This window comes from Schistocerca gregaria, unplaced genomic scaffold (genome assembly GCF_023897955.1).
Source record: "Schistocerca gregaria isolate iqSchGreg1 unplaced genomic scaffold, iqSchGreg1.2 ptg000405l, whole genome shotgun sequence".
NCBI classification, from domain to species: Eukaryota; Metazoa; Arthropoda; class Insecta; order Orthoptera; family Acrididae; genus Schistocerca; species Schistocerca gregaria.
The window spans coordinates 1532262-1604350 of record NW_026061842.1 but is presented as its reverse complement, the minus strand read 5'-3'; positions in this window follow the sequence as shown (position 1 = coordinate 1604350).

The window sequence follows — 72089 nt, the reverse complement described above, 5'->3', positions numbered from 1 at the left end:
TGGCTTTAAGTCGATTCGATAACAAATGACGAAAACGGACGGATTTCTCAGGTTTTACTACATATGAACACTTTTCACATTCTCCCGTGCAACGCGGCTGCTAGTCGTAATTTCATGAAAAATCTTAAGGTCCTAGGTCATGTCCAAGCCACCAAAGCCGACTAAAAAGTGAATAATCGACAACTAAAAATGAATTGTACTACTTCTTACTGGCTATTGCTTCCACTTAGAAGCTTCTTCTGTGTTCTACTATGGTGCTTTTAGTGTCTCCGCATACCGCAGCACGCGACATAGCTTTGCAGACAATAAATGTAACCCTCTCAGAGAAAAAAGCAGCCAATGTGACGATCTGGCTTTAAGTCGATTCGATAACAAATGACGAAAACGGACGGATTTCGCAGGTTTGTACTACATATGAACACTTTTCACATTCTCCCGTGCAACGGGGCTGCTAGTCCTCCTTTCATGCAAAATCTTAAGGTCCTAGGTCATGTCCAAGCCATCAAAGCCGGCTAAAAAGTGAATAATCGATAGTTAAAACTTGAATTGTTCTACTTCTTACTGGCTATTACTTCAACTTAGAAGCTTCTTCTTGTTGTACTATAGTGCTTTTAGTGTTTCCGCATACCGCAGCACGCGACATAGCTTTGCAGACGATAAGTGTAACCGTTTCAGAGAGAAGAGAGGCCAATGTGACGATCTGGCTTTAAGTCGATTCGATAACAAATGACGAAAACGTACGGATTTCTCAGGATTTTACTAGATATGAACACATTTCACATTCTCCCGTGCAACGCGGCTGCGAGTCCTCCTTTCATGCAAAATCTTAACGTCCAAGGTCATGTCCAAGCTACCAAAGCCGGCCAAAAACTGAATAATCGACAACTAAAACTTGAATTGTTCTACTTCTTACTGGCTATTGCTTCAACTTAGAAGCTTCTTCTGTGTTCTACTATGGTGCTTTTAGTGTTTCCGCATACCGCAGCACGCGACGTAGCTTTGCAGACGATAAATGTAACCGTTTCAGAGAGAAGAGCGGCCAATGTGACGATCTGGCTTTAAGTCGATTCGTTAACAAATGACGAAAACGGACGGATTTCTCAGGTTTTTACTGCATGTGAACACTTTTCACATTCTCCCGTGCAACGCGGCTGCTAGTCCTCCTTTCATGCAAAATCTTAAGGTCCAAGGTCATGTCCAAGCCACCAAAGCCGGCTAAAAAGTGAATAATCGACAACTAAAACTTGAATTGTACTAGTTCTTACTGGCTATTACTTCAACTTAGAAGCTTCTTCTGTGTTATACTATGGTGCTTTTAGTGTCTCCGCATACCGCAGCACGCGACATAGCTTTGCAGACAATAAATGTAACCCCCTCAGAGAGAAAAGCAGCCAATGTGATGTTCTGTCTTTAAGTCGATTCGATAACAAAAGACTAAAACGGACGGATTTCTCAGGTTTTTACTACATATGAACACTTTTCACATTCTCCCATGCAACGCGGCTGCTAGTCCTCCTTTCATGCAAAAACTTAAGGTCCTTGGTCATGTCCAAGCCACCAAAGCCCGCTAAAAAGTTAATAATCGACAACTAAAACTTCAATTGTACTACTTGTTACTAGCTTTTACTTCAACATAGAAGCTTCTTCTGTGTTTTACTATGGTGCTTTTAGTGTTTCCGCATACCGCAGCACGCAACATAGCTTTGTAGACAATAAATGTAACCGTTTCAGAGAGAAGAGCGGCCAATGTGACGATCTGGCTTTAAGTCGATTCGATAACAAATGACGAAAACGGACGGATTTCTCAGGTTTTTAATACATATGAACTCTTTTCACATTCTCCAGTGCAACGCGGCTGCTAGTCCTCCTTTCATGCAAAATCTTAAGGTCCTAGGTCATATCCAAGCCACCAAAGCCGGCTAAAAAGTGAATAATCGACAACTAAAACTCGAATTGTACTACTTCTTACTGGCTGTTTCTTCAACTTAGAAGCTTCTTCTGTGTTCTACTATGGTGCTTTTAGTGTTTCCGCATACCGCAGCACGCACATAGCTTTGCAGACGATAAATGTAACCGTTTCAAAGAGAAGAGCGGCCAATGTGACGATGTGGCTTTAAGTCGATTCGTTAACAAATGACGAAAACGGACGGATTTCTCAGGTTTGTACTACATATGAACACTTTTCACATTCTCCCGTGCAACGCGGCTGCTAGTCCTCCTTTCATGCAAGATCTTAAGGTCCTAGGTCATGTCCAAGATATCAAAGCCGGCTAAAAAGCGAATAATCGATAGTTAAAACTTGAATTGTACTACATCTTACTGGCTATTACTTCACCTTAGAAGCTTCTTCTTGTTGTACTATGGTGCTTTTAGTGTTTCCGCATACCGCAGCAGGCGACATAGCTTTGCAGACGATAAGTGTAACCGTTTCAGAGAGAAGAGCGGCCAATGTGACGATCTGGCTTTAAGTCGATTCGATAACAAATGACGAAAACGTACGGATTTCTCAGGATTTTACTAGATATGAACACATTTCGCATTCTCCAGTGCAACGCGGCTGCTAGTCCTCCTCTCATGCAAAATCTTAAGGTCCTAGGTCATGTCCAAGCCACCAAAGCCGGCTAAAAAGTGAATAATCGACAACTAAAACTTGAATTGTACTACTTCTTACTGGCTATTACTTCAACTTAGAAGCTTCTTCTGTGTTGTACTATTGTGCTTTTAGTGTCTCCGCATACCGCAGCACGCGACATAGCTTTGCAGACGATAAGTGTAACCGTTTCAGAGAGAAGAGCGGCCAATGTGACGATCTGGCTTTAAGTCGATTCGTTAACAAATGACGAAAACGGACGGATTTCTCAGGTTTTTACTGCATATGAACACTTTTCACATTCTCCCGTGCAACGCGGCTGCTAGTCCTCCTTTCATGCAAAACCTTAAGGACCTAGGTCATGTCCAAGCCACCTTAGCCGGCTAAAAAGTGAATAATCGACAACTAAAACTTGAATTGTACTACTTCTTACTGGCTGTTACTTCAACTTAGAAGCTTCTTCTTGTTGTACTATGGTGTTTTTAGTGTTTCCGCATACCGCAGCACGCGACATAGCTTTGCAGACGATAAGTGTAACCGTTTCAGAGAGAAGAGCGGCCAATGTGACGATCTGGCTTTAAGTCGATTCGATTACAAATGACGAAGACGTACGGATTTCTCAGGATTTTACTAGATATGAACACATTTCACATTCTCCCGTGCAACGCGGCTGCTAGTCCTCCTTTCATGCAAAATCTTATGGTCCTAGGTCACGTCCAAGCCACCATAAACGGCCAAAAACTGAATAATCGACAACTAAAATTTGAATTGTTCTACTTCTTACTGGTTATTGCTTCAACCTAGAAGCTTCTTCTGTGTTCTACTATGGTGCTTTTAGTGTCTCCGCATACCGCAGCACGCGACATAGCTTTGCAGACGATAAATGTAACCGTCTCAGAGAGAAAAGCGGCCAATGTGACGATCTGGCTTTAAGTCGATTCGATAACAAATGACGAAAACGGACGGATTTCTCAGGTTTTTACTACATATGAACACTTTTCACATTGTCCCGTGCAACTCGGCTGCTAATCCTCCTTTTGATGCAGAATCTTAAGGTCCTAGCTCATGTCCAAGGCACCAAAGCCAGTTAAAAAATCAATAATCGATACCTAAAACTTGAATTGTACTACTTCTTACTGGCTATTACATTAACTTAGAAGCTTCATCTGTGTTCTACCATGGTGCTTTTAGTGTCTCCGCATACCGCAGCACGCGACATAGCTTTGAAGACGATAAGTACAACCATTTCAGAGAGAAGAGCGGCCAATGTGACGATCTGGCTTTAAGTCGATTCGATAACAAATGACGAAAACGTACGGATTTCTCAGGATTTTACTAGATATGAACACATTTCACATTCTCCCGTGCAACGCGGCTGCTAGTCCTCCTTTCATGCAAAATCTTAACGTCCTAGGTCATGTCCAAGAAACCAAAGCCGGCCAAAAACTGAATAATCGACAACTAAAACTTGAATTGTACTACTTCTTACTGGCCTTTTCTTCAACTTAGAAGCTTCTTCTGTGTTCTACTATGGTGCTTTTAGTGTTTCCGCATACCGCAGCACGCGACATAGCTTTGCAGACGATAAGTGTAACCGTTTCAGAAAGAAGAGCGGCCAATGTGACGATCTGGCTTTAAGTCGATTCGTTAACAAATGACGAAAACGGACGGATTTCTCAGGTTTTTACTGCATATGAACACTTTTCAAATTCTCCCGTGCAACGCGGCTGATAGTCCTCCTTTCATGCAAAACCTTAAGGACCTAGGTCATGTCCAAGCCACCTTAGCCGGCTAAAAAGTGAATAATCGACAACTAAAACTTGAATTGTACTACTTCTTACTGGCTGTTACTTCAACTTAGAAGCTTCTTCTTGTTGTACTATGGTGTTTTTAGTGTTTCCGCATACCGCAGCACGCGACATAGCTTTGCAGACGATAAGTGTAACCGTTTCAGAGAGAAGAGCGGCCAATGTGACGATCTGGCTTTAAGTCGATTCGATAACAAATGACGAAAACATACGGATTTCTCAGGATTTTACTAGATATGAACACATTTCACATTCTCCAGTGCAACGCGGCTGCTAGTCCACCTTTCATGCAAAATCTTAAGGTCCTAGGTGATGTCCAAGCCACCAAAGCCGGCCAAAAACTGAATAATCGACAACTAAAACTTGAATTGTTCTACTTCTTACTGGCTATTGCTTCAACTTAGATGCTTCTTATGTGTTCTACTATGGTGCTTTTAGTGTTTCCGCATACCGCAGCATGCGACATAGCTTTGCAGACGATAAATGTAACCGTTTCAGAGAGAAGAGCGGCCAATGTGACGATCTGGCTTTAAGTCGATTCGTTAACAAATGACGAAAACGGACGGATTTCTCAGGTTTTTACTGCATATGAACACTTTTCACATTCTCCCGTGCAACGCGGCTGCTAGTCCTCCTTTCATGCAAAATCTTAAGGTCCTAGGTCATGTCCAAGACACCAAAGCCGGCTAAAAAGTGAATAATCGACAACTAAAACTTGAATTGTACTACTTCTTACTGGCTATTACTTCAACTTAGAAGCTTCTTCTGTGTTGAACTATTGTACTTTTAGTGTCTCCGCATACCGCAGCACGCGACATAGCTTTGCAGACGATAAATGTAACCCTCTCAGAGAGAAAAGCAGCCAATGTGACGATCTGGCTTTAAGTCGATTCGATAACAAATGACGAAAACGGACGGATTTCTCAGGTTTGTACTACATACGAACACTTTTCACATTCTCCCGTGCAACGCGGCTGCTAGTCCTCCTTTCATGCAAAACCTTAAGGACCTAGGTCATGTCCAAGCCACCTTAGCCGGCTAAAAAGTGAATAATCGACAACTAAAACTTGAATTGTACTACTTCTTACTGGCTGTTACTTCAACTTAGAAGCTTCTTCTTGTTGTACTATGGTGTTTTTAGTGTTTCCGCATACCGCAGCACGCGACATAGCTTTGCAGACGATAAGTGTAACCGTTTCAGAGAGAAGAGCGGCCAATGTGACGATCTGGCTTTAAGTCGATTCGATAACAAATGACGAAGACGTACGGATTTCTCAGGATTTTACTAGATATGAACACATTTCACATTCTCCCGTGCAACGCGGCTGCTAGTCCTCCTTTCATGCAAAATCTTATGGTCCTAGGTCATGTCCAAGCCACCATAAACGGCCAAAAACTGAATAATCGACAACTAAAATTTGAATTGTTCTACTTCTTACTGGTTATTGCTTCAACTTAGAAGCTTCTTCTGTGTTCTACTATGGTGCTTTTAGTGTCTCCGCATACCGCAGCACGCGACATAGCTTTGCAGACGATAAATGTAACCGTCTCAGAGAGAAAAGCGGCCAATACGACGATCTGGCTTTAAGTCGATTCGATAACAAATGACGAAAACGGACGGATTTCTCAGGTTTTTACTACATATGAACACTTTTCACATTGTCCCGTGCAACTCGGCTGCTAATCCTCCTTTTGATGCAGCATCTTAAGGTCCTAGCTCATGTCCAAGGCACCAAAGCCAGTTAAAAAATCAATAATCGATACCTAAAACTTGAATTGTACTACTTCTTACTGGCTATTACATTAACTTTGAAGCTTCATCTGTGTTCTACCATGGTGCTTTTAGTGTCTCCGCATACCGCAGCACGCGACATAGCTTTGAAGACGATAAGTGCAACCGTTTCAGAGAGAAGAGCGGCCCATGTGACGATCTGGCTTTAAGTCGATTCGATAACAAATGACGAAAACGTACGGATTTCTCAGGATTTTACTAGATATGAACACATTTCACATTCTCCCGTGCAACGCGGCTGCTAGTCCTCCTTTCATGCAAAATCTTAACGTCCTAGGTCATGTCCAAGAAACCAAAGCCGGCCAAAAACTGAATAATCGACAACTAAAACTTGAATTGTTCTACTTCTTACTGGCTATTGCTTCAACTTAGAAGCTTCTTACGTGTTCTACTATGGTGCTTTTAGTGTTTCCGCATACCGCAGCACGCGACATAGCTTTGCAGACGATAAATGTAACCGTTTCAGAGAGAAGAGCGGCCAATGTGACGATCTGGCTTTAAGTCGATTAGTTAACAAATGACGAAAACGGACGGATTTCTCAGGTTTTTACTGCATGTGAACACTTTTCACATTCTCCCGTGCAACGCGGCTGCTAGTCCTCCTTTCATGCAAAATCTTAAGGTCCTAGGTCATGTCCAAGCCACCAAAGCCGGCTAAAAAGTGAATAATCGACAACTAAAACTTGAATTGTACTACTTCTTACTGGCTATTACTTCAACTTAGAAGCTTCTTCTGTGTTATACTATGGTGCTTTTAGTGTTTCCGCATACCGCAGCACGCGACATAGCTTTGCAGACAATAAATGTAACCCTCTCAGAGAGAAAAGCAGCCAATGTGATGATCTGTCTTTAAGTCGATTCGATAACAAAAGACGAAAACGGACGGATTTCTCAGGTTTGTACTACATATGAACACTTTTCACATTCTCCCGTGCAACGCGGCTGCTAGTCCTCCTTTCATGCAAGATCGTAAGGTCCTAGGTCATGTCCAAGCCATCAAAGCCGGCTAAAAAGTGAATAATCGATAGTTAAAACTTGAATTGTACTACATCTTACTGGCTATTACTTCAACTTAGAAGCTTCTTCTTGTTGTACTATAGTGCTTTTAGTGTTTCCGCATACCGCAGCAGGCGACATAGCTTTGCAGACGATAAGTGTAACCGTTTCAGAGAGAAGAGCGGCCAATGTGACGATCTGGCTTTAAGTCGATTCGATAACAAAAGACGAAAACGGACGGATTTCTGAGGTTTTTACTACATATGAACACTTTTCACATTCTCCCATGCAACGCGGCTGCTAGTCCTCCTTTCATGCAAAATCTTAAGGTCCTTGGTCATGTCCAAGCCACCAAAGCCGGCTAAAAAGTGAATAATCGACAACTAAAACTTGAATTGTACTACTTCTTACTGGTTATTACTTCAACTTAGAAGCTTCTACTGTGTTGTACTATTGTGCTTTTAGTGTCTCCGCATACCGCAGCACGCGACATAGCTTTGCAGACGATAAATGTAACCCTCTCAGAGAGAAAAGCAGCCAATGTGACGATCTGGCTTTAAGTCGATTCGATAACAAATGACGAAAACGGACGGATTTCTCAGGTTTGTACTACATATGAACACTTTTCACATTCTCCCATGCAATGCGGCTGCTAGTCCTCCTTTCATGCAAAGTCTTAAGGTCCTTGGTCATGTCCAAGGCACCAAAGCCGGCTAAAAAGTTAATAATCGACAACTAAAACTTTAATTGTACTACTTCTTACTGGCTATTACTTCAACTTAGAAGCTTCTTCTTGTTGTACTATGGTGTTTTTAGTGTTTCCGCATACCGCAGCACGCGACATAGCTTTGCAGACGATAAGTGTAACCGTTTCAGAGAGAAGAGCGGCCAATGTGACGATCTTGCTTTAAGTCGATTCGTTAACAAATGACGAAGACGTACGGATTTCTCAGGATTTTACTAGATATGAACACATTTCACATTCTCCCGTGCAACGCGGCTGCTAGTCCTCCTTTCATGCAAAATCTTAAGGTCCTAGGTTCATGTCCAAGCCACCTAAAACGGCCAAAAACTGCATAATCGACAACTAAAATTTGAATTGTTCTACTACTTACTGGTTATTGCTTCAACTTAGAAGCTTCTTCAGTGTTCTACTATGGTGCTTTTAGTGTCTCCGCATACCGCAGCACGCGACATAGCTTTGCAAACGATAAATGTAACCGTCTCAGAGAGAAAAGCGGCCAATGTGACGATCTGGCTTTAAGTCGATTCGATGACAAATGACGAAAACGGACGGATTTCTCAGGTTTTACTACATATGAACACTTTTCACATTCTCCCGTGCAACGCGGCTGCTAGTCGTAATTTCATGCAAAATCTTAAGGTCCTAGGTCATGTCCAAGCCACCAAAGCAGGCTAAAAAGTGAATAATCGACAACCAAAACTTGAATTGTACTACTTCTTACTGGCTTTTGCTTCCACTTAGAAGCTTCTTCTGTGTTCTACTATGGTGCTTTTAGTGTATCCGCATACCGCAGCACGCGACGTAGCTTTGCAGACAATAAATGTAACCCTCTCAGAGAGAAAAGCAGCGAATGTGACGATCTGGCTTTAAGTCGATTCGATAACAAATGACGAAAACGGACGGATTTCTCAGGTTTGTACTACATATGAACACTTTTCACATTCTCCGTGCAACGCGGCTGCTAGTCCTCCTTTCATGCAAAATCTTAAGGTCCTAGGTCATGTCCAAGCCATCAAAGCCGGCTAAAAAGTGAATAATCGATAGTTAAAACTTGAATTGTTCTACTTCTTACTGGCTATTACTTCAACTTAGAAGCTTCTTCTTGTTGTACTATAGTGCTTTTAGTGTTTCCGCATACCGCAGCACGCGACATAGCTTTGCAGACGATAAGTGTAACCGTTTCAGAGAGAAGAGCGGCCAATGTGACGATCTGGCTTTAAGTCGATTCGATAACAAATGACGAAAACGTACGGATTTCTCAGGATTTTACTAGATATGAACACATTTCACATTCTCCCGTGCAACGCGGCTGCTAATCCTCCTTTCATGCAAAATCTTAACGTCCTAGGTCATGTCCAAGAAACCAAAGCCGACAAAAAACTGAATAATCGACAACTAAAACTTGAATTGTTCTACTTCTTACTGGCTATTGCTTCAACTTAGAAGCTTCTTACGTGTTCTACTATGGTGCTTTTAGTGTTTCCGCATACCGCAGCACGCCACATAGCTTTGCAGACGATAAATGTAACCGTTTCAGAGAGAAGAGCGGCCAATGTGACGATCTGGCTTTAAGTCGATTAGTTAACAAATGACGAAAACGGACGGATTTCTCAGGTTTTTACTGCATGTGAGCACTTTTCACATTCTCCCGTGCAACGCGGCTGCTAGTCCTCCTTTCATGCAAAATCTTAAGGTCCTAGGTCATATCCAAGCCACCAAAGCCGGCTAAAAAGTGAATAATCGACAACTAAAACTTGAATTGTACTACTTCTTACTGGCTATTACTTCAACTTAGAAGCTTCTTCTGTGTTATACTATGGTGCTTTTAGTGTCTCCGCATACCGCAGCACGCGACATAGCTTTGCAGACGATAAATGTAACCGTCTCAGAGAGAAAAGCGGCCAATGTGACGATCTGGCTTTAAGTCGATTCGATAACAAATGACGAAAACGGACGGATTTCTCAGGTTTTACTACATATGAACACTTTTCACATTCTCCCGTGCAACGCGGCTGCTAGTCGTAATTTCATGCAAAATCTTAAGGTCCTAGGTCATGTCCAAGCCACCAAAGCCGGCTAAAAAGTGAATAATCGACAACTAAAACTTGAATTGTACTACTTCTTACTGGCTATTGCTTCCACTTAGAAGCTTCTTCTGTGTTCTACTATGGTGCTTTTAGTGTATCCGCATACCGCAGCACGCGACATAGCTTTGCAGACAATAAATGTAACCCTCTCAGAGAGAAAAGCAGCCAATGTGACGATCTGGCTTTAAGTCGATTCGGTAACAAATGACGAAAACGGACGGATTTCTCAGGTTTGTACTACATATGAACACTTTTCACATTCTCCGTGCAACGCGGCTGCTAGTCCTCCTTGCATGCAAAATCTTAAGGTCCTAGGTCATGTCCAAGCCATCAAAGCCGGCTAAAAAGTGAATAATCGATAGTTAAATCTTGAATTGTTCTACTTCTTACTGGCTATTACTTCAACTTAGAAGCTTCTTCTTGTTGTACTATAGTGCTTTTAGTGTTTCCGCATACCGCAGCACGCGACATAGCTTTGCAGACGATAAGTGTAACCGTTTCAGAGAGAAGAGCGGCCAATGTGACGATCTGGCTTTAAGTCGATTCGATAACAAATGACGAAAACGTACGGATTTCTCAGGATTTTACTAGATATGAACACATTTCACATTCTCCCGTGCAGCGCGGCTGCTAGTCCTCCTTTCATGCAAAATCTTAACGTCCTTGGTCATGTCCAAGCCACCAAAGCCGGCTAAAAAGTTAATAATCGACAACTAAAACTTCAATTGTACTACTTCTTACTAGCTATTACTTCCACTTAGAAGCTTCTTCTGTGTTCTACTATGGTGCTTTTAGTGTCTCCGCATACCGCAGCACGCGACATAGCTTTGAAGACGATAAGTGTAACCGTTTCAGAGAGAAGAGCGGCAAATGTGACGATCTGGCTTTAAGTCGATTCGATAACAAAAGACGAAAACGGACGGATTTCTCAGGTTTTTACTACATATGAACACTTTTCACATTCTCCCATGCAACGCGGCTGCTAGTCCTCCTTTCATGCAAAATCTTAAGGTCCTAGGTCATGTCCAAGCCACCAAAGCCGGCTAAAAAGTTAATAATCGACAACTAAAACTTCAATTGTACTACTTCTTACTAGCTATTACTTCAACATAGAAGCTTCTTCTGTGTTCTACTATGGTGCTTTTAGTGTTTCCGCATACCGCAGCACGCAACATAGCTTTGTAGACAATAAATGTAACCGTTTCAGAGAGAAGAGGGGCCAATGTGATGATCTGGCTTTAAGTCGATTCGATAACAAATGACGAAAACGGACGGATTTCTCAGGTTTTTAATACATATGAACTCTTTTCACATTCTCCAGTGCAACGCGGCTGCTAGTCCTCCTTTCATGCTAAATCTTAAGGTCCTAGGTCATATCCAAGCCACCAAAGCCGGCTAAAAAGTGAATAATCGACAACTAAAACTTGAATTTTACTACTTCTTACTGGCTGTTTCTTCAACTTAGAAGCTTCTTCTGTGTTCTACTATGGTGCTTTTAGTGTTTCCGCATACCGCAGCACGCACATAGCTTTGCAGACGATAAATGTAACCGTTTCAGAGAGAAGAGCGGCCAATGTGACGATGTGGCTTTAAGTCGATTCGTTAACAAATGACGAAAACGGACGGATTTTTTAGGTTTGTACTACATATGAACACTTTTCACATTCTCCTGTGCAACGCGGCTGCTAGTCCTCCTTTCATGCAAGATCTTAAGGTCCTAGGTCATGTCCAAGCCATCAAAGCCGGCTAAAAAGTGAATAATCGACAACTAAAACTTGAATTGTACTACTTCTTACTGGCTATTACTTCAACTTAGAAGCTTCTTCTGTGTTATACTATGGTGCTTTTAGTGTCTCCGCATACCGCAGCACGCGACATAGCTTTGCAGACAATAAATGTAACCCTCTCAGAGAGAAAAGCAGCCAATGTGATGATCTGTCTTTAAGTCGATTCGATAACAAAAGACGAAAACGGACGGATTTCTCAGGTTTTTACTACATATGAACACTTTTCACATTCTCCCATGCAACGCGGCTGCTAGTCCTCCTTTCATGCAAAATCTTATGGTCCTAGGTCATGTCCAAGCCACCAAAGCCGGCTAAAAAGTTAATAATCGACAACTAAAACTTCAATTGTACTACTTCTTACTAGCTATTACTTCAACATAGAAGCTTCTTCTGTGTTCTACTATGGTGCTTTTAGTGTTTCCGCATACCGCAGCACGCAACATAGCTTTGTAGACGATAAATGTAACCGTTTCAGAGAGAAGAGCGGCCAATGTGACGATCTGGCTTTAAGTCGATTCGATAACAAATGACGAAAACGGACGGATTTCTCAGGTTTTTAATACATATGAACTCTTTTCACATTCTCCAGTGCAACGCGGCTGCTAGTCCTCCTTTCATGCAAAATCTTAAGGTCCTAGGTCATATCCAAGCCACCAAAGCCGGCTAAAAAGTGAATAATCGACAACTAAAACTTGAATTGTACTACTTCTTACTGGCTGTTTCTTCAACTTAGAAGCTTCTTCTGTGTTCTACTATGGTGCTTTTAGTGTTTCCGCATACCGCACCACGCACATAGCTTTGCAGACGATAAATGTAACCGTTTCAGAGAGAAGAATGGCCAATGTGACGATGAAGCTTTAAGTCGATTCGTTAACAAATGACGAAAACTGACGGATTTCTCAGGTTTGTACTACATATGAACACATTTCACATTCTCCCGTGCAACGCGGCTGCTAGTCCTCCTTTCATGCAAGATCTTAAGGTCCTAGGTCATGTCCAAGCCATCAAAGCCGGCTAAAAAGTGAATAATCGATAGTTAAAACTTGAATTGTACTACATCTTACTGGCTATTACTTCAACTTAGAAGCTTCTTCTTGTTGTACTATGGTGCTTTTAGTGTTTCCGCATACCGCAGCAGGCGACATAGCTTTGCAGACGATAAGTGTAGCCGTTTCAGAGAGAAGAGCGGCCAATGTGACGATCTGGCTTTAAGTCGATTCGATAACAAAAGACGAAAACGGACGGATTTCTCAGGTTTTTACTACATATGAACACTTTTCACATTCTCCCATGCAACGCGGCTGCTAGTCCTCCTTTCATGCAAAATCTTATTGTCCTTGGTCATGTCCAAGCCACCAAAGCCGGCTAAAAAGTTAATAATCGACAACTAAAACTTCAATTGTACTACTTCTTACTAGCTATTACTTCCACTTAGAAGCTTCTTCTGTGTTCTACTATGGTGCTTTTAGTGTCTCCGCATACCGCAGCACGCGACATAGCTTTGCAGACGATAAGTGTAACCGTTTCAGAGAGAAGAGCGGCCAATGTGACGATCTGGCTTTAAGACGATTCGATAAAACAAAAGACGAAAACGGACGGATTTCTAAGGTTTTTACTACATATGAACACTTTTCACATTCTCCCATGCAACGCGGCTGCTAGTCCTCCTTTCATGCAAAATCTTAAGGTCCTTGGTCATGTCCAAGCCACCAAAGACGGCTAAAAAGTGAATAATCGATAACTAAAACTTGAATTGTACTACTTCTTACTGGCTATTGCTTCCACTTAGAAGCTTCTTCTGTGTTCTACTATGGTGCTTTTAGTGTCTCCGCATACCGCAGCACGCGACATAGCTTTGCAGACAATAAATGTAACCCTCTCAGAGAGAAAAGCAGCCAATGTGACGATCTGGCTTTAAGTCGATTCGGTAACAAATGACGAAAACGGACGGATTTCTCAGGTTTGTACTACATATGAACACTTTTCACATTCTCCGTGCAACGCGGCTGCTAGTCCTCCTTGCATGCAAAATCTTAAGGTCCTAGGTCATGTCCAAGCCATCAAAGCCGGCTAAAAAGTGAATAATCGATAGTTAAATCTTGAATTGTTCTACTTCTTACTGGCTATTACTTCAACTTAGAAGCTTCTTCTTGTTGTACTATAGTGCTTTTAGTGTTTCCGCATACCGCAGCACGCGACATAGCTTTGCAGACGATAAGTATAACCGTTTCAGAGAGAAGAGCGGCCAATGTGACGATCTGGCTTTAAGTCGATTCGATAACAAATGACGAAAACGTACGGATTTCTCAGGATTTTACTAGATATGAACACATTTCACATTCTCCCGTGCAGCGCGGCTGCTAGTCCTCCTTTCATGCAAAATCTTAACGTCCTTGGTCATGTCCAAGCCACCAAAGCCGGCTAAAAAGTTAATAATCGACAACTAAAACTTCAATTGTACTACTTCTTACTAGCTATTACTTCCACTTAGAAGCTTCTTCTGTGTTCTACTATGGTGCTTTTAGTGTCTCCGCATACCGCAGCACGCGACATAGCTTTGAAGACGATAAGTGTAACCGTTTCAGAGAGAAGAGCGGCCAATGTGACGATCTGGCTTTAAGTCGATTCGATAACAAAAGACGAAAACGGACGGATTTCTCAGGTTTTTACTACATATGAACACTTTTCACATTCTCCCATGCAACGCGGCTGCTAGTCCTCCTTTCATGCAAAATCTTAAGGTCCTAGGTCATGTCCAAGCCACCAAAGCCGGCTAAAAAGTTAATAATCGACAACTAAAACTTCAATTGTACTACTTCTTACTAGCTATTACTTCAACATAGAAGCTTCTTCTGTGTTCTACTATGGTGCTTTTAGTGTTTCCGCATACCGCAGCACGCAACATAGCTTTGTAGACAATAAATGTAACCGTTTCAGAGAGAAGAGGGGCCAATGTGATGATCTGGCTTTAAGTCGATTCGATAACAAATGACGAAAACGGACGGATTTCTCAGGTTTTTAATACATATGAACTCTTTTCACATTCTCCAGTGCAACGCGGCTGCTAGTCCTCCTTTCATGCTAAATCTTAAGGTCCTAGGTCATATCCAAGCCACCAAAGCCGGCTAAAAAGTGAATAATCGACAACTAAAACTTGAATTTTACTACTTCTTACTGGCTGTTTCTTCAACTTAGAAGCTTCTTCTGTGTTCTACTATGGTGCTTTTAGTGTTTCCGCATACCGCAGCACGCACATAGCTTTGCAGACGATAAATGTAACCGTTTCAGAGAGAAGAGCGGCCAATGTGACGATGTGGCTTTAAGTCGATTCGTTAACAAATGACGAAAACGGACGGATTTTTTAGGTTTGTACTACATATGAACACTTTTCACATTCTCCTGTGCAACGCGGCTGCTAGTCCTCCTTTCATGCAAGATCTTAAGGTCCTAGGTCATGTCCAAGCCATCAAAGCCGGCTAAAAAGTGAATAATCGACAACTAAAACTTGAATTGTACTACTTCTTACTGGCTATTACTTCAACTTAGAAGCTTCTTCTGTGTTATACTATGGTGCTTTTAGTGTCTCCGCATACCGCAGCACGCGACATAGCTTTGCAGACAATAAATGTAACCCTCTCAGAGAGAAAAGCAGCCAATGTGATGATCTGTCTTTAAGTCGATTCGATAACAAAAGACGAAAACGGACGGATTTCTCAGGTTTTTACTACATATGAACACTTTTCACATTCTCCCATGCAACGCGGCTGCTAGTCCTCCTTTCATGCAAAATCTTATGGTCCTAGGTCATGTCCAAGCCACCAAAGCCGGCTAAAAAGTTAATAATCGACAACTAAAACTTCAATTGTACTACTTCTTACTAGCTATTACTTCAACATAGAAGCTTCTTCTGTGTTCTACTATGGTGCTTTTAGTGTTTCCGCATACCGCAGCACGCAACATAGCTTTGTAGACGATAAATGTAACCGTTTCAGAGAGAAGAGCGGCCAATGTGACGATCTGGCTTTAAGTCGATTCGATAACAAATGACGAAAACGGACGGATTTCTCAGGTTTTTAATACATATGAACTCTTTTCACATTCTCCAGTGCAACGCGGCTGCTAGTCCTCCTTTCATGCAAAATCTTAAGGTCCTAGGTCATATCCAAGCCACCAAAGCCGGCTAAAAAGTGAATAATCGACAACTAAAACTTGAATTGTACTACTTCTTACTGGCTGTTTCTTCAACTTAGAAGCTTCTTCTGTGTTCTACTATGGTGCTTTTAGTGTTTCCGCATACCGCACCACGCACATAGCTTTGCAGACGATAAATGTAACCGTTTCAGAGAGAAGAATGGCCAATGTGACGATGAAGCTTTAAGTCGATTCGTTAACAAATGACGAAAACTGACGGATTTCTCAGGTTTGTACTACATATGAACACATTTCACATTCTCCCGTGCAACGCGGCTGCAAGTACTCTTTTCATGCAAAATCTTAAGGTCCTAGGTCATGTCCAAGCCATCAAAGCCGGCTAAAAAGTGAATAATCGATAGTTAAAACTTGAATTGTACTACATCTTACTGGCTATTACTTCAACTTAGAAGCTTCTTCTTGTTGTACTATGGTGCTTTTAGTGTTTCCGCATACCGCAGCAGGCGACATAGCTTTGCAGACGATAAGTGTAGCCGTTTCAGAGAGAAGAGCGGCCAATGTGACGATCTGGCTTTAAGTCGATTCGATAACAAAAGACGAAAACGGACGGATTTCTCAGGTTTTTACTACATATGAACACTTTTCACATTCTCCCATGCAACGCGGCTGCTAGTCCTCCTTTCATGCAAAATCTTATTGTCCTTGGTCATGTCCAAGCCACCAAAGCCGGCTAAAAAGTTAATAATCGACAACTAAAACTTCAATTGTACTACTTCTTACTAGCTATTACTTCCACTTAGAAGCTTCTTCTGTGTTCTACTATGGTGCTTTTAGTGTCTCCGCATACCGCAGCACGCGACATAGCTTTGCAGACGATAAGTGTAACCGTTTCAGAGAGAAGAGCGGCCAATGTGACGATCTGGCTTTAAGACGATTCGATAAAACAAAAGACGAAAACGGACGGATTTCTCAGGTTTTTACTACATATGAACACTTTTCACATTCTCCCATGCAACGCGGCTGCTAGTCCTCCTTTCATGCAAAATCTTAAGGTCCTTGGTCATGTCCAAGCCACCAAAGACGGCTAAAAAGTGAATAATCGATAACTAAAACTTGAATTGTACTACTTCTTACTGGCTATTGCTTCCACTTAGAAGCTTCTTCTGTGTTCTACTATGGTGCTTTTAGTGTCTCCGCATACCGCAGCACGCGACATAGCTTTGCAGACAATAAATGTAACCCTCTCAGAGAGAAAAGCAGCCAATGTGACGATCTGGCTTTAAGTCGATTCGATAACAAATGACGAAAACGGACGGATTTCTCAGGTTTGTACTACATGTGAACACTTTTCACATTCTCCCGTGCAACGCGGCTGCTAGTCGTCCTTTCATGCAAAATCTTAAGGTCCTAGGTCATGTCCAAGCCATCAAAGCCGGCTAAAAAGTGAATAATCGATAGTTAAAACTTGAATTGTTCTACTTCTTACTGGCTATTACTTCAACTTAGAAACTTCTTCTTGTTGTACTATAGTGCTTTTAGTGTTTCCGCATACCGCAGCACGCGACATAGCTTTGCAGACGATAAGTGTAACCGTTTCAGAGAGAAGAGCGGCCAATGTGACTATCTGGCTTTAAGTCGATTCGATAACAAATGACGAAAACGTACGGATTTCTCAGGATTTTACTAGATATGAACACATTTCACATTCTCCCGTGCAACGCGGCTGCGAGTCCTCCTTTCATGCAAAATCTTAACGTCCTAGGTCATGTCCAAGCCACCAAAGCCGGCCAAAAACTGAATAATCGACAACTAAAACTTGAATTGTTCTACTTCTTACTGGCTATTGCTTCAACTTAGAAGCTTCTTACGTGTTCTACTATGGTGCTTTTAGTGTTTCCGCATACCGCAGCACGCGACATAGCTTTGCAGACGATAAATGTAACCGTTTCAGAGAGAAGAGCGGCCAATGTGACGATCTGGCTTTAAGTCGATTAGTTAACAAATGACGAAAACGGACGGATTTCTCAGGTTTTTACTGCATATGAACACTTTTCACATTCTCCCATGCAACGCGGCTGCTAGTCCTCCTTTCATGCAAAATCTTAAGGTCCTTGGTCATGTCCAAGCCACCAAAGACGGCTAAAAAGTGAATAATCGATAACTAAAACTTGAATTGTACTACTTCTTACTGGCTATTGCTTCCACTTAGAAGCTTCTTCTGTGTTCTACTATGGTGCTTTTAGTGTTTCCGCATACCGCAGCACGCAACATAGCTTTGTAGACGATAAATGTAACCGTTTCAGAGAGAAGAGCGGCCAATGTGACGATCTGGCTTTAAGTCGATTCGATAACAAATGACAAAAACGGACGGATTTGTCAGGTTTTTAATACATATGAACTCTTTTCACATTCTCCAGTGCAACGCGGCTGCTAGTCCTCCTTTCATGCAAAATCTTAAGGTCCTAGGTCATATCCAAGCCACCAAAGCCGGCTAAAAAGTGAATAATCGACAACTAAAACTTGAATTGTACTACTTCTTACTGGCTGTTTCTTCAACTTAGAAGCATCTTCTGCGTTCTACTATGGTGCTTTTAGTGTTTCCGCATACCGCAGCACGCACAAAGCTTTGCAGACGATAAATGTAACCGTTTCAGAGAGAAGAGCGGCCAATGTGACGATCTGGCTTTAAGTCGAGTCGATAACAAATGACGAAAACGGACGGATTTCTCAGGTTTGTACTACATATGAACACTTTTCACATTCTCCCGTGCAACGCGGCTGCTAGTCCTCCTTTCATGCAAAACCTTAAGGTCCTAGGTCATGTCCAAGCCATCAAAGCCGGCTAAAAAATAAATAATCGACAACTAAAACTTCAATTGTACTACTTCTTACTGGCTATTACTTCAACTTAGAAGCTTCTTCTTGTTGTACTATGGTGTTTTTAGTGTTTCCGCGTACCGCAGCACGCGACATAGCTTTGCAGACGATAAGTGTAACCGTTTCAGAGAGAAGAGCGGCCAATGTGACGATCTGGCTTTAAGTCGATTCGATAACAAATGACGAAAACGGACGGATTTCTCAGGTTTTACAACATATGAACACTTTTGACATTCTCCCGTGCAACGCGGCTGCCAGTCGTAATTTCATGCAAAATCTTAAGGTCCTAGGTCATGTCGAAGCCACCAAAGCCGGCTAAAAAGTGAATAATCGACAACTAAAACTTGAATTGTTCTACTTCTTACTGGCTATTGCTTCAACTTAGAAGCTTCTTCTGTGTTCTACTATGGTGCTTTTAGTGTCTCCGCATACCGCAGCACGCGACATAGCTTTGCAGACGATAAAAGTAACCGTTTCATAGACAAGAGCGGCCAATCTGACGAACTGGCTTTAAGTCGATTCGATAACAAATGACGAAAACGGACGGATTTCTCAGGTTTGTACTACATATGAACACTTTTCACATTCTCCCGTGCAACGCGGCTGCTAGTCCTCCTTTCATGCAAAATCTTAAGGTCCTAAGTCATGTCCAAGCCATCAAAGACGGCTAAAAAGTGAATAATCGATAGATAAAACTTGAATTGTTCTGCTTCTTACTGGCTATTACTTCAACTTAGAAGCTTCTTCTTGTTGTACCATAGTGCTTTTAGTGTTTCCGCATACCGCAGCACGCGACATAGCTTTGCAGACGATAAGTGTAACCGTTTCAGAGAGAAGAGCGGCCAATGTGACGATCTGGCTTTAAGTCGATTCGATAACAAATGACGAAAACGGACGGATTTCTCAGGTTTTTAATACATATGAACTCTTTTCACATTCTCCAGTGCAACGCGGCTGCTAGTCCTCCTTTCATGCAAAATCTTAAGGTCCTAGGTCATATCCAAGCCACCAAAGCCGGCTAAAAAGTGAATAATCGACAACTAAAACTTGAATTGTACTACTTCTTACTGGCTGTTTCTTCAACTTAGAAGCTTCTTCTGTGTTCTACTATGGTGCTTTTAGTGTTTCCGCATACCGCAGCACGCACATAGCTTTGCAGACGATAAATGTAACCGTTTCAGAGAGAAGAGCGGCCAATGTGACGATGTGGCTTTAAGTCGATTCGTTAACAAATGACGAAAACGGACGGATTTCTCAGGTTTGTACTACATATGAACACTTTTCACATTCTCCCGTGCAACGCGGCTGCTAGTCCTCCTTTCATGCAAGATCTTAAGGTCCTAGGTCATGTCCAAGCCATCAAAGCCGGCTAAAAAGTGAATAATCGACAACTAAAACTTGAATTGTACTACTTCTTACTGGCTGTTTCTTCAACTTAGAAGCTTCTTCTGTGTTGTACTATGGTGCTTTTAGTGTTTCCGCATACCGCAGCACGCACATAGCTTTGCAGACGATAAATGTAACCGTTTCAGAGAGAAGAGCGGCCAATGTGACGATGTGGCTTTAAGTCGATTCGTTAACAAATGACGAAAACGGACGGATTTCTCAGGTTTGTACTACATATGAACACTTTTCACATTCTCCCATGCAACGCGGCTGCTAGTCCTCCTTTCATGCAAAATCTTATGGTCCTAGGTCATGTCCAAGCCACCAAAGCCGGCTAAAAAGTTAATGGTTCAAAATGGTTCAAATGGCTCTGAGCACTATGGGACTCAACTGCTGTGGTCATCAGTCCCCTAGAACTTAGAACTACTTAAACCTAACTAACCTAAGGACATCACACACATCCATGCCCGAGGCAGGATTCGAACCTGCGACCGTAGCAGTCGCACAGTTCCGGACTGCGCGCCTATAAAAAGTTAATTATCGACAACTAAAACTTCAATTGCACTACTTCTTACTAGCTATTACTTCAACATAGAAGCTTCTTCTGTGTTCTACTATGGTGCTTTTAGTGTTTCCGCATACCGCAGCACGCAACATAGCTTTGTAGACGATAAATGTAACCGTTTCAGAGAGAAGAGCGGCCAATGTGATGATCTGGCTTTAAGTCGATTCGATAACAAATGACGAAAACGGACGGATTTCTCAGGTTTTTAATACATATGAACTCTTTTCACATTCTCCAGTGCAACGCGGCTGATAGTCCTCCTTTCATGCAAAATCTTAAGGTCCTAGGTCATATCCAAGCCACCAAAGCCGGCTAAAAAGTGAATAATCGACAACTAAAACTTGAATTGTACTACTTCTTACTGGCTGTTTTTTCAACTTAGAAGCTTCTTCTGTGTTCTACTATGGTGCTTTTAGTGTTTCCGCATACCGCACCACGCACATAGCTTAGCAGACGATAAATGTAACCGTTTCAGAGAGAAGAATGGCCAATGTGACGATGAAGCTTTAAGTCGATTCGTTAACAAATGACGAAAGCGGACGGATTTCTCAGGTTTGTACTACATATGAACACATTTCACATTCTCCCGTGCAACGCGGCTGCTAGTCCTCCTTTCATGCAAGATCTTAAGGTCCTAGGTCATGTCCAAGCCATCAAAGCCGGCTAAAAAGTGAATAATCGATAGTTAAAACTTGAATTGTTCTACATCTTACTGGCTATTACTTCAACTTAGAAGCTTCTTCTTGTTGTACTATGGTGCTTTTAGTGTTTCCGCATACCGCAGCAGGCGACATAGCTTTGCAGACGATAAGTGTAACCGTTTCAGAGAGAAGAGCGGCCAATGTGACGATCTGGCTTTAAGTCGATTCGATAACAAAAGACGAAAACGGACGGATTTCTCAGGTTTTTACTACATATGAACACTTTTCATATTCTCCCATGCAACGCGGCTGCTAGTCCTCCTTTCATGCAAAATCTTATTGTCCTTGGTCATGTCCAAGCCACCAAAGCCGGCTAAAAAGTTAATAATCGACAACTAAAACTTCAATTGTACTACTTCTTACTAGCTATTACTTCCACTTAGAAGCTTCTTCTGTGTTCTACTATGGTGCTTTTAGTGTCTCCGCTTACCGCAGCACACGACATAGCTTTGCAGACGATAAGTGTAACCGTTTCAGAGAGAAGAGCGGCGAATGTGACGATCTGGCTTTAAGTCGATTCGATAAAACAAAAGACGAAAACGGACGGATTTCTCAGGTTTTTACTACATATGAACACTTTTCACATTCTCCCATGCAACGCGGCTGCTAGTCCTCCTTTCATGCAAAATCTTAAGGTCCTTGGTCATGTCCAAGCCACCAAAGCCGGCTAAAAAGTGAATAATCGATAACTAAAACTTGAATTGTACTACTTCTTACTGGCTATTGCTTCCACTTAGAAGCTTCTTCTGTGTTCTACTATGGTGCTTTTAGTGTCTCCGCATACCGCAGCACGCGACATAGCTTTGCAGACAATAAATGTAACCCTCTCAGAGAGAAAAGCAGCCAATGTGACGATCTGGCTTTAAGTCGATTCGATAACAAATGACGAAAACGGACGGATTTCTCAGGTTTGTACTACATATGAACACTTTTCACATTCTCCCGTGCAACGCGGCTGCTAGTCCTCCTTTCATGCAAAATCTTAAGGTCCTAGGTCATGTCCAAGCCATCAAAGCCGGCTAAAAAGTGAATAATCGATAGTTAAAACTTGAATTGTTCTACTTCTTACTGGCTATTACTTCAACTTAGAAGCTTCTTCTGTGTTCTACTATGGTGCTTTTAGTGTCTCCGCATACCGCAGCACGCGACATAGCTTTGCAGACAATAAATGTAACCCTCTCAGAGAGAAAAGCAGCCAATGTGACGATCTGGCTTTAAGTCGATTCGATAACAAATGACGAAAACGTACGGATTTCTCAGGATTTTACTAGATATGAACACATTTCACATTCTCCCGTGCAACGCGGCTGCGAGTCCTCCTTTCATGCAAAGTCTTAACGTCCTAGGTCATGTCCAAGCCACCAAAGCCGGCCAAAAACTGAATAATCGACAAAAAAAACTTGAATTGTTCTACTTCTTACTGGCTATTGCTTCAACTTAGAAGCTTCTTACGTGTTCTACTATGGTGCTTTTAGTGTTTCCGCATACCGCAGCACGCGACATAGCTTTGCAGACGATAAATGTAACCGTTTCAGAGAGAAGAGCGGCCAATGTGACGATCTGGCTTTAAGTCGATTAGTTAACAAATGACGAAAACGGACGGATTTCTCAGGTTTTTACTGCATGTGAACACTTTTCACATTCTCCCGTGCAACGCGGCTGCTAGTCCTCCTTTCATGCAAAATCTTAAGGTCCTAGGTCATGTCCAAGAATCCAAAGCCGGCTAAAAAGTGAATAATCGACAACTAAAATTTGAATTGTGCTACTTCTTACTGGCTATTACTTCAACTTATAAACTTCTTCTGTGTTATACTATGGTGATTTTAGTGTCTCCGCATACCGCAGCACGCGACATAGCTTTGCAGACAGTAAATGTAACCCTCTCAGAGAGAAAAGCAGCCAATGTGATGATCTGTCTTTAAGTCGATTCGATAACAAAAGACGAAAACGGACGGATTTCTCAGGTTTTTACTACATATGAACACTTTTCACATTCTCCCATGCAACGCGGCTGCTAGTCCTCCTTTCATGCAAAATCTTAAGGTCCTTGGTCATGTCCAAGCCACCAAAGCCGGCTAAAAAGTTAATAATCGACAACTAAAACTTCAATTGTACTACTTCTTACTAGCTATTACTTCAACATAGAAGCTTCTTATGGGTTCTACTATGGTGCTTTTAGTGTTTCCGCATACCGCAGCACGCAACATAGCTTTGTAGACGATAAATGTAACCGTTTCAGAGAGAAGAGCGGCCAATGTGACGATCGGCTTTAAGTCGATTCGATAACAAATGACGAAAACGGACGGATTTCTCAGGTTTTTAATACATATGAACTCTTTTCACATTCTCCAGTGCAACGCGGCTGCTAGTCTTCCTTTCATGCAAAATCTTAAGGTCCTAGGTCATATCCAAGCCACCAAAGCCGGCTAAAAAGTGAATAATCGACAACTAAAACTTGAATTGTAGTACTTCTTATTGGCTGTTTCTTCAACTTAGAAGCTTCTTCTGCGTTCTACTATGGTGCTTTTAGTGTTTCCGCATACCGCAGCACGCACATAGCTTTGCAGACGATAAATGTAACCGTTTCAAAGAGAAGAGCGGCCAATGTGGCGATGTGGCTTTAAGTCGATTCGTTAACAAATGACGAAAACGGACGGATTTCTCAGGTTTGTACTACATATGAACACTTTTCACATTCTCCCGTGCAACGTGGCTGCTAGTCCTCCTTTCATGCAAGATCTTAAGGCCCTAGGTCATGTCCAAGCCATCAAAGCCGGCTAAAAAGTGAATAATCGATAGTTAAAACTTGAATTGTACTACATCTTACTGGCTATTACTTCAACTTAGAAGCTTCTTCTTGTTGTACTATGGTGCTTTTAGTGTTTCCGCATACCGCAGCAGGCGACATAGCTTGGCAGACGAAAAGTGTAACCGTTTCAGAGAGAAGAGCGGCCAATGTGACGATCTGGCTTTAAGTCGATTCGATAACAAATGACGAAAACGTACGGATTTCTCAGGATTTTACTAGATATGAACACATTTCACATTCTCCAGTGCAACGCGGCTGCTAGTCCTCCTTTCATGCAAAATCTTAAGGTCCTAGGTGATGTCCAAGCCACCAAAGCCGGCCAAAAACTGAATAATCCACAACTAAAACTTGAATTGTTCTACTTCTTACTGGCTATTGCTTCAACTTAGAAGCTTCTTATGTGTTCTACTATGGTGCTTTGAGTGTTTCCGCATACCGCAGCAGGCGACATAGCTTTGCAGACGAAAAGTGTAACCGTTTCAGAGAGAAGAGCGGCCAATGTGACGATCTGGCTTTAAGTCGATTCGATAACAAATGACGAAAACGTACGGATTTCTCAGGATTTTACTAGATATGAACACATTTCACATTCTCCCGTGCAACGCGGCTGCTAGTCCTCCTTTCATGCAAAACCTTAAGGTCCTAGGTCATGTCCAAGACATCAAAGCCGGCTAAAAAGTTAATAATCGACAACTAAAACTTCAATTGTACTACTTCTTACTAGCTATTACTTACACTTAGAAGCTTCTTCTGTGTTCTACTATGGTGCTTTTAGTGTCTCCGCATACCGCAGCACGCGACATAGCTTTGCAGACGATAAGTGTAACCGTTTCAGAGAGAAGAGCGGCCAATGTGACGATCTGGCTTTAAGTCGATTCGATAAAACAAAAGACGAAAACGGACGGATTTCTCAGGTTTTTACTACATATGAACACTTTTCACATTCTCCCATGCAACGCGGCTGCTAGTCCTCCTTTCATGCAAAATCTTAAGGTCCTTGGTCATGTCCAAGCCACCAAAGCCGGCTAAAAAGTGAATAATCGATAACTAAAACTTGAATTGTACTACTTCTTACTGGCTATTGCTTCCACTTAGAAGCTTCTTCTGTGTTCTACTATGGTGCTTTTAGTGTCTCCGCATACCGCAGCACGCGACATAGCTTTGCAGACAATAAATGTAACCCTCTCAGAGTGAAAAGCAGCCAATGTGACGATCTGGCTTTAAGTCGATTCGATAACAAATGACGAAAACGGACGGATTTCTCAGGTTTGTACTACATATGAACACTTTTCACATTCTCCCGTGCAACGCGGCTGCTAGTCCTCCTTTCATGCAAAATCTTAAGGTCCTAGGTCATGTCCAAGCCATCAAAGCCGGCTAAAAAGTGAATAATCGATAGTTAAAACTTGAATTGTTCTACTTCTTACTGGCTATTACGTCAACTTAGAAGCTTCTTCTTGTTGTACTATAGTGCTTTTAGTGTTTCCGCATACCGCAGCACGCGACATAGCTTTGCAGACGATAAGTGTAACCGTTTCAGAGAGAAGAGCGGCCAGTGTGACGATCTGGCTTTAAGTCGATTCGATAACAAATGACGAAAACGTACGGATTTCTCAGGATTTTACTAGATATGAACACATTTCACATTCTCCCGTGCAACGCGGCTGCGAGTCCTCCTTTCATGCAAAATCTTAACGTCCTAGGTCATGTCCAAGCCACCAAAGCCGGCCAAAAACTGAATAATCGACAACTAAAACTTGAATTGTTCTACTTCTTACTGGCTATTGCTTCAACTTAGAAGCTTCTTACGTGTTCTACTATGGTGCTTTTAGTGTTTCCGCATACCGCAGCACGCGACATAGCTTTGCAGACGATAAATGTAACCGTTTCAGAGAGAAGAGCGGCCAATGTGACGATCTGGCTTTAAGTCGATTAGTTAACAAATGACGAAAACGGACGGATTTCTCAGGTTTTTACTGCATGTGAACACTTTTCACATTCTCCCGTGCAACGCGGCTGCTAGTCCTCCTTTCATGCAAAATCTTAAGGTCCTAGGTCATGTCCAAGCCACCAAAGCCGGCTAAAAAGTGAATAATCGACAACTAAAACTTGAATTGTACTACTTCTTACTGGCTATTACTTCAACTTGGAAGCTTCTTCTGTGTTATACTATGGTGCTTTTAGTGTCTCCGCATACCGCAACACGCGACATAGCTTTGCAGACAATAAATGTTACCCCCTCAGAGAGAAAAGCAGCCAATGTGATGATCTGTCTTTAAGTCGATTCGATAACAAAAGACGAAAACGGACGGATTTCTCAGGTTTTTACTACATATGAACACTTTTCACATTCTCCCGTGCAACGCGGCTGCTAGTCCTCCTTTCATGCAAAATCTTAAGGTCCTTGGTCATGTCCAAGCCACCAAAGCCGGCTAAAAAGTTAATAATCGACAACTAAAACTTCAATTGTACTACTTCTTACTAGCTATTACTTCAACATAGAAGCTTCTTATGTGTTCTACTATGGTGCTTTTAGTGTTTCCGCATACCGCAGCACGCACATAGCTTTGCAGACGATAAATGTAACCGTTTCAAAGAGAAGAGCGGCCAATGTGACGATGTGGCTTTAAGTCGATTCGTTAACAAATGACGAAAACGGACGGATTTCTCAGGTTTGTACTACATATGAACACTTTTCACATTCTCCCGTGCAACGCGGCTGCTAGTCCTCCTTTCATGCAAAACCTTAAGGTCCTAGGTCATGTCCAAGCCGTCAAAGCCGGCTAAAAAGTAAATAATCGACAACTAAAACTTCAATTGTACTACTTCTTACTGGCTATTACTTAAACTTAGAAGCTTCTTCTTGTTGTACTATGGTGTTTTTAGTGTTTCCGCGTACCGCAGCACGCGACATAACTTTGCAGACGATAAGTGTAACCGTTCCAGAGAGAAGAGCGGCCAATGTGACGATCTGGCTTTAAGTCGATTCGATAACAAATGACGAAGACGTACGGATTTCTCAGGAATTTACTAGATATGAACACATTTCACATTCTTCCGTGCAACGCGGCTGCTAGTCCTCCTTTCATGCAAAATCTTATGGTCCTAGGTCATGTCCAAGCCACCAAAAACGGCCAAAAACTGAATAATCGACAACTAAAATTTGAATTGTTCTACTTCTTACTGGTTTTTGCTTCAACTTAGAAGCATCTTCTGTGTTCTACTATGGTGCTTTTAGTGTCTCCGCATACCGCAGCACGCGACATAGCTTTGCAGACGATAAATGTAACCGTCTTAGAGAGAAAAGCGGCCAATGTGACGATCTGGCTTTACGTCGATTCGATAACAAATGACGAAAACGGACGGATTTCTCAGGTTTTACTACATATGAACACTTTTGACATTCTCCCGTGCAACGCGCCTGCCAGTCGTAATTTCATGCAAAATCTTAAGGTCCTAGGTCATGTCCAAGCCACCAAAGCCGGCTAAAAAGTGAATAATCGACAACTAAAACTTGAATTGTTCTACTTCTTACTGGCTATTGCTTCAACTTAGAAGCTTCTTCTGTGTTCTACTATGGTGCTTTTAGTGTCTCCACATACCGCAGCACGCGACATAGCTTTACAGACGATAAAAGTAACCGTTTCATAGAGAAGAGCGGCCAATCTGACGAACTGGCTTTAAGTCGATTCGATAACAAATGACGAAAACGGACGGATTTCTCAGGTTTGTACTACATATGAACACTTTTCACATTCTCCCGTGCAACGCGGCTGCTAGTCCGTATAAAGCCATCTAAGCCGGCTAAAAAGTGAATAACCGATAGTTACAACTTGAATTGTTCTACTTCTTACTGGCTATTACTTCAACTTAGAAGCTTCTTCTTGTTGTACTATAGTGCTTTTAGTGTTTCCGCATACCGCAGCACGCGACATAGCTTTGCAGACGATAAGTGTAACCGTTTCAGAGAGAAGAGCGGCCAATGTGACGATCTGGCTTTAAGTCGATTCGATAACAAATGACGAAAACGTACGGATTTCTCAGGATTTTACTAGATATGAACACATTTAACATTCTCCCGTTCAACGCGGCTGCTAGTCCTTCTTTCATGCAAAATCTTAACGTCCTAGGCCATGTCCAAGCCACCAAAGCCGGCCAAAAACTGAATAATCGACAACTAAAACTTGAATTGTTCTACTTCTTACTGGCTATTGCTTCAACTTAGAAGCTTCTTCTGTGTTATACTATGGTGCTTTTAGTGTCTCCGCATACCGCAGCACGCAACATAGCTTTGTAGACGATAAATGTAACCGTTTCAGAGAGAAGAGCGGCCAATGTGATGATCTTTCTTTAAGTCGATTCGATAACAAATGACGAAAACGGACGGATTTCTCAGGTTTTTAATACATATGAACACTTTTCACATTCTCCTGTGCAACGCGGCTGCTAGTCCTCCTTTCATGCAAAATCTTAAGGTCCTAGGTCACATCTAAGCCACCAAAGCCGGCTAAAAAGTGAATAATCGACAACTAAAACTTGAATTGTACTACTTCTTACTGGCTGTTTCTTCAACTTAGAAGCTTCTTCTGTGTTCTACTATGGTGCTTTTAGTGTTTCCGCATACCGCAGCACGCACATAGCTTTGCAGACGATAAATGTAACCGTTTCAGAGAGAAGAGCGGCCAATGTGACGATGTGGCTTTAAGTCGATTCGTTAACAAATGACGAAAACTGACGGATTTCTCAGGTTTGTACTACATATGAACACTTTTCACATTCTCCCGTGCAACGCGGCTGCTAGTCCTCCTTTCATGCAAGATCTTAAGGTCCTAGGTCATGTCCAAGCCATCAAAGCCGGCTAAAAAGTGAATAATTGATAGTTAAAATTTGAATTGTACTACATCTTACTGGCTATTACTTCAACTTAGAAGCTTCTTCTTGTTGTACTATGGTGCTTTTAGGGTTTCTGCATACCGCAGCACGCGACATAGCTTTGCAGACGATAAATGTAACCCTCTCAGAGAGAAAAGCAGCCAATGTGACGATCTGGCTTTAAGTCGATTTAATAACAAATGACGAAAACGGACGGATTTCGCAGGTTTGTACTACATATGAACACTTTTCACATTCTCCCGTGCAACGCGGCTGCTAGTCCTCCTTTCATGCAAAACCTTAAGGTCCTAGGTCATGTCCAAGCCACCAAAGCCGGCTAAAAAGTTAATAATCGACAACTAAAACTTCAATTGTACTACTTCTTACTAGCTAATACTTCAACATAGAAGCTTCTTCTGTGTTCTACTATGGTGCTTTTAGTGTTTCCGCATACCGCAGCACGCAACATAGCTTTGTAGACGATAAATGTAACCGTTTCAGAGAGAAGAGCGGCCAATGTGATGATCTTTCTTTAAGTCGATTCGATAACAAATGACGAAAACGGACGGATTTCTCAGGTTTTTAATACATATGAACACTTTTCACATTCTCCTGTGCAACGCGGCTGCTAGTCCTCCTTTCATGCAAAATCTTAAGGTCCTAGGTCACATCTAAGCCACCAAAGCCGGCTAAAAAGTGAATAATCGACAACTAAAACTTGAATTGTACTACTTCTTACTGGCTGTTTCTTCAACTTAGAAGCTTCTTCTGTGTTCTACTATGGTGCTTTTAGTGTTTCCGCATACCGCAGCACGCACATAGCTTTGCAGACGATAAATGTAACCGTTTCAGAGAGAAGAGCGGCCAATGTGACGATGTGGCTTTAAGTCGATTCGTTAACAAATGACGAAAACGGACGGATTTCTCAGGTTTGTACTACATATGAACACTTTTCACATTCTCCCGTGCAACGCGGCAGCTAGTCCTCCTTTCATGCAAGATCTTAAGGTCCTAGGTCATGTCCAAGCCATCAAAGCCGGCTAAAAAGTGAATAATTGATAGTTAAAACTTGAATTGTACTACATCTTACTGGCTATTACTTCAACTTAGAAGCTTCTTCTTGTTGTACTATGGTGCTTTTAGGGTTTCCGCATACCGCAGCACGCGACATAGCTTTGCAGACGATAAATGTAACCCTCTCAGAGAGAAAAGCAGCCAATGTGACGATCTGGCTTTAAGTCGATTTAATAACAAATGACGAAAACGGACGGATTTCGCAGGTTTGTACTACATATGAACACTTTTCACATTCTCCCGTGCAACGCGGCTGCTAGTCCTCCTTTCTTGCAAAACCTTAAGGTCCTAGGTCATGTCCAAGCCATCAAAGCCGGCTAAAAAGTAAATAATCGACAACTATAACTTCAATTGTACTACTTCTTACTGGCTATTACTTCAACTAAGAAGCTTCTTCTTGTTGTACTATGGTGTTTTTAGTGTTTCCGCATACCGCAGCACGCGACATAGCTTTGCAGACGATAGGTGTAACCGTTTCAGAGAGAAGAGCGGCCAATGTGACGATCTGGCTTTAAGTCGATTCGGTAACAAAGGACGAAGACGTACGGATTTCTCAGGTTTTTACTACATATGAACACATTTCACATTCTCCCGTGCAACGCGGCTGCTAGTCCTCCTTTCATGCAAAATCTTATGGTCCTAGGTCATGTCCAAGCCACTAAAGCCGGCTAAAAACTGAATAATCGACAACTAAAACTTGAATTGTACTACTTCCTACTGGTTATTACTTCAACTTAGAATTTCTTCTGTGTTCTACTATGGTGCATTTAGTGTTTCGGCATACCGCAGCACGCGACATAGCTTTGCAGACGATAAATGTAACCTTTTCAGTAAGAAGAACGGCCAATGTGACGATCTGGCTTTAAGTCGCTTCGATAACAAAAGACGAAAACGGACGGATTTCTCAGGTTTTTACTACATATGAACACTATTCACATTCTCCCGTGCGACGCGGCTGCAAGTCCTCCTTTCATGCAAAATCTTAAGGTCCTAGGTGATGTTCAAGCCACCAAAGCCGGAAAAAAACTGAATAATCGACAACTAAAACTTGAATTGTTCTACTTCTTACTGGTTATTGATTCAACTTAGAAGCTTCTTCTGTGTTCTACTATGGTGCTTTTAGTGTCTCCACATGCCGCAGCACGCGACATAGCTTTGCAGACGATAAATGTAACCGTCTCAGAGAGAATAGCGGCCAATGTGACGATCTGGCTTTAAGTCGATTCGATAACAAATGACAAAAACGGACGGATTTCTCAGGTTTTACTACATATGAACACTTTTCACATTCTCCCGTGCAATGCGGCTGCTAGTCGTAATTTCATGCAAAATCTTAAGGTCCTAGGTCATGTCCAAGCCACCAAAGCCGGCTAAAAAGTTAATAATCGACATCTAAAACTTGAATTGTACTACTTCTTACTGGCTATTGCTTCCACTTAGAAGCTTCTTCTGTGTTGTACTATGGTGTTTTTAGTGTTTCCGCATACCGCAGCACGCGACATAGCTTTGCAGGCAATAAATGTAACCCTCTCAGAGAGAAAAGCAGCCAATGTGACGATCTGGCTTTAAGTCGATTCGATAACAAATGACGAAAACGGACGGATTTCTCAGGTTTGTACTACATATGAAAACTTTTCACATTCTCCCGTGCAACGCGGCTGCTAGTCCTCCTATCATGCCAAATCTTAACGTCCTAGGTCATGTCCAAGCCATCAAAGCCGGCTAAAAAGTGAATAATCGATAGTTAAAACTTGAATTGTTCTACTTCTTACTGGCTATTACTTCAACTTAGAAGCTTCTTCTTGTTGTACTATGGTGCTTTTAGGGTTTCCGCATACCGCAGCACGCGACATAGCTTTGCAGACGATAAATGTAACCCTCTCAGAGAGAAAAGCAGCCAATGTGACGATCTGGCTTTAAGTCGATTTAATAACAAATGACGAAAACGGACGGATTTCTCAGGTTAGTACTACATATGAACACTTTTCACATTCTCCCGTGCAACGCGGCTGCTAGTCCTCCTTTCATGCAAAACCTTAAGGTCCTAGGTCATGTCCAAGCCATAAAAGCCGGCTAAAAAGTAAATAATCGACAACTAAAACTTCAATTGTACTACTTCTTACTGGCTATTACTTCAGCTAAGAAGCTTCTTCTTGTTGTACTATGGTGTTTTTAGTGTTTCCGCATACCGCAGCACGCGACATAGCTTTGCAGACGATAGGTGTAACCGTTTCAGAGAGAAGAGCGGCCAATGTGACGATCTGGCTTTAAGTCGATTCGATAACAAATGACAAAAACGGACGGATTTCTCATGTTTTACTACATATGAACACTTTTCACATTCTCCCGTGCAACGCGGCTGCTAGTCGTAATTTCATGCAAAATCTTAAGGTCCTAGGTGATGTTCAAGCCACCAAAGCCGGAAAAAAACTGAATAATCGACAACTAAAACTTGAATTGTTCTACTTCTTACTGGTTATTGCTTCAACTTAGAAGCTTCTTCTGTGTTCTACTATGGTGCTTTTAGTGTCTCCACATACCGCAGCACGCGACATAGCTTTGCAGACGATAAATGTAACCGTCTCAGAGAGAATAGCGGCCAATGTGACGATCTGGCTTTAAGTCGACTCGATAACAAATGACAAAAACGGACGGATTTCTCAGGTTTTACTACATATAAACACTTTTCACATTCTCCCGTGCAACGCGGCTGCTAGTCGTAATTTCATGCAAAATCTTATGGTCCTAGGTCATGTCCAAGCCACCAAAGCCGGCTAAAAAGTGAATAATCGACAACTAAAACTTTAATTGTACTACTTCTTACTGGCTATTACTTCAACTTAGAAGCTTCTTCTGTGTTCTACTATGGTGCTTTTAGTGTCTCCGCATACCGCAGCACGCGACATAGCTTTGCAGACAAGAAATGTAACCCTCTCAGAGAGAAAAACAGCCAATGTGACGATCTGGCTTTAAGTCGATTCGATAACAAATGACGAAAACGGACGGATTTCTCAGGGTTGTACTACATATGAACACTTTTCACATTCTCCCGTGCAACGCGGCTGCTATTCCTCCTATCATGCCAAATCTTAAGGTCCTAGGTCATGTCCAAGCCATCAAAGCCGGCTAAAAAGTGAATAATCGATAGTTAAAACTTGAATTGTTCTACTTCTTACTGGCTATTACTTCATCTTAGAAGCTTCTTCTTGTTGTACTATAGTGCTTTTAGTGTTTCCGCATACCGCAGCACGCGACATAGCTTTGCAGACGATAAGTGTAACCGTTTCAGAGAGAAGAGCGGCCAATGTGACGATCTGGCTTTAAGTAGATTCGTTAACAAATGACGAAAACGTACGGATTTCTCAGGATTTTACTAGATATGAACACATTTCACATTCTCCCGTGCAACGCGGCTGCTAGTCGTCCTTTCATGCAAAATCTTAACGTCCTAGGTCATGTCCAAGCCACCAAAGCCGGCCATAAACTCAATAATCGACAACTAAAACTTGAATTGTTCTACTTCTTACTGGCTATTGCTTCAACTTAGAAGCTTCTTCTGTGTTATACTATGGTGCTTTTAGTGTTTCCGCATACCGCAGCACGCGACATAGCTTTGCAGACGATAAATGTAACCGTTTCAGAGAGAAGAGCGGCTAATGTGACGATCTGGCTTTAAGTCGATTAGTTAACAAATGACGAAAACGGACGGATTTCTCAGGTTTTTACTGCATATGAACACTTTTCACATTCTCCCGTGCAACGCGGCTGCTAGTCCTCCTTTCATGCAAAATCTTAAGGTCCTAGGTCATGTCCAAGAATCCAAAGCCGGCTAAAAAGTGAATAATCGACAACTAAAATTTGAATTGTACTACTTCTTACTGGCTATTACTTCAACTTATAAACTTCTTCTGTGTTATACTATGGTGCTTTTAGTGTCTCCGCATACCGCAGCACGCGACATAGCTTTGCAGACAGTAAATGTAACCCTCTCAGAGAGAAAAGCAGCCAATGTGATGATCTGTCTTTAAGTCGATTCGATAACAAAAGACGAAAACGGACGGATTTCTCAGGTTTTTACTAAATATGAACACATTTCACACTCTCCCATGCAACGCGTCTGCTAGTCCTCCTTTCATGCAAAATCTTAACGTCCTAGGTCATGTCCAAGCCACCAAAGCCGGCTAAAAAGTTAATAATCGACAACTAAAACTTCAATTTTACTACTTCTTACTAGCTATTACTTCAACATAGAAGCTTCTTCTGTGTTCTACTATGGTGCTTTTAGTGTTTCCGCATACCGCAGCACGCGACATAGCTTTGCAGACGATAAATGTAACCGTTTCAGAGAGAAGAGCGGCCAATGGGGCGATCTGGCTTTAAGTCGATTCGTTAACAAATGACGAAAACGGACGGATTTCTCAGGTTTTTACTGCATATGAACACTTTTCACATTCTCCCGTGCAACGCGGCTGCTAGTCGTAATTTCATGCAAAATCTTAAGGTCCTAGGTCATGTCCAAGCCACCTAAGCCGGCTAAAAAGTGAATAATCGACAACTAAAAATTGAATTGTACTAGTTCTTACTGGCTATTACTTCAACTTAGAAGCTTCTTCTGTGTTGTACTATGGTGCTTTTAGTGTCTCCGCATACCGCAGCACGCGACATAGCTTTGCAGACGATAAATGTAACCCTCTCAGAGAGAAAAGCAGCCAATGTGACGATCTGGCTTTAAGTCGATTCGATAACAAATGACGAAAACGGACGGATTTCTCAGGTTTTTACTACATATGAACACTTTTCACATTCTCCCGTGCAACGCGGCTGCTAGTCCTCCTTTCATGCAAAATCTTAAGGTCCTAGGTCATGTCCAAGCCACCAAAGCCGGCTAAAAAGTGAATAATCGACAACTAAAACTTTAATTGTACTACTTCTTACTGGCTATTACTTCAACTTAGAAGCTTCTTCTGTGTTGTACTATGGTGCTTTTAGTGTCTCCGCATACCGCAGCACGCGACATAGCTTTGCAGACGATAAATGTAACCCTCTCAGAGAGAAAAGCAGCCAATGTGACGATCTGGCTTTAGGTCGATTCGATAACAAATGACGAAGTCGTACGGATTTCTCAGGTTTTTACTACATATGAACACATTTAACATTCTCCCGTGCAACGCGGCTGCTAGTCCTCCTTTCATGCAAAATCTTATGGTCCTAGGTCATGTCCAAGCCACCAAAGCCGGCTAAAAAGTGAATAATCGACAACTAAAACTTGAATTGTACTACTTCCTACTGGTTATTACTTCAACTTAGAAGCTTCTTCTGTGTTCTACTATGGTGCATTTAGTGTTTCGGCATACCGCAGCACGCGACATAGCTTTGCAGACGATAAATGTAACCTTTTCAGTAAGATGAACGGCCAATGTGACGATCTGGCTTTAAGTCGCTTCGATAACAAAAGACGAAAACGGACGGATTTCTCAGGTTTTTACTACATATGAACACTATTTACATTCTCCCGTGCAACGCGGCTGCAAGTCCTCCTTTCGCGCAGAATCTTAACGTCCTAGGTCATGTCCAAGCCACCAAAGCCGGCTAAAAAGTGAATAATCGACAACTAAAACTTGAATTGTACTACTTCTTACTGGCTATTGCTTCCACTTAGAAGCTTCTTCTGTGTTCTACTATGGTGCTTTTAGTGTCTCCGCATACCGCAGCACGCGACATAGCTTTGCAGACAATAAATGTAACCCTCTCAGAGAGAAAAGCAGCCAATGTGACGATCTGGCTTTAAGTCGATTCGATAACAAATGACGAAAACGGACGGATTTCTCAGGTTTGTACTACATATGAACCCTTTTCACATTCTCCCGTGCAACGAGGCTGCTAGTCCTCCTTTCATGAAAAATCTTAAGGTCCTAGGTCATGTCCAAGCCATTAAAGCCGGCTAAAAAGTGAATAATCGATAGTTAAAACTTGAATTGTACTACTTCTTACTGGCTATTACTTCAACTTAGAAGCTTCTTCTTGTTGTACTATGGTGCTTTTAGTGTTTCCGCATACCGCAGCAGGCGACATAGCTTTGCAGACGATAAATGTAACCGTTTCAGAGGGAAGAGCGGCCAATGTGACGATCTGGCTTTAAGTCGATTCGTTAACAAATGACGAAAACGGACGGATTTCTCAGGTTTTTACTGCATATGAACACTTTTCACATTCTCCCGTGCAACGCGGCTGCTAGTCCTCCTTTCATGCAAAATCTTAAGGTCTTAGGTCATGTCCAAGCCACCAAAGCCGGCTAAAAAGTGAATAATCGACAACTAAAACTTCAATTGTACTACTTCTTACTGGCTATTTCTTCAACTTAGTAGCTTCTTCTGTGTTCTACTATGGTGCTTTTAGTGTCTCCGCATACCGCTGCACGCGACATAGCTTTGCAGACGATAAATGTGACCCTGTCAGAGAGAAAAGTAGCCAATGTGACGATCTGGCTTTAAGTCGATTCGATAACAAATGACGAAAACGGACGGATTTCTCAGGTTTGTACTACATATGAACACTTTTCACATTCTCCCGTGCAACGCGGCTGCTAGTCGTAATTTCATGCAAAATCTTAAGGTCCTAGGTCATGTCCAAGCCATCAAAGCCGGCTAAAAAGTAAATAATCGACAACTAAAACTTGAATTGTACTACTTCTTACTGGCTAATACTTCAACTTAGAAGCTTCTTCTGTGTTCTACTATGGTGCTTTTAGTGTCTCCGCATACCTCTTCACGCGACATAGCTTTGCAGACGATAAGTGTAACCGTCTCAGAGAGAAAAGCGACCAATGTGACGATCTGGCTTTAAGTCGATTCGATAACAAATGACGAAAACGGACGGATTTCTCAGGTTTTTCCTACATATGAACACTTTTCACATTCTCCCGTGCAACGCGGCTGCCAGTCCTCCTTTCATGCAAAATCTTATTGTCCTAGGTAATGTCCAAGCCCCCGAAGTCGGCTAAAAAGTGAATAATCGACAACTAAAACTTGAATTGTACTACTTCTTACTGGTTATTGCTTCAACTTAGAAGCTTCTTCTGTGTTCTATATGGTGCTTTTAGTGTTTCCGCATACTGCAGCACGCGACATAGCTTTGCAGAAGATAAATGTAACCGTGTCTGAGAGTAGAGCGGTCAATGTGACCATCTGGCTTTAAGTCGAATCGATAACAAATGACGAAAACGGACGGATTTCTCAGGTTTTTACTACATATGAACACTTTTCCCATTCTCACGTGCAACGCGGCTGCTAGTCCTCCTTTCATGCAAAATCTTATGGTCCTAGGTCATGTCCAAGCCACAAAAGCCGGCAAAAAAGTGAATAATCGACAACTAAAACTTAAATTGTACTACTTCCTACTGGCTATTACTTCAGCTTAGAAGCTTCTTCTGTGTTCTACTATGGTTCATTTAGTGTTTCGGCATAGAGCAGCACGCGACATAGCTTTGCAGACGATAAATGAAACCGTTTCAGAAAGAAGAACGGCCAATGTGACGATCTGGCTTGAAGTCGATTCGATAACAAATGACGAAAACGGACGGATTTCTCAGGTTTTTACTACATATGAACACTTTTCACATTCTCCCATGCAACGCCGCTGCTAGTCCTCCTTTCATGCAAAATCTTAAGGTCCTAGGTCATCTCCAAGCCACCAAAGCCGGCAATAAAGTGAATAATCGACAACCAAAACTTGAATTATACTACTTCTTACTAGCTGTTTCTTCAACTTAGAAGCTTCTTCTGTGTTCTACTATGGTGCTTTTAGTGTCTCCGCATACCGCAGCACGCGACATAGCTTTGCAGACGATAAATGTAACCGTTTCAGAGAGAAGAGCGGCCAATGTGATGATCTGGCTTTAAGTCGATTCGATAACAAATGACTAAAACGGACGGATTTCTCAGGTTTTTAATACATATGTTCACATTCTCCAGTGCAACGCGGTTACTAGTAATCCTTTCATGCAAAATCTTAATGTCCTAGGTCATATCCAAGCAATCAAAGCCGGCTAAAAAGTGAATAATCGATACTTAAAACTTGAATTGTACTACTTCTTACTGGCTATTGCTTCATTTTAGAAGCTTCTTCTGTGTTCTACTATGGTGCTTTTAGTGTCTCCGCATACCGCAGCACGCGACATAGCTTCTCAGACGATAAATGTAACCGTCTCAAAGAGAAAAGCGGCCAATGTGACGATCTGTCTTTAAGTCGATTCGATAAAAAATGACGAAAACGGACGGATTTCTCAGGTTTTTACTGCATATGAACACTTTTCACATTCTCCCGTGCAACGCGGCTGCTAGTCCTCTTTTCATGCAAAATCTTAAGGTCCTAGATCATGTCCAAGCCACCAAAGCCGGCTAAAAAGTGAATAATCGACAACTAAAACTTGAATTGTACTTCTTCTTACTGGATATTACTTCAACTTAGATGCTTCTTCTGTGTTCTACTATGGTGCTTTTAGTGTCTCCGCATACCGCAGCACGCGACATAGCTTTGCAAACGATAAATGTAACCCTCTCAGAGAGAAAAGCAACCAATGTGACGATCTGGCTTTAAGTCGATTCGATAACAAATGACGAAAACGGACGGATTTCTCAGGTTTGTACTACATATGAACACTTTTCATATTCTCCCGTGCAATGCGACTGCTAGTCCTGCTTGCATGCAAAATCTTAACGTCCTAGGTCATGTCCAAGCCATCAAAGCCGGCTATAAAGTGAATAATCGATAGTTAAAACTTGAATTGTACTACTTCTTACTGGCTAATACTTCAACTTAGAAGCTTCTTCTTGTTGTACTATGGTGCTTTTAGTGTTTCCGCATACCGCAGCACGCGACATAGCTTTGCTGACGATAAGTGTAACCGTTTCAGAGAGAAGAGCGGCCAATGTGACGATCTGGCTTAAAGTCGATTCGATAACAAATGTTGAAAACGTACGGATTTCTCAGGTTTTTACTAGTTATAACACATTTAACATTCTCCCGTGCAACGCGGCTGCTAGTCCTCCTTTCATGCAAAATCTTATGGTCCTAGGTCATGTCCAAGCCACCAAAGCCGGCTAAAAAGTGAATAATCGACAACTAAAACTTGAATTGTACTACTTCCTACTGGTTATTACTTCAACTTTGAAGCTTCAGCTGTGTTCTACTATGGTGCATTTAGTGTTTCGGCATACCGCAGCACGCGACATAGCTTTGCAGACGATAAATGTAACCGGTCAGTAAGAAGAACGGCCAATGTGACGATCTGGCTTTAAGTCTCTTCGATAACAAAAGACGAAAACGGACGGATTTCTCAGGTTTTTACTACATATGAACACATTTCACATTCTCCCGTGCAACGCGGCTGCTAGTCCTCCTTTCATGCAAAATCTTAAGGTCCTAGGTCATGTCCAAGCCACCAAAGCCGGCCAAAAACCGAATAATCGACAACTAAAACTTGAATTGTTCTACTTCTTACTGGCTATTGCTTCAACTTAGAAGCTTCTTCTGTGTTCTACTATGGTGCTTTTAGTGTCTCCGCATACCTTTGCACGCGACATAGATTTGCAGTCGATAAATGTAACCGCGTCAGAGAGAAAAGCGGCCAATGTGACGATCTGGCTTTATGTCGATTCGATAACAAAAGACGAAAACGGACGGATTTCTCAGGTTTTTACTACATATGAACACTTTTCACATTCTCCCGTGCAACGCCGCTGCTAGTCCTCATTTCATGCAAAATCGTGAGGTCCTAGGTCATGTCCAAGCCGCCAAAGCCGGCAATAAAGTGAATAATCGACAACCAAAACTTGAATTATACTACTTCTTACTGGCTGTTTCTTCAACTTAGAAGCTTCTTCTGTGTTCTACTATGGTGCTTTTAGTGTCTCCGAATACCGCAGTTCGCGACATAGCTTTACAGACGATAAATGTAACCGTTTCAGAGAGAAGAGCAGCCAATGTGATGATCTGGCTTTAAGTCGATTCGATAACAAATGACGAAAACGGAGGGATTTCTCAGGTTTTTAATACATATGTTCACATTCTCCAGTGCAACGCGGCTACTAGTCCTCCTTTCATGCAAAATCTTAAGGTCCTAGGTCATATCCAAGATATCAAAGCCGGCTAAAAAGTGATTAATCGATACTTAAAACTTGAATTGTACTACTTCTTACTAGCTATTGCTTCAACTTAGAAGCTTCTTCTGTGTTCTACTATGGTGCTTTTAGTGTCTCCGCATACCGCAGCACGCGACATAGCTTTGCAGACGATAAATGTAACCGTCTCAAAGAGAAAAGCGGCCAATGTGACGATCTGTCTTTAAGTCGATTCGATAACAAATGACGAAAACGGACGGATTTCTCAGGTTTTTACTGCATATGAACACTTTTCACATTCTCCCGTGCAACGCGGCTGCTAGTCCTCCTTTCATGCAAAATCTTAAGGTCCTAGGTCATGTCCAAGGAACCAAAGCCGGCTAAAAAGTAAATAATCGACAACTAAAACTTGAATTGTACTACTTCTTACTGGATATTACTTCAACCTAGAAGCTTCTTCTGTGTTCTACTATGGTGCTTTTAGTGTCTCCGCATACCGCAGCACGCGACATAGCTTTGCAAACGATAAATGTAACCCTCTCAGAGAGAAAAGCAGCCAATGTGACGATCTGGCTTTAAGTCGATTCGATAACAAATGACGAAAACGGACGGATTTCTCAGGTTTGTACTACATATGAACGCTTTTCATATTCTCCCGTGCAATGCGGCTGCTAGTCCTCCTTGCATGCAAAACCTTAAGGTCCTAGGTCATGTCCAAGTCATCAAAGCCGGCTAAAAAGTGAATAATCGATAGTTAAAACTTGAATTGTACTACTTCTTACTGGCTAATACTTCAACTTAGAAGCTTCTTCTGTGTTCTACTATGGTGCATTTAGTGTTTCGGCATACCGCAGCACGGGACATTGCTTTGCAGACGATAAATGTAACCGTTTCAGAAAGAGGAACGGCCAATGTGACGATCTGGCGTTAAGTCGATTCGATAACAAAAGACGAAAACGGACGGATTTCTCAGGTTTTTACTGCATATGAACACTTTTCACATTCTCCCGTGCAACGCGGCTGCTAGTCCTCCTTTCATGCAAAATCTTAAGGTCCTAGGTCATGTCCAAGCCACCAAAGCCGGCTAAAAAGTGAATAATCGACAACTAAAACTTGAATTGTACTTCTTCTTACTGGATATTACTTCAACTTAGAAGCTTCTTCTGTGTTCTACTATGGTGCTTTTAGTGTCTCCGCATACCGCAGCACGCGACATAGCTTTGCAAACGATAAATGTAACCCTCTCAGAGAGAAAAGCAACCAATGTGACGATCTGGCTTTAAGTCGATTCGATAACAAATGAAGAAAACGGACGGATTTCTCAGGTTTGTACTACATATGAACACTTTTCATATTCTCCCGTGCAATGCGGCTGCTAGTCCTCCTTGCATGCAAAATCTTAACGTCCTAGGTCATGTCCAAGCCATCAAAGCCGGCTATAAAGTGAATAATCGATAGTTAAAACTTGAATTGTACTACTTCTTACTGGCTAATACTTCAACTTAGAAGCTTCTTCTTGTTGTACTATGGTGCTTTTAGTGTTTCCGCATACCGCAGCACGCGACATAGCTTTGCTGACGATAAGTGTAACCGTTTCAGAGAGAAGAGCGGCCAATGTGACGATCTGGCTTAAAGTCGATTCGATAACAAATGTTGAAAACGTACGGATTTCTCAGGTTTTTACTAGTTATAACACATTTAACATTCTCCCGTGCAACGCGGCTGCTAGTCCTCCTTTCATGCAAAATCTTATGGTCCTAGGTCATGTCCAAGCCACCAAAGCCGGCTAAAAAGTGAATAATCGACAACTAAAACTTGAATTGTACTACTTCCTACTGGTTATTACTTCAACTTTGAAGCTTCAGCTGTGTTCTACTATGGTGCATTTAGTGTTTCGGCATACCGCAGCACGCGACATATCTTTGCAGACGATAAATGTAACCGTTCAGTAAGAAGAACGGCCAATGTGACGATCTGGCTTTAAGTCTCTTCGATAACAAAAGACGAAAACGGACGGATTTCTCAGGTTTTTACTACATATGAACACATTTCACATTCTCCCGTGCAACGCGGCTGCTAGTCCTCCTTTCATGCAAAATCTTAAGGTCCTAGGTCATGTCCAAGCCACCAAAGCCGGCCAAAAACCGAATAATCGACAACTAATACTTGAATTGTTCTACTTCTTACTGGCTATTGCTTCAACTTAGAAGCTTCTTCTGTGTTCTACTATGGTGCTTTTAGTGTCTCCGCATACCTTTGCACGCGACATAGATTTGCAGTCGATAAATATAACCGCGTCAGAGAGAAAAGCGGCCAATGTGACGATCTGGCTTTATGTCGATTCGATAACAAAAGACGAAAACGGACGGATTTCTCAGGTTTTTACTACATATGAACACTTTTCACATTCTCCCGTGCAACGCCGCTGCTAGTCCTCATTTCATGCAAAATCGTGAGGTCCTAGGTCATGTCCAAGCCGCCAAAGCCGGCAATAAAGTGAATAATCGACAACCAAAACTTGAATTATACTACTTCTTACTGGTTATTGCTTCAACTTAGAAGCTTCTTCTGTGTTCTACTATGGTGCTTTTAGTGTCGCCGAATACCGCAGTTCGCGACATAGCTTTACAGACGATAAATGTAACCGTTTCAGAGAGAAGAGCGGCCAATGTGATGATCTGGCTTTAAGTCGATTCGATAACAAATGACGAAAACGGACGGATTTCTCAGGTTTTTACTGCATATGAACACTTTTCACATTCTCCCGTGCAACGCGGCTGCTAGTCCTCCTTTCATGCAAAATCGTAAGGTCCTAGGTCATGTCCAAGCCACCAAAGCCGGCTAAAAAGTGAATAATCGACAACTAAAACTTGAATTGTACTACTTCTTACTGGATATTACTTCAACTTAGAAGCTTCTTCTGTGTTCTACTATGGTGCTTTTATTGTCTCCGCATACCGCAGCACGCGACATAGCTTTGCAAACGATAAATGTAACCCTCTCAGAGAGAAAAGCAGCCAATGTGACGATCTGGCTTTAAGTCGATTCAATAACAAATGACAAAAACGGACGGATTTCTCAGGTTTGTACTACATATGAACACTTTTCACATTCTCCCGTGCAATGCGGCTGCTAGTCCTCCTTGCATGCAAAATCTTAAGGTCCTAGGTCATGTCCAAGCCATCAAAGCCGGCTAAAAAGTGAATAATCGATAGTTAAAACTTGAATTGTACTACTTCTTACTGGCTAATACTTCAACTTAGAAGCTTCTTCTGTGTTCTACTATGGTGCATTTAGTGATTCGGCATACCGCAGCACGGGACATAGCTTTGCCGACGATAAATGTAACCGTTTCAGAAAGAAGAACGGCCAATGTGACGATCTGGCGTTAAGTCGATTCGATAACAAAAGACGGAAACGGACGGATTTCTCAGGTTTTTACTACATATGAACACATTTCACATTCTCCCGTGCAACTCGGGTGCCAGTCCTCCTTTCATGCAAAATCTTAACGTCCTGGGTGATGTCCAAGCCACCAAAGCCGGCTAAAAAGTGAATAATCGACAACTAAAACTAGAATTGTACTACTTCTTACTGGCTATTACTTCAACTTAGAAGCTTCTTCTGTGTTCTACTATGGTGCTTTTAGTGTCTCCGCATACCGCAGCACGCGACATGGCTTTGCAGACGATAAATGTAACCGTTTAAGAGAGAAGAACGGCGAATGTGACGATCTGGCTTTAAGTCGATTCGATAACAAATGACGAAAACGGACGGATTTCTCAGGTTTTTATTACATATGAACACTTTTCACATTCTCCCGTGCGTCGCCGCAGCTAGTCCTCCTTTCATAAAAAATCTTAAGGTCCTAGGTCATGTCCAAGCCACCAAAGCCGGCAATAAAGTAAATAATCGACAACCAAAATATGAATTGTACTACTTCTTACTGGCTGTTTCTTCAACTTAGAAGCTTCTTCTGTGTTCTACTATGGTGCTTTTAGTGTTTCCGGATACTGCATCACGCGACATAGCTTTGCAGACGATAAATGTAACCGTCTCAGAGAGAAAAGCGGCCAATGTGATGATCTGGCTTTAAGTCGATTCGATAACAGATTTCTCAGGTTTTTACTACATATGAACACTTTTCACATTCTCCCATGCAACGCGGCTGCTAGTCCTCCTTTCATGCAAAATCTTAAGGTCCTAGGTCAAGTCCAAGCCACCAAAGCCGGCTAAAAAGTGAATAATCGACAACTAAAACTTGAATTGTAATACTTCTTACTGGCTATTACTTCAACATAGAAGCTTCTTCTGTGTTCTACTATGGTGCTTTTAGTGTTTCCGCATACCGCAGCACGCGACATAGCTTTGCAGACGATAAATGTAACCGTTTCAGAGAGAAGAGAGGCCAATGTGACGATCTGGCTTTAAGTCGATTCGATAACAAATGACGAAAACGGACGGATTTCTCAGGTTTTTACTACATATGAACACTTTTCACATTCTCCCATGCAACGCGCCTGCTAGTCCTCCTTTCATGCAAAATCTTAAGGTCCTTTGTCATGTCCAAGCCACCAAAGACGGCTAAAAAGTGAATATACGATAACTAAAACTTGAATTGGACTACTTCTTACTGGCTATTACTTCTACTAAGAAGCTTCTTCTGTGTTCTACTATGGTGCTTTTAGTGTCTCCGCAAACCGCAGCACGCGACATAGCTTTGCAGACGATAAATGTAACCGTCTCAGAGAGAAAAGCGGCCAATGTGACGATCTGACTTTAAGTCGATTCTATAACAAAAGACGAAAACGGACTGATTTCTTAGGTTTTTACTACATATGAACACATTTCACATTCTCCCATGCAACGCGGCAGCTAGTCCTCCTTTCATGCAAAATCTTAAGGTCCTAGGTCAAGTCCAAGCCACCAAAGCCGGCTAAAAAGTGAATAATCGACAACTAAAACTTGAATTGTACTACTTCTTACTGGCTATTGCTTCAACTTAGAAGCTTATTCTGTGTTCCACTATGGTGCTTTTAGTGTCTCCGCATGCCGCAGCACGCGACATAGCTTTGCAGACGATAAATGTAACCGTTTCAGAGAGAAGAGCGGCCAATGTGACGATCTGGCTTTAAGTCGATTCGATAACAAATGACGATAACGGACGGATTTCTAATGTTTTTACTACATATGAACCCTTTTCACATTGTCGCGTGCAACGCGGCTGCTAGTCCTCCTTTCATGCAAAATCTTAAGATGCTAGGTAATGTCCAAGCCACCAAAGCCGGCTAAAAAGTGAATAATCGGCAACTAAAATTGAATTGTACTACATCTTACTGGCTATTACTTCAACTTAGAAGCTTCTTCTGTGTTCTACTATGGTGATTTTAGTGTCTCCGCATACCGCAGCACGCGACATAGCTTTACAGACGATAAATGTAACCCTTTCAGAGAGAAAAGCAGCCAATGTGACGATCTGGCTTTAAGTCGATTCGATAACAAATGACGAAAACGGACGGATTTCTCAGGTTTGTACTACATATGAACACTTTTCACATTCTCGCGTGCAACGCGGCTGCTAGTCCTCCTTTCATGCAAAATCTTAAGGTCCTAGGTCATGTCCAAGCCTTCAAAGCCGGCTAAAAAGTAAATAATCGACAACTAAAACTTCAATTGTACTACTTCTTACTGGCTATTACTTTAACTTAGAAGTTTCTTCTTGTTGTACTATGGTGTTTTTAGTGTTTCGGCATACCGCAGCACGCGACATAGCTTTGCAGACGATAAGTGTAACCGTTTCAGAGACAAGAGCGTCTAATGTGACGATCTGGCTTTAAGTCGATTCGATAATAAATGACGAAAACGTACGGATTTCTCAGGTTTTTACTACATATGAACACATTTCAGATTCTCCCGTGCAATTCGGCTGCTAGTCCTCCTTTCATGCAAAATCTTATGGTCCCAGGTCATGTCCAAGCCACCAAAGCCGGCTAAAAAGTGAATAATCGATGGTTAAAACTTGAATTGTACTACTTCTTACTGGCTAATACTTCAACTTAGAAGCTTCTTCTGTGTTCTACTATGGTGCATTTAGTGTTTCGGCATACCGCAGCACGGGACATAGCTTTGCAGACGATAAATGTAACCGTTTCAGAAAGAGGAACGGCCAATGTGACGATCTGGCGTTAAGTCGATTCGATAACAAAAGACGAATACGGACGGATTTCTCAGGTTTGTACTACATATGAACACATTTCACATTCTCCCGTGCAACTCGGCTGCCAGTCCTCCTTTCATGCAAAATCTTAACGTCCTGGGTGATGTCCAAGCCACCAAAGCCGGCTAAAAAGTGAATAATCGACAACTAAAACTTGAATTGTACCACTTCTTACTGGCTATTACTTCAACTTAGAAGCTTCTTCTGTGTTCTAATATGGTGCTTTTAGTGTCTCCGCAAACCACAGCACGCGACATAGCTTTGCAGACGATAAATGTAACCGTCTCAGATAGAAAAGCGGCCAATGTAATGATCTGGCTTTAAGTCGATTCGATAACAGATTTCTCAGGTTTTTACTACATATGAACACTTTTCACACTCTCCCATGTACGCGGCTGCTAGTCCTCCTTTCATGCAAAATCTTAAGGTCCTAGGTCAAGTCCAAGCCACCAAAGCCGGCTAAAAAGTGAATAATCGACAACTAAAACTTGAATTGTTCTACTTCTTACTGGCTATTACTTCAACATAGAAGCTTCTTCTGGGTTCTACTATGGTGCTTTTAGTGTTTCCGCATACCGCAGCACGAGACATAGCTTTGCAGACGATAAATGTAACCGTTTCAGAGAGAAGAGAGGCCAATGTGACGATCTGGCTTTAAGTCGATTCGATAACAAATGACGAAAACGGACGGATTTCTCAGGTTTTTACTACATATGAACACTTTTCACATTCTCCCATGCAACGCTGCTGCTAGTCCTCCTTTCATGCAAAATCTTAAGGTCCTAGGTCAAGTCCAAGCCACCAAAGCCGGCTAAAAAGTGAATAATCGACAACTAAAACTTGAATTGTACTACTTCTTACTGGCTATTGCTTCAACTTAGAAGCTTCTTCTGTGTTCTACTATGGTGCTTTTAGTGTCTCCGCATACCGCAGCACGCGTCATAGCTTTGCAGACGATAAATGTAACCGTTTCAGAGAGAAGAATGGCCAAGTTGACGATCTGGCTTTAAGTCGATTCGATAACAAAAGACGAAAACGGACGGTTTTCTCAGGTTTTTACTACATATGAACACTTTTCACATTCTCCCGTGCAACGCCGCAGCTAGTCCTCCTTTCATTAAAAATCCTAAGGACCTAGGTCATGTCCAAGCCACCAAAGCCGGCAATAAAGTAAATAATCGGCATCCAAAATATGAATTGTACTACTTCTTACTGGCTGTTTCTTCAACTTAGAAGCTTCTTCTGTGTTCTACTATGGTGCTTTTAGTGTCTCCGCATACTGCAGCACGCGACATAGCTTTGCAGACGATAAATGTAACCGTTTCAGAGAGAAGAACGGTCAATGTGACGATCTGGCTTTAAGTCGATTCGATAACAAATGACGAAAACGGACGAATTTCCCAGGTTTTTAATACATATGAACACTTTTCACATTCTCCCGTGCAACGCGGCTGCTATTCTTCCTTTCATGCAAAATCTTAAGGTTCTAGGTCATGCCCAAGCCACCAAAGCCGGCTATAAAGTGAATAAACGACAACTAAAACTTGAATTGTACTACTTCTTACTGGTTATTGCTTCAACTTAGAAGCTTCTTCTGTGTTCTACTATGGTGCTTTTAGTGTTTCCGCATACTGCAGCACGCGACATAGCTTAGCAGACGATAAATGTAACCGTGTCTGAGAGTAGAGCGGTCAATGTGACCATCTGGCTTTAAGTCGATTCGATAACAAAAGACGAAAACGGACGGATTTCTCAGGTTTTTACTACATATGAACACTTTTCACATTCTCCCGTGCAACGCCGCAGCTAGTCCTCCTTTCATGCAAAATCTTAAGGTCCTAGGTCATGACCAAGCCACCAAAGCCGGTAATAAAGTAAATAATCGACAACCAAAATATGAATTGTACTACTTCTTACTGGCTGTTTCTTCAAATTAGAAGCATCTTCTGTGTTCTACTATGGTGCTTTTAGTGTCTCCGCATACCGCAGCACGCGACATAGCTTTGCAGACGATAAATGTAACCGTTTCAGAGAGAAGAGCAGCCAATGTGACGATCTGGCTTCAAGTCGATTCGATACCAATGACGAAAGCGGACGGATTTCTCAGGTTTTTACTACATATGAACACTTTTCACATTCTCCCGTGCAACGCCGCAGCTAGTCCTCCTTTCATGCAAAATCTTAAGGTCCTAGGTCATGTCCCAGCCACCAAAGCCGGCAATAAAGTAAATAATCGACAACCAAAATATGAATTGTACTACTTCTTACTGGCTGTTTCTTCAACTTAGAAGCTTCTTCTGTGTTCTACTATGGTGCTTTTATTGTCTCCGCATACCGCAGCACGCGACATTGCTTTGCAGACGATAAATGTAACCGTTTCCGAGAGAAGAACGGCCAATGTGACGATCTGGCTTTAAGTCGATTCGATAACAAATGACGAAAACGGACGCATTTCCCAGGTTTTTACTACATATGAAAACTTTTCACATTCTTCCGTGCAACGCGGCTGCTAGTCTTACTTTCATGCAAAATCTTAAGGTCCTAGGTCATATCCAAGCCACCAAAGCCGGCTAAAAAGTGAATAATCGACAACTAAAACTTGAATTTTACTACTTCTTACTGGCTATTACTTCAACTTAGAAGCTTCTACTGTGTTCTACAATGGTGCTTTTAGTGTTTCCGCATACCGCAGCACGCGACATAGCTTTGCGGACGACAAATGTAACCGTCTCAGAGAGAAAAGCGGCCAATGTGACGATCTGGCTTTAAGTCGATTCGATAACAAATGACGAAAACGGACGGACTTCTCATGTTTTTACTACATATGAACACTTTTCACATTCTCCCATGCAACGCAGCTGCTAGTCCTCCTTTCATGCAAAATCTTAAGGTCCTAGGTCATGACCAAGCCACCAAAGACGGCTAAAAAGTGAATAATCGATAACTAAAACTTGAATTGTACTACTTCTTACTGGCTATTACTTCTACTTAGAAGCTTCTTCTGTGTTCTACTATGGTGCTTTTAGTGTCTCCGCAAACCACAGCACGCGACATAGCTTTGCAGACGATAAATGTAACCGACTCAGATAGAAAAGCGGCCAATGTGATGATCTGGCTTTAAGTCGATTCGATAACAGATTTCTCAGGTTTTTACTACATATGAACACTTTTCACACTCTCCCATGTACGCGGCTGCTAGTCCTCCTTTCATGCAAAATCTTAAGGTCCTAGGTCAAGTCCAAGCCACCAAAGCCGGCTAAAAAGTGAATAATCGACAACTAAAACTTGAATTGTAATATTTCTTACTGGCTATTACTTCAACATAGAAGCTTCTTCTGGGTTCTACTATGGTGCTTTTAGTGTTTCCGCATACCGCAGCACGAGACATAGCTTTGCAGTCGATAAATGTAACCGTTTCAGAGAGAAGAGAGGCCAATGTGACGATCTGGCTTTAAGTCGATTCGATAACAAATGACGAAAACGGACGGATTTCTCAGGTTTTTACTACATATGAACACTTTTCACATTTTCCCATGCAACGCTGCTGCTAGTCCTCCTTTCATGCAAAATCTTAAGGTCCTAGGTCAAGTCCAAGCCACCAAAGCCGGCTAAAAAGTGAATAATCGACAACTAAAACTTGAATTGTACTACTTCTTACTGGCTATTGCTTCAACTTAGAAGCTTATTCTGTGTTCTACTATGGTGCTTTTAGTGTCTCCGCATACCGCAGCACGCGACATAGCTTTACAGACGATAAATGTAACCGTCTCAGAGAGAAAAGCGGCCAATGTGACGATCTTTCTTTAAGTCGATTCGATAACAAATGACGAAAACGGACGGGTTTCTAATGTTTTTACTACATATGAACACTTTTCACATTCACGCGTGCAACGCGGCTTCTAGTCCTCCTTTCATGCAAAATCTTAAGGTTCCATCTCATGTCAAAGCCACCAAAGCCGGCTAAAAAGTGAAAAATCGACAACTAAAACTTGAATTGTACTACTTCTTACTGGCTATTACTTCAAATTAGAAGCTTCTTCTGTGTTCTACTATGGCGCTTTTAGTGTTTCGGCATAACGCAGCAGGCGACATAGCTTTGCAGACGATAAATGTAACCGTTTCAAAGAGAAGAACGGCCAATGTGACGATGTGGCTTTAAGTCGATTCGATAACAAATGACGAAAACGTACGGATTTCTCAGGTTTTTACTACATATGAACACATTTCACATCCTCCCGTGCAACACGGCTGCAAGTCCTCCTTTCATGCAAAATCTTAAGGTGCTAGGTCATGTCCAAGCCACCAAAGCCGGCTAAAAAGTGAATAATCGACAACTAAAACTTGAATTGTACTACTTCTTACTGGCTATTACTTCAACTGAGAGGCTTCTTCTGTGTTCTACTATGGTGCTTTTAGTGTTTCCGCATACCGCAGCACGCGACATAGCTTTGCAGACGATAAATGTAACCGTTTCAGAGAGAAGAGCGGCCAATGTGACGATCTGGCTTTAAGTCGATTCGTTAACAAATGACGAAAACGGACGTATTTCTCAGGTTTTTACTGCATATGAACACTTTTCACATATTCCCGTGCAAAGCAGCTGCTAGTCCTCCTTTCATGCAAAATCTTAAGGTCCTAGGTCATGTCCAAGCCACCAAAGCCGGCTAAAAAGTGAATAATCGGCAACTAAAATTGAATTGTACTACTTCTTACTGGCTATTACTTCAACTTAGAAGCTTATTCTGTGTTCTACTATGGTGCTCTTAGTGTCTCCGCATACCGCAGCTCGCGACATAGCTTTGCAGACGATAAATGTAACCCTTTCAGAGAGAAAAGCAGCCAATGTGACGATCTGGCTTTAAGTCGATTCGATAACAAATGACGAAAACGGACGGATTTCTCAGGTTTGTACTACATATGAACACGTTTCACATTCTCCCGTGCAACGCGGCTGCTAGTCCTCCTTTCATGCAAAATCTTAAGGTCCTAGGTCTTGTCCAAGCCTTCAAAGCCGGCTAAAAAGTAAATAATCGACAACTAAAACTTCAATTGTACTACTTCTTACTGGCTATTACTTCAACTTAGAAGTTTCTTCTTGTTGTACTATGGTGTTTTTAATGTTTCGGCATACCGCAGCACGCGACATAGCTTTGCAGACGATAAGTGTAACCGTTTCAGAGACAAGAGCGGCCAATGTGACGATCTGGCTTTAAGTCGATTCGATAACAAATGACGAAAACGTACGGATTTCTCAGGTTTTTACTACATATGAACACATTTCACATTCTCCCGTGCAACGCGGCTGCTAGTCCTCCTTTCATGCAAAATCTTATGGTCCCAGGTCATGTCCAAGCCACCAAAGCCGGCTAATAAGTGAATAATCGACAACTAAAACTTGAATTGTACTACTCCCTACTGGCTATTACTTCAACTTAGAAGCTTCTTCTGTGTTCTACTATGGTGCATTTAGTGTTTCGGCATACCGCAGCACGCGACATAGCTTTGCAGACGATAAATGTAACCGTTTCAGTAAGAAGAACGGCCAATGTGACGATCTGGCTTTAAGTCGCTTCGATAACAAGACGAAAACGGACGGATTTCTCAGGTTTTTACTACATATAAACACTATTCACATTCTCCCGTGCAATGCGGCTACAAGTCCTCCTTTCATGCAAAATCTTAAGGTCCTAGGTGATGTCAAAGCCATCAAATCCGGCTAAAGAGTGAATAATCGACAACTAAAACTTCAATTGTACTACTTCTTACTGGCTATTACTTCAACTTAGAAGCATCTTCTTGTTGTACTATGGTGCATTTAGTGTTTCCGCATACCGGTGCACGCGACATAGCTTTGCAGACGATAAGTGTAACCGTTTCAGAGAGAAGAGCGGCCAATGTGACGATCTGGCTTTAAGTCGATTCGATAACAAATTACGAAAACGACCGGATTTCTCAGGTTTTTACTACATATGAACACATTTCACATTCTCCCGTGCAACGCGGCTGCTAGTCCTCCTTTCATGCAAAATCTTAAGGTCCTAGGTCATGTCCAAGCCACCAAAGCCGGAAAAAAACTGTATAATCGACGACTAAAACTTGAATTGTTCTACTCCTTACTGGCCATTGCTTCAACTTAGAAGCTTCTTCTGTGTTCTACTATGGTGCTTTTAGTGTCTCCGCATACCGCTGCACGCGACATAGCTTTGCAGACGATAAGTGTCACCGTTTCAGAGAGAAGAGCGCCCAATGTGACGATTTGGCTTTAAGTCGATTCGACAACAAATGACGAAAACGGACGGATTTCTCAGGTTTTTACTACATATGAACACTTTTCACATTCTCCCGTGCAACGCGGCTGCTAGTCCTCCTTTCATGCAAAATCTTATGGGCCTAGCTCATGTCCAAACCACCAAAGCCGGCTAAAAAGTGAATAATCGACAACTAAAACTTGAATTGTACTACTTCCTGCTGGCTATTACTTCAGCTTAGAAGCTTCTTCTGTGTTCTACTATGGTGCTTTTAGTGTCTCCGCATACCGCAGCACGCGACATAGCTTTGCAGACGATAAATGTAACCCTTTCAGAGAGAAAAGCAGCCAATGTGACGATCTGGCTTTAAGTCGATTCGATAACAAATGACGAAAACGGACGGATTTCTCAGGTTTGTACTACATATGAACACTTTTCACATTCTCCCGTGCAACGCGGCTGCTAGTCCTCCTTTCATGCAAAATCTTAAGGTCCTAGGTCATGTCCAAGCCACCAAAGCCGGAAAAAAACTGAATAATCGACAACTAAGACTTGAATTGTTCTACTTCTTACTGGCTATTGCTTCAACTTAGAATTTTCTTCTGTGTTCTACTATGGTGCTTTTAGTGTCTCCGCATACCGCCGCACGCGACATAGCTTTGCAGACGATAAATGTAACCGTCTCAGAGAGAAAAGCGGCCAATGTGACGATCTGGCTTTAAGTCGCTTCGATAACAAAAGACGAAAACGGACGGATTTCTGACGTTTTTACTACTTATGAACACTATTCACATTCTCCCGTGCAACGCGGCTGCATGTCCTCCTTTCATGCAAAATCTTAAGGTCCTAGGTGATGTCCAAGCCAACAAAGCCGGCTAAAAAGTGAATAATCGACAACTAAAACTTGAATTGTACTACTTCTTACTGGCTATTACTTCAACTTAGAAGCTTCTTCTGTGTTCTACTATGGTGCTTTTAGTGTTTCGGCATACCGCAGCACGCGACATAGCTTTGCAGACGATAAGTGTAACCCTTTCAGAGAGAAGAGTGCCCAATGTGACGATCTGGCTTTAAGTCGATTCGATAACAAATGACGAAAACGGACGGATTTCTGAGGTTTTTACTACATATGAACACTTTTCACATTCTCTCGTGCAACGCGGCTGCCAGTCCTGCTTTCATGCAAAGTCTTAACGTCCTAGGTGATGTCCAAGCCCCCAAAGTCGGCTAAAAAGTGAATAATCGACAACTAAAACTTGAATTCTACTACTTCTTACTGGCTATTGCTTCAACTTAGAAGCTTCTTCTGTGTTCTACTATGGTGCTTTTATTGTCTCCGCATACCGCAGCACGCGACATAGCTTTGCAGACGATAAATGTAACCGTTTCAGAGAGAAGAACGGCCAATGTGACGATCTGGCTTTAAGTCGATTCGATAACAAATGACGAAAACGGACGCATTTCCCAGGTTTTTACTACATATGAAAACTTTTCACATTCTTCCGTGCAACGCGGCTGCTAGTCTTACTTTCATGCAAAATCTTAAGGTCCTAGGTCATATCCAAGCCACCAAAGACGGCTAAAAAGTGAATAATCGACAACTAAAACTTGAATTGTACTACTTCTTACTGGCTATTACTTCAACTTAGAAGCTTCTTCTGTGTTCTACAATGGTGCTTTTAGTGTTTCCGCATACCGCAGCACGCGACATAGCTTTGCGGACGACAAATGTAACCGTCTCAGAGAGAAAAGCGGCCAATGTGACGATCTGGCTTTAAGTCGATTCGATAACAAATGACGAAAACGGACGGACTTCTCATGTTTTTACTACATATGAACACTTTTCACATTCTCCCATGCAACGCAGCTGCTAGTCCTCCTTTCATGCAAAATCTTAAGGTCCTAGGTCATGACCAAGCCACCAAAGACGGCTAAAAAGTGAATAATCGATAACTAAAACTTGAATTGTACTACTTCTTACTGGCTATTACTTCTAATTAGAAGCTTCTTCTGTGTTCTACTATGGTGCTTTTAGTGTCTCCGCAAACCACAGCACGCGACATAGCTTTGCAGACGATAAATGTAACCGTCTCAGATAGAAAAGCGGCCAATGTGATGATCTGGCTTTAAGTCGATTCGATAACAGATTTCTCAGGTTTTTACTACATATGAACACTTTTCACACTCTCCCATGTACGCGGCTGCTAGTCCTCCTTTCATGCAAAATCGTAAGGTCCTAGGTCAAGTCCAAGCCACCAAAGCCGGCTAAAAAGTGAATTATCGACAACTAAAACTTGAATTGTAATATTTCTTACTGGCTATTACTTCAACATAGAAGCTTCTTCTGGGTTCTACTATGGTGCTTTTAGTGTTTCCGCATACCGCAGCACGAGACATAGCTTTGCAGACGATAAATGTAACCGTTTCAGAGAGAAGAGAGGCCAATGTGACGATCTGGCTTTAAGTCGATTCGATAACAAATGACGAAAACGGACGGATTTCTCAGGTTTTTACTACATATGAACACTTTTCACATTCTCCCATGCAACGCTGCTGCTAGTCCTCCTTTCATGCAAAATCTTAAGGTCCTAGGTCAAGTCCAAGCCACCAAAGCCGGCTAAAAAGTGAATAATCGACAACTAAAACTTGAATTGTACTACTTCTTACTGGCTATTGCTTCAACTTAGAAGCTTATTCTGTGTTCTACTATGGTGCTTTTAGTGTCTCCGCATACCGCAGCACGCGACATAGCTTTACAGACGATAAATGTAACCGTCTCAGAGAGAAAAGCGGCCAATGTGACGATCTGGCTTTAAGTCGATTCGATAACAAATGACGAAAACGGACGGGTTTCTAATGTTTTTACTACATATGAACACTTTTCACATTCACGCGTGCAACGCGGCTTCTAGTCCTCCTTTCATGCAAAATCTTAAGGTTCCATCTCATGTCAAAGCCACCAAAGCCGGCTAAAAAGTGAAAAATCGACAACTAAAACTTGAATTGTACTACTTCTTACTGGCTATTACTTCAAATTAGAAGCTTCTTCTGTGTTTTACTATGGCGCTTTTAGTGTTTCGGCATAACGCAGCAGGCGACATAGCTTTGCAGACGATAAATGTAACCGTTTCAAAGAGAAGAACGGCCAATGTGACGATGTGGCTTTAAGTCGATTCGATAACAAATGACGAAAACGTACGGATTTCTCAGGTTTTTACTACATATGAAAACATTTCACATCCTCCCGTGCAACGCGGCTGCTAGTCCTCCTTTCATGCAAAATCTTAAGGTGCTAGGTCATGTCCAAGCCACCAAAGCCGGCTAAAAAGTGAATAATCGACAACTAAAACTTGAATTGTACTACTTCTTACTGGCTATTACTTCAACTTAGAAGCTTTTTCTGTGTTCTACTGTGGTGCTTTTAGTGTTTCCGCATACCGCAGCACGCGACATAGCTTTGCAGACGATAAATGTAACCGTTTCAGAGAGAAGAGCGGCCAATGTGACGATCTGGCTTTAAGTCGATTCGTTAACAAATGACGAAAACGGACGTATTTCTCAGGTTTTTACTGCATATGAACACTTTTCACATATTCCCGTGCAAAGCAGCTGCTAGTCCTCCTTTCATGCAAAATCTTAAGGTCCTAGGTCATGTCCAAGCCACCAAAGCCGGCTAAAAAGTGAATAATCGGCAACTAAAATTGAATTGTACTACTTCTTACTGGCTATTACTTCAACTTAGAAGTTTCTTCTTGTTGTACTATGGTGTTTTTAATGTTTCGGCATACCGCAGCACGCGACATAGCTTTGCAGACGATAAGTGTAACCGTTTCAGAGACAAGAGCGGCCAATGTGACGATCTGGCTTTAAGTCGATTCGATAACAAATGACGAAAACGTACGGATTTCTCAGGTTTTTACTACATATGAACACATTTCACATTCTCCCTTGCAACGCGGCTGCTAGTCCTCCTTTCATGCAAAATCTTATGGTCCCAGGTCATGTCCAAGCCACCAAAGCCGGCTAATAAGTGAATAATCGACAACTAAAACTTGAATTGTACTACTCCCTACTGGCTATTACTTCAACTTAGAAGCTTCTTCTGTGTTCTACTATAGTGCATTTAGTGTTTCGGCATACCGCAGCACGCGACATAGCTTTGCAGACGATAAATGTAACCGTTTCAGTAAGAAGAACTTCCAATGTGACGATCTGGCTTTAAGTCGCTTCGATAACAAATGACGAAAACGGACGGATTTCTCAGGTTTTTACTACATATGAACACTATTCACATTCTCCCGTGCAATGCGGCTACAAGTCCTCCTTTCATGCAAAATCTTAAGGTCCTAGGTGATGTCAAAGCCATCAAATCCGGCTAAAGAGTGAATAATCGACAACTAAAACTTCAATTGTACTACTTCTTACTGGCTATTACTTCAACTTAGAAGCATCTTCTTGTTGTACTAAGGTGCATTTAGTGTTTCCGCATACCGGAGCACGCGACATAGCTTTGCAGACGATAAGTGTAACCGTTTCAGAGAGAAGAGCGGCCAATGTGACGATCTGGCTTTAAGTCGATTCGATAACAAATTACGAAAACGAACGGATTTCTCAGGTTTTTACTACATATGAACACATTTCACATTCTCCCGTGCAACGCGGCTGCTAGTCCTCCTTTCATGCAAAATCTTAAGGTCCTAGGTCATGTCCAAGCCACCAAAGCCGGAAAAAAACTGAATAATCGACAACTAAAACTTGAATTGTTCTACTCCTTACTGGACATTGCTTCAACTTAGAAGCTTCTTCTGTGTTCTACTATGGTGCTTTTAGTGTCTCCGCATACCGCTGCACGCGACATAGCTTTGCAGACGATAAGTGTCACCGTTTCAGAGAGAAGAGCGCCCAATGTGACGATTTGGCTTTAAGTCGATTCGAAAACAAATGACGAAAACGGACGGATTTCTCAGGTTTTTACTACATATGAACACTTTTCACATTCTCCCGTGCAACGCGGCTGCTAGTCCTCCTTTCATGCAAAATCTTATGGGCCTAGCTCATGTCCAAACCACCAAAGCCGGCTAAAAAGTGAATAATCGACAACTAAAACTTGAATTGTACTACTTCCTACTGGCTATTACTTCAGCTTAGAAGCTTCTTCTGTGTTCTACTATGATGCTTTTAGTGTCTCCGCATACCGCAGCACGCGACATAGCTTTGCAGACGATAAATGTAACCCTTTCAGAGAGAAAAGCAGCCAATGTGACGATCTGGCTTTAAGTCGATTCGATAACAAATGACGAAAACGGACGGATTTCTCAGGTTTGTACTACATATGAACACTTTTCACATTCTCCCGTGCAACGCGGCTGCTAGTCCTCCTTTCATGCAAAATCGTAAGGTCCTAGGTCATGTCCAAGCCTTCGAAGCCGGCTAAAAAGTAAATAATCGACAACTAAAACTTCAATTGTACTACTTCTTACTGGCTATTACTTCAACTTAGAAGTTTCTTCTTGTTGTACAAGGGTGTTTTTAGTGTTTCGGCATACCGCAGCACGCGACATAGCTTTGCAGACGATAAGTGTAACCGTTTCAGAGACAAGAGCGGCCAATGTGACGATCTGGCTATAAGTCGATTCGATAACAAATGACGAAAACGTACGGATTTCTCAGATTTTTACTACATATGAACACATTTCACATTCTCCCGTGCAATTCGGCTGCTAGTCCTCCTTTCATGCAAAATCTTATGGTCCCGGTCATGTCCAAGCCACCAAAGCCGGCTAAAAAGTGAATAATCGACAACTAAAACTTGAATTGTACTACTTCCTACTGGCGATTACTTCAACTTAGAAACTTCTTCTGTGTTCTACTATGGTGCATTTAGTGTTTCGGCATACCGCAGCACGCGACATAGCTTTGTAGACGATAAATGTAACCGTTTCAGTAAGAAGAACGGCCAATGTGACGATCTGGCTTTTAGTCGCTTCGATAACAAAAGACGAAAACGGACGGATTTCTCAGGTATTTACTACATAAGAACACTATTCACATTCTCCCGTGCAACAAGTCCTCGTTTCATGCAAAATCTTAAGGTCCTAGGTGATGTCAAAGCCATCAAATCCGGCTAAAGAGTGAATAATCGACAACTACAACTTCAATTGTACTACTTCTTACTGGCTATTACTTCAACTTAGAAGCTTATTCTTGTTGTACTATGGTGCTTTTAGTGTTTCCGCATACCGCAGCATGCGACATAGCTTTGCAGACGATAAGTGTAACCGTTTCAGAGAGAAGAGCGGCCAATGTGACGATCTGGCTTTAAGTCGATTCGATAACAATTGACGAAAACGTACGGATTTCCCAGGTTTTTACTACATATGAACACATTTCACATTCTCCCGTGCAACGCGGCTGCTAGTCCTCCTTTCATGCAAAATCTTAAGGTCCTAGGTCATGTCCAAGCCACCAAAGCCGGAAAAAAAACTGAATAATCGACAACTAAGACTTGAATTGTTCTACTTCTTACTGGCTATTGCTTCAACTTAGAATTTTCTTCTGTGTTCTACTATGGTGCTTTTAGTGTCTCCGCATACCGCCGCACGCGACATAGCTTTGCAGACGATAAATGTAACCGTCTCAGAGAGAAAAGCGGCCAATGTGACGATCTGGCTTTAAGTCGCTTCGATAACAAATGACGAAAACGGACGGATTTCTGACGTTTTTACTACTTATGAACACTATTCACATTCTCCCGTGCAACGCGGCTGCAGGTCCTCCTTTCATGCAAAATCTTAAGGTCCTAGGTGATGTCCAAGCCAACAAAGCCGGCTAAAAAGTGAATAATCGACAACTAAAACTTGTATTGTACTACTTCTTACTGGCTATTACTTCAACTTAGAAGCTTCTTCTGTGTTCTACTATGGTGCTTTTAGTGTTTCGGCATACCGCAGCACGCGACATAGCTTTGCAGACGATAAATGAAACCTTTTTAGAAAGAAGAACAGCCAATGTGACGATCTGGCTTTAAGTCGATTCGATAACAAAAGACGAAAACGGACGGATTTCTCAGGTTTTTACTACATATGAACACTTTTCACATTCTCCCGTGCAACGCGGCTGCAAGTCCTCCTTTCATGCAAAATCTTAAGGTGCTAGGTCATGTCCAAGCCACCAAAGCCGGCTAAAAAGTGAATAATCGACAACTAAAACTTGAATTGTACTACTTCTTACTGGCTATTACTTCAACTTAGAAGCTTCTTCTGTGTTCTACTATGGTGCTTTTAGTGTTTCCGCATACCGCAGCACGCGACATAGCTTTGCAGACGATAAATGTAACCGTTTCAGAGAGAAGAGCGGCCAATGTGACGATCTGGCTTTAAGTCGATTCGTTAACAAATGACGAAAACGGACGTATTTCTCAGGTTTTTACTGCATATGAACACTTTTCACATATTCCCGTGCAAAGCAGCTGCTAGTCCTCCTTTCATGCAAAATCTTAAGGTCCTAGGTCATGTCCAAGCCACCAAAGCCGGCTAAAAAGTGAATAATCGGCAACTAAAATTGAATTGTACTACTTCTTACTGGCTATTACTTCAACATAGAAGCTTATTCTGTGTTCTACTATGGTGCTCTTAGTGTCTCCGCATACCGCAGCTCGCGACATAGCTTTGCAGACGATAAATGTAACCCTATCAGAGAGAAAAGCAGCCAATGTGACGATCTGGCTTTAAGTCGATTCGATAACAAATGACGAAAACGGACGGATTTCTCAGGTTTGTACTACATATGAACACGTTTCACATTCTCCCGTGCAACGCGGCTGCTAGTCCTCCTTTCATGCAAAATCTTAAGGTCCTAGGTCTTGTCCAAGCCTTCAAAGCCGGCTAAAAAGTAAATAATCGACAACTAAAACTTCAATTGTACTACTTCTTACTGGCTATTACTTCAACTTAGAAGTTTCTTCTTGTTGTACTATGGTGTTTTAATTGTTTCGGCATACCGCAGCACGCGACATAGCTTTGCAGACGATAAGTGTAACCGTTTCAGAGACAAGAGCGGCCAATGTGACGATCTGGCTTTAAGTCGATTCGATAACAAATGACGAAAACGTACGGATTTCTCAGGTTTTTACTACATATGAACACATTTCACATTCTCCCGTGCAACGCGGCTGCTAGTCCTCCTTTCATGCAAAATCTTATGGTCCCAGGTCATGTCCAAGCCACCAAAGCCGGCTAATAAGTGAATAATCGACAACTAAAACTTGAATTGTACTACTCCCTACTGGCTATTACTTCAACTTAGAAGCTTCTTCTGTGTTCTACTATGGTGCATTTAGTGTTTCGGCATACCGCAGCACGCGACATAGCTTTGCAGACGATAAGTGTAACCGTTTCAGAGACAAGAGCGTCTAATGTGACGATCTGGCTTTAAGTCGATTCGATAATAAATGACGAAAACGTACGGATTTCTCAGGTTTTTACTACATATGAACACATTTCAGATTCTCCCGTGCAATTCGGCTGCTAGTCCTCCTTTCATGCAAAATCTTATGGTCCCAGGTCATGTCCAAGCCACCAAAGCCGGCTAAAAAGTGAATAATCGATGGTTAAAACTTGAATTGTACTACTTCTTACTGGCTAATACTTCAACTTAGAAGCTTCTTCTGTGTTCTACTATGGTGCATTTAGTGTTTCGGCATACCGCAGCACGGGACATAGCTTTGCAGACGATAAATGTAACCGTTTCAGAAAGAGGAACGGCCAATGTGACGATCTGGCGTTAAGTCGATTCGATAACAAAAGACGAATACGGACGGATTTCTCAGGTTTGTACTACATATGAACACATTTCACATTCTCCCGTGCAACTCGGCTGCCAGTCCTCCTTTCATGCAAAATCTTAACGTCCTGGGTGATGTCCAAGCCACCAAAGCCGGCTAAAAAGTGAATAATCGACAACTAAAACTTGAATTGTACCACTTCTTACTGGCTATTACTTCAACTTAGAAGCTTCTTCTGTGTTCTACTATGGTGCTTTTAGTGTCTCCGCAAACCACAGCACGCGACATAGCTTTGCAGACGATAAATGTAACCGTCTCAGATAGAAAAGCGGCCAATGTGATGATCTGGCTTTAAGTCGATTCGATAACAGATTTCTCAGGTTTTTACTACATATGAACACTTTTCACACTCTCCCATGTACGCGGCTGCTAGTCCTCCTTTCATGCAAAATCTTAAGGTCCTAGGTCAAGTCCAAGCCACCAAAGCCGGCTAAAAAGTGAATAATCGACAACTAAAACTTGAATTGTACTACTTCTTACTGGCCATTGCTTCAACTTAGAAGCTTCTTCTGTGTTCTACTATGGTGCTTTTAGTGTGTCCGCATACCGCAGCACGCGACATAGCTTTGCAGACGATAAATGTAACCGTTTCAGAGAGAAGAATGGCCAAGTTGACGATCTGGCTTTAAGTCGATTCGATAACAAAAGTCGAAAAAGGACGGTTTTCTCAGGTTTTTACTACATATGAACACTTTTCACATTCTCCCGTGCAACGCCGCAGCTAGTCCTCCTTTCATTAAAAATCCTAAGGACCTAGGTCATGTCCAAGCCACCAAAGCCGGCAATAAAGTAAATAATCGGCAACCAAAATATGAATTGTACTACTTCTTACTGGCTGTTTCTTCAACTTAGAAGCTTCTTCTGTGTTCTACTATGGTGCTTTTAGTGTCTCCGCATACTGCAGCACGCGACATAGCTTTGCAGACGATAAATGTAACCGTTTCAGAGAGAAGAACGGTCAATGTGACGATCTGGCTTTAAGTCGATTCGATAACAAATGACGAAAACGGACGAATTTCCCAGGTTTTTAATACATATGAACACTTTTCACATTCTCCCGTGCAACGCGGCTGCTATTCTTCCTTTCATGCAAAATCTTAAGGTTCTAGGTCATGCCCAAGCCACCAAAGCCGGCTATAAAGTGAACAAACGACAACTAAAACTTGAATTGTACTACTTCTTACTGGTTATTGCTTCAACTTAGAAGCTTCTTCTGTGTTCTACTATGGTGCTTTTAGTGTTTCCGCATACTGCAGCACGCGACATAGCTTTGCAGACGATAAATGTAACCGTGTCTGAGAGTAGAGCGGTCAATGTGACCATCTGGCTTTAAGTCGATTCGATAACAAAAGACGAAAACGGACGGATTTCTCAGGTTTTTACTACATATGAACACTTTTCACATTCTCCCGTGCAACGCCGCAGCTAGTCCTCCTTTCATGCAAAATCTTAAGGTCCTAGGTCATGACCAAGCCACCAAAGCCGGTAATAAAGTAAATAATCGACAACCAAAATATGAATTGTACTACTTCTTACTGGCTGTTTCTTCAAATTAGAAGCATCTTCTGTGTTCTACTATGGTGCTTTTATTGTCTCCGCATACCGCAGCACGCGACATTGCTTTGCAGACGATAAATGTAACCGTTTCAGAGAGAAGAACGGCCAATGTGACGATCTGGCTTTAAGTCGATTCGATAACAAATGACGAAAACGGACGCATTTCCCAGGTTTTTACTACATATGAAAACTTTTCACATTCTTCCGTGCAACCCGGCTGCTAGTCTTACTTTCATGCAAAATCTTAAGGTCCTAGGTCATATCCAAGCCACCAAAGCCGGCTAAAAAGTGAATAATCGACAACTAAAACTTGAATTTTACTACTTCTTACTGGCTATTACTTCAACTTAGAAGCTTCTACTGTGTTCTACAATGGTGCTTTTAGTGTTTCCGCATACCGCAGCACGCGACATAGCTTTGCGGACGACAAATGTAACCGTCTCAGAGAGAAAAGCGGCCAATGTGACGATCTGGCTTTAAGTCGATTCGATAACAAATGACGAAAACGGACGGACTTCTCATGTTTTTACTACATATGAACACTTTTCACATTCTCCCATGCAACGCAGCTGCTAGTCCTCCTTTCATGCAAAATCTTAAGGTCCTAGGTCATGACCAAGCCACCAAAGACGGCTAAAAAGTGAATAATCGACAACTAAAACTTGAATTGTACTACTTCTTACTGGCTATTACTTCAACTTAGAAGCTTCTTCTGGGTTCTACTATGGTGCTTTTAGTGTTTCCGCATACCGCAGCACGCGACATAGCTTTGCAGACGATAAATGTAACCGTTTCAGAGAGAAGAGCGGCCAATGTGACGATCTGGCTTTAAGTCGATTCGTTAACAAATGACGAAAACGGACGTATTTCTCAGGTTTTTACTGCATATGAACACTTTTCACATATTCCCGTGCAAAGCAGCTGCTAGTCCTCCTTCTTGCAAAATCTTAAGGTCCTAGGTCATGTCCAAGCCACCAAAGCCGGCTAAAAAGTGAATAATCGGCAACTAAAATTGAATTGTACTATTTCTTACTGGCTATTACTTCAACTTAGAAGCTTATTCTGTGTTCTACTATGGTGCTCTTAGTGTCTCCGCATACCGCAGCTCGCGACATAGCTTTGCAGACGATAAATGTAACCCTTTCAGAGAGAAAAGCAGCCAATGTGACGATCTGGCTTTAAGTCGATTCGATAACAAATGACGAAAACGGACGGATTTCTCAGGTTTGTACTACATATGAACACGTTTCACATTCTCCCGTGCAACGCGGCTGCTAGTCCTCCTTTCATGCAAAATCTTAAGGTCCTAGGTCTTGTCCAAGCCTTCAAAGCCGGCTAAAAAGTAAATAATCGACAACTAAAACTTCAATTGTACTACTTCTTACTGGCTATTACTTCAACTTAGAAGTTTCTTCTTGTTGTACTATGGTGTTTTTAATGTTTCGGCATACCGCAGCACGCGACATAGCTTTGCAGACGATAAGTGTAACCGTTTCAGAGACAAGAGCGGCCAATGTGACGACCTGGCTTTAAGTCGATTCGATAACAAATGACGAAAACGTACGGATTTCTCAGGTTTTTACTACATATGAACACATTTCACATTCTCCCGTGCAACGCGGCTGCTAGTCCTCCTTTCATGCAAAATCTTATGGTCCCAGGTCATGTCCAAGCCACCAAAGCCGGCTAATAAGTGAATAATCGACAACTAAAACTTGAATTGTACTACTCCCTACTGGCTATTACTTCAACTTAGAAGCTTCTTCTGTGTTCTACTATGGTGCATTTAGTGTTTCGGCATACCGCAGCACGCGACATAGCTTTGCAGACGATAAATGTAACCGTCTCAGAGAGAAAAGCGGCCAATGTGACGATCTGGCTTTAAGTCGCTTCGATAACAAAAGACGAAAACGGACGGATTTCTGACGTTTTTACTACTTATGAACACTATTCACATTCTCCCGTGCAACGCGGCTGCAGGTCCTCCTTTCATGCAAAATCTTAAGGTCCTAGGTGATGTCCAAGCCAACAAAGCCGGCTAAAAAGTGAATAATCGACAACTAAAACTTGAATTGTACTACTTCTTACTGGCTATTACTTCAACTTAGAAGCTTCTTCTGTGTTCTACTATGGTGCTTTTAGTGTTTCGGCATACCGCAGCACGCAACATAGCTTTGCAGACGATAAGTGTAACCCTTTCAGAGAGAAGAGTGCCCAATGTGACGATCTGGCTTTAAGTCGATTCGATAACAAATGACGAAAACGGACGGATTTCTGAGGTTTTTACTACATATGAACACTTTTCACATTCTCTCGTGCAACGCGGCTGCCAGTCCTGCTTTCATGCAAAGTCTTAACGTCCTAGGTGATGTCCAAGCCCCCAAAGTCGGCTAAAAAGTGAATAATCGACAACTAAAACTTGAATTCTACTACTTCTTACTGGCTATTGCTTCAACTTAGAAGCTTCTTCTGTGTTCTACTATGGTGCTTTTATTGTCTCCGCATACCGCAGCACGCGACATAGCTTTACAGACGATAAATGTAACCGTTTCAGAGAGAAGAACGGCCAATGTGACGATCTGGCTTTAAGTCGATTCGATAACAAATGACGAAAACGGACGGACTTCTCATGTTTTTACTACATATGAACACTTTTCACATTCTCCCATGCAACGCAGCTGCTAGTCCTCCTTTCATGCAAAATCTTAAGGTCCTAGGTCATGACCAAGCCACCAAAGACGGCTAAAAAGTGAATAATCGATAACTAAAACTTGAATTGTACTACTTCTTACTGGCTATTACTTCTAATTAGAAGCTTCTTCTGTGTTCTACTATGGTGCTTTTAGTGTCTCCGCAAACCACAGCACGCGACATAGCTTTGCAGACGATAAATGTAACCGTCTCAGATAGAAAAGCGGCCAATGTGATGATCTGGCTTTAAGTCGATTCGATAACAGATTTCTCAGGTTTTTACTACATATGAACACTTTTCACACTCTCCCATGTACGCGGCTGCTAGTCCTCCTTGCATGCAAAATCTTAAGGTCCTAGGTCAAGTCCAAGCCACCAAAGCCGGCTAAAAAGTGAATAATCGACAACTAAAACTTGAATTGTACTACTTCTTACTGGCTATTGCTTCAACTTAGAAGCTTACTCTGTGTTCTACTATGGTGCTTTTAGTGTCTCCGCATACCGCAGCACGCGACATAGCTTTACAGACGATAAATGTAACCGTCTCAGAGAGAAAAGCGGCCAATGTGACGATCTGGCTTTAAGTCGATTCGATAACAAATGACGAAAACGGACGGGTTTCTAATGTTTTTACTACATATGAACACTTTTCACATTCACGCGTGCAACGCGGCTTCTAGTCCTCCTTTCATGCAAAATCTTAAGGTTCCATCTCATGTCAAAGCCACCAAAGCCGGCTAAAAAGTGAAAAATCGACAACTAAAACTTGAATTGTACTACTTCTTACTGGCTATTACTTCAACTTAGAAGCTTTTTCTGTGTTCTACTGTGGTGCTTTTAGTGTTTCCGCATACCGCAGCACGCGACATAGCTTTGCAGACGATAAATGTAACCGTTTCAAAGAGAAGAACGGCCAATGTGACGATGTGGCTTTAAGTCGATTCGATAACAAATGACGAAAACGTACGGATTTCTCAGGTTTTTACTACATATGAAAACATTTCACATCCTCCCGTGCAACGCGGCTGCAAGTCCTCCTTTCATGCAAAATCTTAAGGTGCTAGGTCATGTCCAAGCCACCAAAGCCGGCTAAAAAGTGAATAATCGACAACTAAAACTTGAATTGTACTACTTCTTACTGGCTATTGCTTCAACTTAGAAGCTTCTTCTGTGTTTTACTATGGCGCTTTTAGTGTTTCGGCATAACGCAGCAGGCGACATAGCTTTGCAGACGATAAATGTAACCGTTTCAAAGAGAAGAACGGCCAATGTGACGATGTGGCTTTAAGTCGATTCGATAACAAATGACGAAAACGTACGGATTTCTCAGGTTTTTACTACATATGAAAACATTTCACATCCTCCCGTGCAACGCGGCTGCAAGTCCTCCTTTCATGCAAAATCTTAAGGTGCTAGGTCATGTCCAAGCCACCAAAGCCGGCTAAAAAGTGAATAATCGACAACTAAAACTTGAATTGTACTACTTCTTACTGGCTATTACTTCAACTTAGAAGCTTTTTCTGTGTTCTACTGTGGTGCTTTTAGTGTTTCCGCATACCGCAGCACGCGACATAGCTTTGCAGACGATAAATGTAACCGTTTCAGAGAGAAGAGCGGCCAATGTGACGATCTGGCTTTAAGTCGATTCGTTAACAAATGACGAAAACGGACGTATTTCTCAGGTTTTTACTGCATATGAACACTTTTCACATATTCCCGTGCAAAGCAGCTGCTAGTCCTCCTTTCATGCAAAATCTTAAGGTCCTAGGTCATGTCCAAGCCACCAAAGCCGGCTAAAAAGTGAATAATCGGCAACTAAAATTGAATTGTACTACTTCTTACTGGCTATTACTTCAACTTAGAAGTTTCTTCTTGTTGTACTATGGTGTTTTTAATGTTTCGGCATACCGCAGCACGCGACATAGCTTTGCAGACGATAAGTGTAACCGTTTCAGAGACAAGAGCGGCCAATGTGACGATCTGGCTTTAAGTCGATTCGATAACAAATGACGAAAACGTACGGATTTCTCAGGTTTTTACTACATATGAACACATTTCACATTCTCCCTTGCAACGCGGCTGCTAGTCCTCCTTTCATGCAAAATCTCATGGTCCCAGGTCATGTCCAAGCCACCAAAGCCGGCTAATAATTGAATAATCGACAACTAAAACTTGAATTGTACTACTCCCTACTGGCTATTACTTCAACTTAGAAGCTTCTTCTGTGTTCTACTATAGTGCATTTAGTGTTTCGGCATACCGCAGCACGCGACATAGCTTTGCAGACGATAAATGTAACCGTTTCAGTAAGAAGAACCTTCAATGTGACGATCTGGCTTTAAGTCGCTTCGATAACAAAAGACGAAAACGGACGGATTTCTCAGGTTTTTACTACATATGAACACTATTCACATTCTCCCGTGCAATGCGGCTACAAGTCCTCCTTTCATGCAAAATCTTAAGGTCCTAGGTGATGTCAAAGCCATCAAATCCGGCTAAAGAGTGAATAATCGACAACTAAAACTTCAATTGTACTACTTCTTACTGGCTATTACTTCAACTTAGAAGCATCTTCTTGTTGTACTAAGGTGCATTTAGTGTTTCCGCATACCGGAGCACGCGACATAGCTTTGCAGACGATAAGTGTAACCGTTTCAGAGAGAAGAGCGGCCAATGTGACGATCTGGCTTTAAGTCGATTCGATAACAAATTACGAAAACGAACGGATTTCTCAGGTTTTTACTACATATGAACACATTTCACATTCTCCCGTGCAACGCGGCTGCTAGTCCTCCTTTCATGCAAAATCTTAAGGTCCTAGGTCATGTCCAAGCCACCAAAGCCGGAAAAAAACTGTATAATCGACAACTAAAACTTGAATTGTTCTACTCCTTACTGGCCATTGCTTCAACTTAGAAGCTTCTTCTGTGTTCTACTATGGTGCTTTTAGTGTCTCCGCATACCGCTGCACGCGACATAGCTTTGCAGACGATAAGTGTCACCGTTTCAGAGAGAAGAGCGCCCAATGTGACGATTTGGCTTTAAGTCGATTCGAAAACAAATGACGAAAACGGACGGATTTCTCAGGTTTTTACTACATATGAACACTTTTCACATTCTCCCGTGCAACGCGGCTGCTAGTCCTCCTTTCATGCAAAATCTTATGGGCCTAGCTCATGTCCAAACCACCAAAGCCGGCTAAAAAGTGAATAATCGACAACTAAAACTTGAATTGTACTACTTCCTACTGGCTATTACTTCAGCTTAGAAGCTTCTTCTGTGTTCTACTATGGTGCTTTTAGTGTCTCCGCATACCGCAGCACGCGACATAGCTTTGCAGACGATAAATGTAACCCTTTCAGAGAGAAAAGCAGCCAATGTGACGATCTGGCTTTAAGTCGATTCGATAACAAATGACGAAAACGGACGGATTTCTCAGGTTTGTACTACATATGAACACTTTTCACATTCTCCCGTGCAACGCGGCTGCTAGTCCTCCTTTCATGCAAAATCGTAAGGTCCTAGGTCATGTCCAAGCCTTCGAAGGCGGCTAAAAAGTAAATAATCGACAACTAAAACTTCAATTGTACTACTTCTTACTGGCTATTACTTCAACTTAGAAGTTTCTTCTTGTTGTACAAGGGTGTTTTTAGTGTTTCGGCATACCGCAGCACGCGACATAGCTTTGCAGACGATAAGTGTAACCGTTTCAGAGACAAGAGCGGCCAATGTGACGATCTGGCTATAAGTCGATTCGATAACAAATGACGAAAACGTACGGATTTCTCAGATTTTTACTACATATGAACACATTTCACATTCTCCCGTGCAATTCGGCTGCTAGTCCTCCTTTCATGCAAAATCTTATGGTCCCGGTCATGTCCAAGCCACCAAAGCCGGCTAAAAAGTGAATAATCGACAACTAAAACTTGAATTGTACTACTTCCTACTGGCGATTACTTCAACTTAGAAACTTCTTCTGTGTTCTACTATGGTGCATTTAGTGTTTCGGCATACCGCAGCACGCGACATAGCTTTGTAGACGATAAATGTAACCGTTTCAGTAAGAAGAACGGCCAATGTGACGATCTGAGTTTTAGTCGCTTCGATAACAAAAGACGAAAACGGACGGATTTCTCAGGTATTTACTACATAAGAACACTATTCACATTCTCCCGTGCAACAAGTCCTCCTTTCATGCAAAATCTTAAGGTCCTAGGTGATGTCAAAGCCATCAAATCCGGCTAAAGAGTGAATAATCGACAACTACAACTTCAATTGTACTACTTCTTACTGGCTATTACTTCAACTTAGAAGCTTATTCTTGTTGTACTATGGTGCTTTTAGTGTTTCGGCATACCGCAGCACGCGACATAGCTTTGCAGACGATAAATGAAACCTTTTTAGAAAGAAGAACAGCCAATGTGACGATCTGGCTTTAAGTCGATTCGATAACAAAAGACGAAAACGGACGGATTTCTCAGGTTTTTACTACATATGAACACTTTTCACATTCTCCCGTGCAACGCGGCTGCAAGTCCTCCTTTCATGCAAAATCTTAAGGTGCTAGGTCATGTCCAAGCCACCAAAGCCGGCTAAAAAGTGAATAATCGACAACTAAAACTTGAATTGTACTACTTCTTACTGGCTATTACTTCAACTTAGAAGCTTCTTCTGTGTTCTACTATGGTGCTTTTAGTGTTTCCGCATACCGCAGCACGCGACATAGCTTTGCAGACGATAAATGTAACCGTTTCAGAGAGAAGAGCGGCCAATGTGACGATCTGGCTTTAAGTCGATTCGTTAACAAATGACGAAAACGGACGTATTTCTCAGGTTTTTACTGCATATGAACACTTTTCACATATTCCCGTGCAAAGCAGCTGCTAGTCCTCCTTTCATGCAAAATCTTAAGGTCCTAGGTCATGTCCAAGCCACCAAAGCCGGCTAAAAAGTGAATAATCGGCAACTAAAATTGAATTGTACTACTTCTTACTGGCTATTACTTCAACTTAGAAGCTTATTCTGTGTTCTACTATGGTGCTCTTAGTGTCTCCGCATACCGCAGCTCGCGACATAGCTTTGCAGACGATAAATGTAACCCTATCAGAGAGAAAAGCAGCCAATGTGACGATCTGGCTTTAAGTCGATTCGATAACAAATGACGAAAACGGACGGATTTCTCAGGTTTGTACTACATATGAACACGTTTCACATTCTCCCGTGCAACGCGGCTGCTAGTCCTCCTTTCATGCAAAATCTTAAGGTCCTAGGTCTTGTCCAAGCCTTCAAAGCCGGCTAAAAAGTAAATAATCGACAACTAAAACTTCAATTGTACTACTTCTTACTGGCTATTACTTCAACTTAGAAGTTTCTTCTTGTTGTACTATGGTGTTTTAATTGTTTCGGCATACCGCAGCACGCGACATAGCTTTGCAGACGATAAGTGTAACCGTTTCAGAGACAAGAGCGGCCAATGTGACGATCTGGCTTTAAGTCGATTCGATAACAAATGACGAAAACGTACGGATTTCTCAGGTTTTTACTACATATGAACACATTTCACATTCTCCCGTGCAACGCGGCTGCTAGTCCTCCTTTCATGCAAAATCTTATGGTCCCAGGTCATGTCCAAGCCACCAAAGCCGGCTAATAAGTGAATAATCGACAACTAAAACTTGAATTGTACTACTCCCTACTGGCTATTACTTCAACTTAGAAGCTTCTTCTGTGTTCTACTATGGTGCATTTAGTGTTTCGGCATACCGCAGCACGCGACATAGCTTTGCAGACGATAAATGTAACCGTTTCAGTAAGAAGAACTTCCAATGTGACGATCTGGCTTTAAGTCGATTCGATAACAAATTACGAAAACGAACGGATTTCTCAGGTTTTTACTACATATGAACACATTTCACATTCTCCCGTGCAACGCGGCTGCTAGTCCTCCTTTCATGCAAAATCTTAAGGTCCTAGGTCATGTCCAAGCCACCAAAGCCGGCTAAAATGTGAATAATCGACAACTAAAACTTGAATTGTACTACTTCCCACTGGCTATTACTTCAGCTTAGAAGCTTCTTCTGTGTTCTACTATGGTGCTTTTAGTGTCTCCGCATACGCAGCACGTGACATAGCTTTGCAGACGATAAATGAAACCCTTTCAGAGAGAAAAGCA